Genomic DNA, 72,089 nt, shown 5'->3' on the forward strand with positions numbered 1-72,089 from the left:
GGCAGGCCTGCCTTGCTGGCTGCTTTTAAATGAAAGTTATATGTAAATTCGACTTTGGAATTAAAAGTATTTCCAAAGTCTTAAACTACCTTATTTTTATATATAAGTCACCCTTATGGTGTGCCCTATGTGCCCCGAGGGCTGGGTGCCATGTAACTAAAAGCACGAACCTTATAAAATAGGTTCATAAGCCCTGGTGAGGTAAAAACAGCCAAATGTGTTTTTCCCTCATTGTAGTGAATGACCTTCATAGGCTAGAATGGGGAGACTTTATTTTAATTTTAAAAGTCCCCTTAAATGACAGATACGAAGAGTGTGGTATCAAATTAAATGTTATAATATATCCCACAACTTCCAGTTGTTGGATTTAATATAACTTCTTCAGGTAAAGAGTTTTACACTTTACCTGAAAAGTTGCCAATTTCAGCCCAGCTTTGTTTTTGCTGCTGTGTTCTAATTGGCCAGCATCTGGCAGCCTGGCCAGGCTGCCTTGATGAGGTGTGAAGTGGCCTGGCTTCACACAAAGAGATATGCCTGTGGGAAGGAATCTCCCCTCAGCAGATGGTGAGGCAGGAAGGGGGAGGGCTGCCAAACTGGTCTTCAAAGGCAGAGAAGGACATTTGGAGCATCCCAGCAACACCCCCACATCCTGCAACCCCAGACAACTAGGTGCCCCCTTGATTAGATTAGGAGAGGGCAGGAGAGGGGTGTGTTTATGATTTTTAGCCACACCCGTGGGTGGGCTCAGCCAGATGTAACCTCCAAAAATCATTTTCAGCCATGATGGATTTTTGAAGAATGTTGCCTCCTGGGATTGATTTTTGCCACACTTCCCAGGAAGTGGTCGTCACAGAGGGAAGGACCCTGCACCTGATTGGAGAATCAGGACCCCTCTATTTTTCACCCAGGAGCAAGGATAAAACTGGCAGACCTGCACCCACACCTGGGATCCCCATCAGATTCCAACAAGGAAGAACCAAAGGAGAAGAAGGACTGCCCTACTGGACCCCTGGTCTGTACCTGGAACCTGCACTCAGAAGGACTGCACCAGCTGCACACTTGGGCTTCACCACAGGAAGGACTTTGCCTGGCTTCAACTGTTTCAAGGAGGGACTCCCTGTTTGCTACAGGTGAAAAATTGCCAACCAGAGCCCCCTGCACCAACTCCTGAAGAAATCAACCAGCTGACCACTGCCCAGTGGCCAAAAGGAGATTGCACCAGGTGCATTCTAGGAGTTGTAGTCCACACCCCCAAGGATCATCTCAGAGCTCCTGTACCCTTGGGGTGAGCTGTGGACCCCAAAAGAACCTTAAAAGAACATCTGGGAGAAGACCCAGAAGTTTGGAGAAGTTTGGAGAACTTTTGAAAAAAAGCTCCATAGAGGGACCGACCTGCTGCGGCCACTCTAGCCGGCTTGCCTCAACCTCCACCCGGCCTGATTTGCGGGATTGTCCCGGTGAAGAAAATCTCCAAAAAAGAGACTATGGGGGTTATTACAACTTTGGAGGAGGTGTTAATCCGTTCCAAAAGTGACGGTAAAGTGACGGATATACCACCAGCCGTATTACGAGTTCCATAGGATATAATGGACTCGTAATACGCCTGGTGGTATATCCGTCACTTTACTGTCACTTTTGGGACGGATTATCACCTCCTCCAAAGTTGTAATAACCCCCTAAGTCCGTACGTACAAAGTTGACTGGGTCCTCCCAGCCAGCGTATCTGAGGAGTCCTCAAAGATTCAGGTTTACCCCGGTCGAAGGATTTTCACCTTGAAAAAACAACTAAGTCCGAAGGTAAAAATCTCCACCGAGGATTCCTGCGACGCGTATCCGGAGAAGAGTTCCAGGAGGCCGGATTGGACTGGCAGGTTCGTCCCGCTGAAGAAAATCTTCAGAAAATAAACTTTTGACGAGGCCTCCCGCGGCCTGTAGCCGAGCCGGGCTCCATCGCAGTCGGCCTTAAACTTTGACTTTGCCCCGGTCGAGGTGCAACCAGATGACCCGATTGGCGCTTTTTGTTTCTAGGCGCTAGAAAAACAATCATTCTTTAAAAAATCATATCTCCGGTTCCCCTGATCCAATTTTATTCATTTTTGTGTCATGTTAAAGATAAAAATATAATCTATTTTTATAAATTGGTTTTGGATTTGTAAACAGTTTCCTGTGTTTTACTTAATTACTGTTTTGTGATATTTGAATGCTTTACACTCTGTCTCCGAAGTTAAGCCTTGTCGCTCGTTGCCAAGCTACCAAGGGTTGAGCTAGGTTTAATTTACTGAGACCTAAGTGGAGGTTAGTGGCCTATTGCTAAGTGTAGGTACTTAACAGCCCTTACCAATAACCCATTTTCCAACACCTACACATCACAGACTGCAGTGAGGCACCAGCACCTATCCTACACTGAAGATAACTAGTTCCTGAATGGCAGATGCCTACATACACATACCCAGACACATGGCAAAGTACAGTGATCTGCAACCTACTTACCTTTGGCCTGTAACATTTATGAAGAGTGATCTGTTGGATAGAAATTACACTCACTAGAACAACAATCAGTAAATAATTGATTACTATACACAGCCAGTTGTGGTTTCTGCTGAGCAAATGGTCTGAGGATTTCCCCCAGTTTTGTCCTAGGTCCCTGGTCCAAAAGGCCAGTTTGATACACATGACATGTCAACACAAACAATCTCCTATCTACTGTGCGACACATGGCTCAACCCTTAATGTCAGGTGTCAGGGGGAGTAATTAGTACCTCGCTAAATAACTTGGCAATGGTACAGGCATAAATCTGCTGTGTACTAACCCACTTGTGGCTATTGTACTGCCCTCTAATGCCCATCCAGTTCCACGTAGGCCTCTGCCAGAATACTGGCCTTTATGGGGGTCAAGGTCCAATGGGCACCCTACCCATGTTGGGAGGACAGCCCCAGCTGGGCTTCCATGATCTTCCAGGCCCTGCATCTCAGGTGCTCCTACCTATTGTGACAGTGGACTCCCAGGGTCTGCACCTTCAAGGTGATGGTGCTCCAAATCTCTTTCTTCTGATGAGCGTTGATCTGAAAGAATGCAAAAGACAAGACAAGAAATTAGGTAAACAAGTCTAGTCCAAAATGGTGGAGTCACATACATGTCAGTATACCAAGCCTGCCTTGCCCATACTGCAGAAGGGTGGCACATAGCAGTAACTGAATACAGGGAGATGACTACGAACACTTCCCAATATGCAACCCTATCCACAACCAAGTTTAGGCCCTGCTAGGTAGATCAACTAAAATCTTGCGGTACATGATCTAGGAATCTGATAGAGATCAGAAACACTATGATGCACATCACAGCTATGTGGCTTCTGGAAGGTAAATTCCTCAGCAACGAATGAATCAAAACACTCACCATCTGTGAGAATTATCCTCTGCATATAGTCCTTGCAGGTTACTGCCAGAGTACAAACTTGACCATCACACATGGGTAAAAATGAAGGTATTGGCATGGTAGACACAGAATTAGTCTACATTGTCCGTGTGTAGACATGCACAAATACAGATGCAGACTCAGTCCACTTCAGGGGTGGGGGTCTGTGTCTCAACATCAACACAAAACATACTTTCTAACATATGTATACATAATACATAGATTACCTTCAGAATAACATAGGCATGCATTGTACATTTTCTGCAATATGACCAGACAACTGAGTACCATATCATGGGTTATCACTAAACAACACACTGTTTGCACTTATGCAATGTCAGAATTGCAATGATCCTGCACAGGACACATTTGACCTGTAGGAAGGTGCATAGCAAAAGTGATTCAACACCAGGCATGCATGACAGTACATTATGAAGCCGAAAGCCAATTTGTGTGTGATGTTTTTGGGCCAACCTGACAGGCAGAGTAAGTAAGGATATGCCTTCCAATCAATGGTTTAGCAAAGACAGATGTGGTTTGAAATGTCTGTGGTACCATACACATAGTTCACATTACACACATCATACACATAGAACTCTTGCTGTCATGTAAATGCATGTGCTCTCACATTGATGAGAGGTGTCTGAGATTGGCTGTTATGTCACCTCACCCAATTATGTGCGTCTAACACAAGATGGATATGGGAACAGTGAATACACACACCACAATGTACCAGAACTCAACAACTGGCACTAAACACAAATACATGCACATTGACTCTCAACTCTCGACTGATGCACACTGATTGCACCTACGTTCACATTCTGCCACACATGGTCACATTCTGACCTGTGAGTAGGGAATATATGTCGAAGTACAGAGAAAACTGTGCACAAGAGGCACTTACCTGCTCTCATACAGGGGTAGGACCTCAGACACCAGATTCCCCAGCTCCTCTTGTGAGAAGTTTTGGGTCCTTTCACCTGCTGGAAGTGGCTTGATTGCTCCCAGAGGTGGTACACAGCAGCTCAGGTAGTGAAGGTGTTGCTGGCAGCAGTGTCAGGAGTCAAGTGAGGGATTTTGCACAACATGGTGGCACATCCGCCACGTACACGGCCGTCACCACCAGCGGGCACAGCCATTGGCATGTGACCACCACCGACATCAATATTAACCCATGGATATGTCTGCTGTGGTTGCAACCTCCTAGCGGTGGCGAGTGGTTCCCAATGTCCTGTGGAGTAATTCAGGCATCAGCCATTTTAGAGGCCTGAAATGTGTTATATGGTTTCGACAAATGTGTTGCACCTCTGAAACAGTTGGATTTTGCATAATTAACGGCTTCTCTTTCCAGTCATGTAGATCCTACTACTCAAACACCATTGTTGTACATTGCTAGGCATATATAGCTATTTGCATTGGGGCACAACCCCCCTCCTACAAAGGCCATTTTAATGGTTGGGATAACAAGTCACAATCCAAAAGGCATGTTTTGTTGCACAAGTGGTGATGACCAGTTACATGATGTGTACAAATGTATGGCAAAACAAGGGTATGACATGTGATTGTCAGATATGATGTGTACTGTGTATCATGTCCACACATCAATACATGCCTTGTCATATTTTAACATCAACATGCATCCTGTGTGTTGCAAGGTGCACATTGAATAATGGCAATACTAATTTATTTTCATACATACATACCCAGGGAAGAGAACGATTAGACAACCTCCTGTCTATCGACCACTGCCAGACCTTCAGACCATGAGAGAACACCACATCATGCAGATACACGTTCAGAATGGGCTAACAATTGTGGACCTATGTCATCAGTTGGAGTCAGATCTGCTGCCTGCTGTTAGTTATCCAAATAGCATACTACCTATTGCACAAGTTATGGCAGTTTTGCACTTCCTGGTCACAGGGTACTTCTAAAATACAGTGGGCCTATCTACTGGGATGTCTGATTTTGGAGGATGTACTCTCAGCAATGTTGAAACACCTGGACAGCTATATTCACTTTCCTCAATGTGAGGATTTGACTCATTGACCCATTTCTATGGTTTGGCACACATCCCACATTTAGTAGCCATTGATGCTACACATGTTGCCATGGTCCCACCTTATGGCAAACAACAAGTGTACCGCAAAAGAAAGAGCTATCATTCTATCAATGTCCCAGTGGCTTGTTTGGGGGATGGATCTCTAGATTTCACAAGTCTGTGTCTGTTATTCCGGTGCAGCCTATGATGTCTTCATTATGGTGAACGGCGCTATCCCCCAACTGATGTCAAAACTGTACCCAGAGAGGGCCTGGCTGATTGGTAAGTCAAATCTATAATGTTTGTGTGTGCAATGTCTGCTGCAATAAATCCAAGGAGAGGGACTCAAAGTTGCACATATGTTTCATTCTATAACAGTAGACTCAGCATACCCATACTGTCCATGGTTGCTGACGCCGGTGAGGAACCCAACTACGACAGAGGATGTTAGCTTCAACGATGCCCATTGAAGAACACAGCATGTCAAGGAGCGATCTTTTGGGCTCCTGAATGCCAGATTTAAGTGTCTGGACAAGACAGATGGAGCCCTCCTCCACTCACCCGAAAAAGTATGTAAGATCTTTGTAGCCTGCGCTATGGTCCACAAATTTCCCTTTGGAGGAATACCCAATACATCCCAGTTGAGGGGGCACTATCTGTGCCACCAGGTGAGAATCCTGAAATGCCAATTGAGAATGACAGTGATGAGGAGGAAGGTGAAGACCCGTGGGAAGACCTCATCAATCACTACTTTACCGGAGTGTAGATAAGTATTGTTATGTTATCACTGCGACTGTATGAGGAGCTGTAATTGTCAGGATGTGTAGGGTGTTTCTCCTACAGATTGGGGATGTTAAGATTTGCAGGATCCATGCAAGGTTTGGTTGCCAAGTCAGACTTGAACATTTCATTATCTTGAATAACTGCAGGGTTTGTGTCAGTCTCATTGCAATGTAAGTCTATCCACTGATGTTTGTTATGAAATTATGGTCATGGGCATGAATTCCCAACCTAAACTCCTTGTATTGTTTTTTATCTAGGTACCTTCACATGCCATCCTCATGTGGGCATTTCAGAGTCGTGACATTGTCTGGTATCTGATGCTATTCTGACATAGGAAGAGAACATGGATTCATCTAGGTAATGTTGGTCACAGATTTAGAGTGTATGAGCCCTGTGCCAAAGCAGCTTAGACAGTGTGTCGGTGAAAATCTGAAGTGCAGAATACACTGGTTTAATGTGGTGTGTTGGTCCAGTTGTCACAAATGTGAGATCTTATGGCCTTGCGATATGTTCTAATCAAGTACAGTCCATGCATTCTCCCTTCACATTGTGTTGACGATTATCCTGTATGACCTATTTGTAGCTGTAGATGTATTTCCACATTGTAGGCCAGAGTGCCTGTGGTACAACATTGACATAGGTTGTATGATACCACCAGATGCTTTGTCATTGTAATGGGATGGACCCATAAACAGGGACTGTCATCTGTTTGTGCCATGGCTTATGTTATGTTGGTAGACCATGCTTTGGTAAGTGATAAGGCTCAAGCTGGTGACAACATCCACTAATCTGTTAGCCTATTCAACGGGAGAACTGACAAAGTTCATTCTCTGTGGTATAAGGGATGCTACCTTGGCATATCTAGCCGGATTTAATATGGTTCTTTATTCTTGACTATGACAGTCCAGACATTTTGGGTGCCTGTGTGCTGCATAGTGCAATAAAATGTTTGGTGTGACCAGACACTATATCAGTGTGTTGCTATTAATCCTCAGCATGACACTACCTGTGACATGTTCCTCCTTCCATCTTCCCCATGTGCATCACAATGGCTTACATCTCAACATTTCAACATGTGGAACAGAAGCAAGCAGGCAATGTTTTTCTGATTGGTGAGTTTGTTTACATAGAGGCAGGAAATTAAAAACTGATGCTACCAAAAATGAAAGTGAGGGGATCAGTCATGGTGGAATAAATCATATTAGTAGATGCCACAACATTTGGAGTCTAAAGTCTAGTGTCCTACAACCATTAAAGATGGAACGTGGTGGCATGACAGTAAACAGAGTAAATAATTGGCACACAAAAGAGTGAAATGCCGAAGATGTCACTTGCTTGCATTGGGTGGTGTCTTGCTATTCACACCTCCTGGAGTCTTGAGTGGATGTTCCTGGGTGTCTGATGCAGGTGCTTCCCCTGACAGGCCTCCCTTCCAGTGGCTGTCACCGATGTAGAAGGGCCTTGTGTTGATGGGCCAAAGGAAGGGGTGTAGTGTTGTTCACAGTCCTTGATCAGGGTACTGGTAATCTCCTTTGCACACCCCTGTTAGGGAGGACAGAATGGTGCTTGTGGCCTCCAAAATTTCTAATGACTCTCAAAGGAAATCCCTCTGCAGCTGCTTGATTTTCCTGAGTTAAATAAGTACCTGGCCCATCATGCCTTGGGATTGTTGATAGGCTCCCAAGACATGGCCGATGGTGTCCTGGACAAGAACATCACCAGTGGCCTCATGCTTCTGGGCCACGACGTCCCTCCCATGCACCCTACTCCCATGGGCCTACACCCTTGGCACAGCTTGCCCCCTACCACAGCAGGGGTGACTCAGGATATTGGAGTGGGAGGCACAAGATGGTAGTCACTGTTCTCAGGACCAAGGTCGGGGGCAAATGGCTATCTGAGATCTAGATGCAACTGGGCTTTGAGGAGTTGATGTGGTCACGGTGACACTCACTGGTATCATCTTACCAGTTTGCCCTTATGGGCCAGAACCAACCTCAAAGTCCAGTATCCAGAAGTGTTGTTGTCACTGAGGGCTTCATCCATGGGGGTAGTGGCAGACACTTCAGTGGTCTTGGTGTTCTCAGTGGCAGCTTGACCAGTTGATGTGAGAGATACAATGTTACAAGTTGTATTGTAATATCTGCCTCAAATAGTTTTCAGTGACATTTAGCCAAGGCTGTGTACAGATTGGATTGACAGGTTTTCTTTATGTGACTGGTACACATGCTATCAATTGTAAAGACCTGACATTTCTGAGATATACCAATTCCATTTCAGCTATCCAACTACAGAATGTATGAGTTCACTAAAACATGGGAGGGTTGGCATAGACTTACATCTTGCCAGCAGTGCAGGCAAAACAGTGGCAGGGCAGGATGTGGATTTGATCCTTTAAAGTCATAGTTGACTGTTCTGCAGCAGACCGTGGACATTGTTGTATATGTGATTGGAGTCATTATGTGGGCAATGCATTGTGAATATGTCTGCTTCCAATCTCATTCAGGTGATGCATCTTGAGGATTTTGGTTCATGTTTTTCTTTGTTGCACACAGGTTCAGCTGTCCTTCCTGTCCACAATTATTTAATATTGGCTTAGCTGCTCACCATAGATCTAGGAGTTTTAGCCTCATCACAGGGTGTACCATGATGTGTATCTTGGTCCCTCCCAGGTGAGTAATATCCATTTGTGAGTTCACAGACAGATGCATTGCAACGTATGTACAGTATCCTGGTGATTGGAGTTACTGGGACTGGCCCTCCTAAAATGTACAGTTGTGTTACTCCAACTACTACACAGTATACATAAGTTATCCTCCTAGATGTGTACACTATCAATTCAGGTTCATAAACAAGGATATTGGGACAGATGCACACTGGGCTTGTGTTTGGAGTTTGTTTGTGAGACAGAGCCTTCTGGCCTTAGCAGTCATGTCACTCCCTGTACTATATAAGTTGTTATATGGCATCCCCCAGATGAGTAGACTTCATGTGTGGATTCCCATAGAAGGATGTTTTGGCAAGTGTACACTGGACTGGTATTTGAAGTGACAGTAAGGGAGACTCCTGTGAGTTGCAGACATGTAACTGTATTACAGCTCCCTGTATTACAGACGCTATGCTGATGGTTTCCTCCCAGCTGAGTACACTTCAGTGATTATTTGGTATACAGGGGTATTTCGAGGGAGGACACAGTTGTGGAGCCTTGATTTGGGGGAGCAGTGTCTGCTGTGAGTTGCAGTCCTGTCACTCTCACTGCTTCAAAATACCTGACAGTTTCCAACTACCCTAGTGAATACATAATGTATGAGCTATGAAATACTGTTGTCTTCAGGGAAGGGGTATACTTTTTTGGTGTTTGTAGTGACAGTAACAGTGGCTCCTGGCCTTAGCTGTCGTGTCAGTGCTTGTACTACCCACACACTATACAGATATCAACCTCTCAGGTGAGTACACTTCAATTTTGAGTGCAGGGACAAGGGTAATTTGAGCAGAAGACAATGTGTTGGCTGAGTAGAGTGGCAGGAGCAGTACCTTGAGGCCTTAGTAGTCCTGTCAGTGCTTGTACCACCCACACACTATACAGATATCAAACTCTCAGGTGAGTACATTTCAATGGTGATTTCAGGGACAAGGGTCATTTGAGAAGAGCACACTGTGGTGGCTGAGTGGAGTGACAGTAGCAGTGCCTCATGGCCTTAGCAGTCCAGTCAGTGCCTGTGCTACACACACACACTATACAAATGCCATCCTCTCAGGTGAGTACACTTCACTAGGGATTTGCCAAAAAGGTAAGTTTGAATATGATTGTTCCACCAGGGGGAATTTAGTTTGCATGTGAGATGCCAGACAGTGTTCTATGGACAGGTGGGCCTGATTGGTAAAGGTAAACTTAGACCAAAAGTCTAGATGTTTAGATGTTACCTGTAGTAAAGTTAGACTTTTGGTCAAAGGCTTTTGGTTCACAGCTAGACCCAAAGTCTAAACTTAGACCAAAAGTCTAAACATGGACCAAAATTTTAACTTTACTACAAGTAAAGTTAGACTTTAAGTCTAAACTTAGGGGGTTATTCTAACTTTGGAGGAGGTGTTAATTCGTCCCAAAAGTGACGGAAAAGTGACGGATTTACCACCAGCCGTATTACGAGTCCATTATATCCTATGGAACTCGTAATACGGCTGGTGGTATATCCGTCACTTTACCGTCACTTTTGGGACGGATTAACACTCCTCCAAAGTTAGAATAACCCCCTTAGACTTTTGGTCTAAACTTAGATTTTCTTTCTAAGTTTACTTTTGTGAATCAGGCCCATGTCACTGGGTTGGTGAGTGGAGTGACAGTGAAGATGGTCAAAGGTGAGCAGTGAGCATGCATGATGATACATTTTAGTGAGATATTTTAGTGTTGTGACTTACTCAACTCCACTCCCCCAGGTATTCCTGTCAAGCCCTCAAGATGCAGGATGGCCAAGACTTCTCCTCCCAGGATGAGAAATGTAAGGGAGGAAGTGGGGGACCAACACCAGTCTTTTGGACCTGAAGCTGGTACCTGCATGCCATGGAGCGGTCCTTCCCCCTGAGGTCATTCCACCTCTTGCTTATGTCATCCCTTGTGCATGGGGTGGTGTCTACAGAATTCACTCTGTCAACTATCCTTTGCCACAAATCCATTTTCCTGGTGATAGTAGTGTGCTGGACTTGTCCTCCAAATAATTGTGGCTCTACTCTTATGATGTCATCCACCATGACTCCTAATACATCATCAGTGAAACAGGGATTTTTCTGGGGTGGCATGGTGGTGCTAAGGGAAAGGCTTGAAATTAACAGCTGAGTTTGCAAAATTGTGAAGTGCAAAAGGATGTGACTGGAAAAAACAAGTGTGAAGGGTCTGGTATGTGATGGGAGAAAAAATGCAGGGGTGCCTATTCTAATTATATTTGTTTTCTATTGTGCGCTGTGGCTACAGTGTGTTGCGTTGTAGATTCAAAGGATTGTGGTGTGTGAAGGGGTGTGTTTTATAGTGTACTTTACAGGTGTGTCAAGTGTGGCAATGTGTGTCAGCCGTGTTGTTTTCAAATTCATCCAATGAGGTGTTCTGTATTACTGCTGTGACTGCAAACCACCATGGCTCAGACCGCCATTGGAAGAACATCATGGCTGAACTGCCACTGCGACTTTTGACTTGTAATACATTTGGGGGTTAGTCGGCGGGCGTCAGTGCTGGTAGTCGGCCCACATATTTCATGCCCTCCATAGAATGGAGATGTGGCTTTTTTGGCTGACTTTGGCAGTCCTGCCTGTGCAACTCATAATACGGCGGTCTGTATGACCGCCAACATGGCAGTCTTTTGGCGGCTGCCACTATGGCGGTTTGGTGGTCCGACCGCCAAACGCGTAGTGAGACCCTTAGTGTCCAACACCTTCCCCAAAATGGTTTATGTTAGAGTGGGAATAGAAAATCTACCCCTTTTGAGTCCAACACCATCCCCAATATAGTTTAGATGGGATTTGAAATAGTAAATGTTATCCTTTTAGTGACAAACTCCTTCCCCAAAATGATTTGCAGTTTGTACCTTTGTACAGTGTGTATGTTTTTAAAATAATACTATGCATATCAATTCTTTTACATATTTTGTATTTATATATTTTATTTCTTTTATTTAAATTTACTATGGTATCACATTCATTGTATATTTAACACACTTTTTAAAGACATATATTTTTAAACATTTACACAAAAATGGGACCAAATTATTTTTTCATGCACACATTTTTTACATAGTATCTTGCATTTTTATATTTTTATAATACACTTTTAGTATACATTAATTAGTACTTTTAAATGCATAATTATGTTTTATAATACTAGTTAATTTATACTTTACATATATATATATCTATTTGTTCAATATAATAACATTTTCAACCAATTTAATATTTTTTAGATTTATTTGTAACCCTTTTTAATATGTTTTTGTAACATGTATGTTGATTTCCATAGAAAGATAATATGTTTTTATAAATTTTCTTTTAGCAGCCATTTTTTTACAGGTAGCTCTGTTTTGTACTCTAGGCATTTTGAAGTGGATGTTGTTTGTGTTGGTTACAATTCCTTGTTGCTGTTTGACGGGTTAGGTAACACTTTTTTTTTATTTTTTTAATTTAGAGTTTTGGGGTTAGGGGATGTAGGTAAGTATAGTTAGTGTGAGTTATGGTGTTAGTTTCATCTGATAAGCCTATTTATAGGTCATTTGTTTTGTGTTGTTATGTAGTGTAATACAGTAGGTGTATGTTTGTTTTATTAGTAGTAATATGTTATTGTACACATAATTATATATTGCATTACGTTAGTAGATTTGTAATGTTATGATTGTGTTGTATTTACAATGTACATAGTGGGAGGGTAGGTATATTATACTTTTTCAGGGGTTACAAACTCCAAATGTAAAGTTTTGAGCTGTATTTAATGTGTTTTTTATACGAAAGGTATTAATTTGGTTTCATTTTAAAAAAATCTTATTTTTTTATTCCCTTTGATTTTTGGGGATTTCAAGGAGCAGTTTTTACTTTAAATTAACAGGTGTTTTAGGGTTTCCAAAGCTGTGAAATAATTCAAACAATTTATTTAGACATTTCATTTCTGCATTTTTTTAGACTACTTACTTTTGAAATTCAAATTAAAATTTTACAATAAATGATACAATACAAATAGTTGAAAACAAAGTAAAAATGTATGTATTTAAATACATTTAAAAATCCAAAAGAAAAAATAAAGGTCATCCATTAAGATCATTTGTCAATTTCTGAAATTCATATAACAAATAACACAAATACCCAAGAACTCATAGAGATCAACAATCAATGTGCAGAAAATAAAATTACAAAAAGCACAGATAAAGAAGAACACCCATATCAGTGCTGGTGACCTCATAGAGATACAACTATAGTAATCAATGGCTCCAAGCCAACTCAACAAGAGCCTTAAGTTCTCTGCATGGAATTAACCCGGCAGCAAAGATGAATTTTGAGATAGCGCTTACAGTCACCAACGACAGATCACTCTTAAAAAGCCTAAAAGCACTGACATGATCAAGGAGTGATAGATTTTTATATGGGGTACAATCCATTTTCTCCTTGGGGATATGTAACTAGGGCAGAAAAAGAGGAGCTGTTCATCTGATTCCTTGGCCGCCAAACATAGTTTACACTTGCTATCAGCATGCCCCAAAGTGGACCACCAAGCAGCAGAAGCAGCCACAGGTAAAATACCATATCTAAACTGTAGAAACAGGGATTGAGTACTGGCTGGTCTAATCCAGTCGATGAAAGGCTCTACTAGTGGTGCCTGCTTTACAAGTAGAAATTATCTTGTCATGTGGCCTTTTGTGCCCGTTTGGATAGCTGGGGCGGTAGCCCTCTCCCAAAATATCTGCTTGACTAGGGGAAACAGCGTTAGATTGAATCGCTTTAGGTTTGTCCCACAACTGAGGGAAGCCAACCTCTAACCATGTTAATCGCAGATTCCACAACCAACAAACCTTCCCCCTCAAACTTGCTCCCCTCTTTATATCCCTTAATCCGTCCCTGTAAGGCTCGAGTTCCTCTGTATTCCAAAGGTGAATCCAGTACATTAGGGACTTTATGACTGCAAGATCTGTAATGGGATGCAACCCAAGATCTAACCAGTGGGGTGCCCTTCCCAATCCCTGTACTGCATCTTGAGAAGTTATTTTCCTTAACTGCAAGGATATTCTAGTTGCTTAAACCCCACAGCTCAGCACCATAGAGGGCTGCTTCCCTTACCTGGGTCTTATATGTTTCTATTATAGGGTTTAATGGCGGGCACAGGCCAACTTTGGCCATCCTGTCTAAGACGTCCCCCTATAACATAATGTATGAGAGTTTTTCCTGGTATGGGAATCCCAACTGCCTGAATCAGTTAGTCTTACCCCTAGTTAGTCAAAATCACTGACTCTCTCAAAGTTAACAGAATTCAGGCTCAAGCCCATAATCTTTGCAAAACAAACAAAAATTATTAACTAGATTCTGGGGACTCCTTATTGTTTGCACCGGGATACGAGTATTGTCCACATAGAACAACCCCAGTATTTTTCGACCTGCCAAGCTAAGGCAGTCATTCACGCAGTTGGTCAAATATTTAGTGCAGTTATTGATCTGTGTTTAGGGGCCAAAACACAGCCTTGGCGCTCCCCCCACACTACTTTAACTAGATCTGTCAATTCACCATTGTTGCCACACCTGATTCACGCTATGTACCTTTGTGTAGGTGAATAATCAAATTTAAAAGCTCACGTGGAACACCCATTCTCTTTAACATGCATTATAGCTTTCCCCTTGGAACTAAATTGAAAGCTGCTCAGTGGTCAATAAAAAAATGCCAGTTCCAGTCTGCCAGCATGTAAGTACCCGTGACTTCTGAGGGCAGACCAGGGGGTTTTGTAGGACACAGGGGGGGACACAAGCAGACACAGAAAGTACACCCTCAGCAGCACAGGGGCGGCTGGGTGCAGAGTGCAAACAGGCGTTGGGTTTTCAATAGGATTCAATAGGGAGACCCAGGGGTCTCTTCAATGATGCAGGCGGAAGAGGGCTGCCTGGGGGTCGCTCCTGAACTGGAGTTCGGTTCCTTCAGGTCCTGGGGGCTGCGGGTGCAGTGTGTTTTCTAGGCATCGGGTTCCTTGAAGCAAGCAGTCGTGGTCAGGGGGAGCCTCTGGATTCCCTCTGCAGGCGTCGCTGTGGGGGCTCAGGGGGGTCAACTCTGGCTACTCACGGGCTCGCAGTCGCCGGGGAGTCCTCCCTGTAGTGTTGGTTTTCTCCAGGTCGAGCCGGGGGCGTCGGTGCAGAGTGGAAAGTCTCACGCTTCCGGCGGGAAACGTGTGGCCTTTAAAAGTTGCTTCTTTGTTGCAAAGTTGCAGGTTTGTTGAACAGGGCCGCTGTCCTCGGGAGTTTCTTGGTCCTTTTAGATCCAGGGTAGTCCTCTGAGGCTTCAGAGGTCACTGGACCCTGTGGGATGCGTCGCTGTTGCAGTTTTTCTTGAAGTGGGGAGGCAGGCCGGTAGGGCTGGGGCCAAAGCAGTTGGTGTCTCCGTCTTCTCTGCAGGGCTTCAGGTCAGCAGTCCTTCTTCATCTTCAGTTTGCAGGAATCTATCTTCCTAGGTTCTGGGGGCCCCTAAATACTCAATTTAGGGGTGTGTTTAGGTCTGGGAGGTTAGTAGCCAATGGCAACTAGCCCTGAGGGTGGCTACACCCTCTTTGTGCCTCCTCCCGGTGGGGAGGGAGTCACATCCCTAATCCTATTGGGGGAATCCTCCATCTGCAAGATGGAGGATTTCTAAAAGTCAGAGTCACCTCAGCTCAGGGCACCTTAGGGGTTGTCCTGACTGGTCAGTGACGCCTCCTTGTTTTTCTCATTATCTTCTCCTGCCTTGCCGCCAAAAGTGGGGGCAGTGGCCAGAGGGGCGGGCATCTCCACTAGCTGGGATGCCCTGTGGCACTGTAACAAAGGGGGTGAGCCTTTGAGGCTCACCACCAGGTGTTACAGTTCCTGCAGGGGGAGTTGAGAAGCACCTCCACCCAGTACAGGCTTTGTTCCTGGCCACAGAGTGACAAAGGCACTCTCCCCATGTGGCCAGCAACATGTCTGGTGTGTGGCGGGCTGGCAAAAACTAGTCAGCCCACGCTGGAAATCGGGTATGTTTTCAGGGGACATCTCTAAGATGACCTTTGGGTGTATTTCACAATAGGATGTACACTGGCATCAGTGTGCCTTTATTGTGCTGAGAAGTTTGATACCAAACTTCCCAGTTTTCAGTGTAGCCATTATGGTGCTGTGGAGTTTGTGTATGACAGACTCCCAGACCATGTACTCTTATGGCTACCCTGCACTTACAATGTCTAAGGTTTTGCTTAGACACTGTAGGGGCATCGTGCTCATGCACCTATGCCCTCACCTGTGGTATAGTGCACCCTGCCTTAGGGCTGTAATGCCTGCAAGAGGGGTGACTGATCTATGCCATAGGCAGTGTGAGTTTGGCATGGCACTATGAGGGGAGTGCCATGTCGACTTAGTCATTTTCTCCCCACCAGCACACACAAGCTGGCAAGCAGTGTGCATGTGCTGAGTGAGGGGTCCCCAGGGTGGCATAAGACATGCTGCAGCCCTTAGAGACCTACCCTGGCATCAGGGCCCTTGGTACCAGGGGTACCAGTTACAAGGGACTTACCTGGATGCCAAGGGTGTGCCAATTGTGGAGACAAAGGTACAGTTTAGGGAAAAAAACACTGGTGTTGGGGCCTGGTTAGCAGGCCTCAGCACACTTTCAAATCATAACTTGGCATCAGCAAAGGCAAAAAGTCAGGGGGTAACCATGCCAAGGAGGCATTTTCTTACATTCATGTTTCACATTTGGCTTAGAAATAGAAGGTTATTTTCAGTTGCAAATACTATTAATCTTCTGTTGATATTGTGGTTATTGTGAGAAGGAATGGATTTTCATTATGTTTAGTGCAATTTTTATGTCTTGATATTATTTAGGGGGAGCAGGTGTTTGGCTTGTAGCTTTATTAGTACCTGATTTTCATTGTTTTAAGTTAGGAATTTCTGGGGATCTGTAATTTGTCCAGGTACTTTAGGAAGTATGTCTACTTAAAAATGTTGTAGTCAGCTCTTGGTGGTTGCCTCTTTTAAACTTAGTACTGCAAGTCGTATTTCTATATCTGTAATATTTAAGTAGCCGTTGTGTTTTTTGTTGTTAATTGCAATATCGTTTTCTATTGTAGCCTTTCCTTAACAAGCATTTGCATGATATTTAGTCCAATTTGCATTCTTGGTGCTTGCATCTTCTTGACTGTATTTGTATCTTGTGCAAAAGCAATTGTTTGCCTTTCTGTGATGAATCACTTTTTGACATTCTGTCTAAAAGTAGCACACATTAAAAATGAATTACTGCGCTAAGTATGTTTATTTTGTTGGTTGATATATTGAAACATATTTTCCAGTGCTTTACATTTTAGAGCTTCATATTTGCTGTTACTTTAGGATGCATTTGATTCTCTTCCACTTGTCTTTGAGGTCATCTAGATTTTGGTCAAGTGAGCTTCTTTTTGCTATTGGTGTGAAAATATTGGTTTCCATTTTATGCTAAAAATACAGATTTGGTCAGGTTTGGGTGGTGGAGGGTTTTAATGTGTTCTTTTTTCATTAGGGATTGCATGATTTTTATAACTGTGTTCATTGACTTACTTTGAAAGTGTCCTTTGGCATCATTGCAAGTGTGACAGTCTAATGATGGCCACACTCACATTGCCGATCAGACCGACGCACTCCAGGTGGTATGACTGCCCAAATACAAACCTGGCGGGCGGACCTGCCAAGGGGCCTTCATCCTTAGTGGGAACATGGTTCCCGACAGCATGACTGCGGTCAGACTTGTATGCAGCCAGGGTGTCACTGACCTCTGCACTTCCTGGCTGATTACAGCTCCCCACATGGCTAGTCTTTCCAAGGCAGTCTGACTGGCATTGGAAAGGCTGGTAGTGAGGGTGTACTGGGGGCCACAGAGGGCCCCCTGCACTGCTAATGCTGAGGACATGCCTAGCACGATCGGAATGCGCACTGTCTGCTTTGTGCGCATTCCGATGGTGGTGTTCAGCCCCTCTCTGGGCTATAAGATAGCACTCGGCTTCTTTAAGGTGGGCCTCATTCTATTGGAATATTCCCGCCAGTCACACCAGCGGGAACATTGTAATAGGGCGATGGCGTCACCGTCATGGCAGTGGAGTCTTCCCCAAAAGTTTGGCAGTCTCGCGGTGGGACCGCCCAACTCCTTATGAGGCCCTTCGTCCAGGTTTACAAGTGTGAAATTTTATTTTTGGTGTGAAATGCTTTATTTTAAGTAAAGTGTTTCTTTACTACCTTAAGTATAAAATAGAAAAGAAAAGAGAAAGTTTAGTATTTTATTGTTTGGTTTGTTTTAATTATGTCTAGTTAAATTCTAGTACATTTAATTTTTCAGCTTACTTGCAAAGGTGTCTGTAAATTTATTTAAGGCTTCCTTTTGGCTTTTCTTTGTGCGGTCCAGCAGAGTGTTGTTTTCTTGCATTTCTTGCATTTTAAGCTCTTTTTGTAGTGTTTACTTACTTATGCTTATGTTTATATTGGTTACATTGTTTTAAATTTTATTGACTACTTTGTGTGTTGTGTGAAGTTTTTTCAGTTAAAACATTTTATGATGAACTCTATTGTTTCTGTTTTGCTATTAAGTGAGGGTGTTTGTGTATTATTAATATATGTCATAATTTAAGTTTATTTGATTCATTTTTAATTTATGCCATAATTTTTTTTTTCTTCTAATAATGTTTATTTTTTAAAATGTGCTTATTTTCAATCAATCAATCAAATTTCTCAAGTGCGCTACTCACCCGGTAGGGTCTCAAGGCACTGGGGGTGGGGCAGGGGGTTACTGCTCGAAAAGCCATGTTTTGAGGTGCTTTCTGAAAGTTAGGAGGTCCTGGGTCTTGCGTAGGTTGGTAGGGAGGGAGTTACAGGTTTTGGATGTGAGGTGGGAGAAGGATCGTCCACCGGAGGTGGTGCTTGGATGCGGGGGACTGTTGCGAGGGCAAGGTCAGTGGAGCTGTCGAGTTGCATTGTGGAAGTTGATTCGTTTGTTGAGGTAGGCCGGTCCGGTGTCGTGGAGGGCTTTGTGAGTGTGGACAAGGATTTTGAAAATGATCCTTTTGTTGATGGATCTGAGGTGGGCAGAGATGTGGTTGTGGCGAGGGAGGTTGAGGATGAGACGTGTGGCTGCGTTCTGGATGCACTGGAGTTTTCTCTGAAGCTTGGCTGTGGTCCCTGTGTAGAGGGCATTGCCGTAGTCCAGTCTGCTGCTTATGAGGGCGTGGGTGACCGTTTTTGTTTCTAAAGGAATCCATTTGAAAGTCTTGCTTAGCATGCCGAGGGTGTTGAAGCAGGAGGATGATATGGCATTGATTTGCTGAGTCATGGAGAGAGATGAGTCCAGTATGATGCCATGATTGCGTGCATGGGTGGTGGGTGTTGGGGGTGGTCCCAGGGTGGTGGGTGAGTAGGTCCCAAAGCTCGATGGCGTGCTTGTGGATGGAGCGGGTGTTAAGGAGGATGCAGTTGAGGGGATTTGGTGTTGTTGTGGTGCTGGTTGGTGTGAGTGCAGGAGAAGTGGCATGAGTGGCATGTGTAAGGTCTGTAGGTGTTCCTGGGGTTGGCCTGGGTGCAGGCGGTGTGCCGGCCGGGGTTGAGAGCAAGGAGCTCTGTGGAGGAGTAGTGGCGCTTGGGGGCACCGGAGGAGCGTGGACCAGGGGAACAGGCGCTGGGTGCAGTCCAGTCGCGGACGAGCTCAGATGGGCTTGCCTCATCTCAAACATGTGGTGAATATATTTATGGTTATATATGGGAATATTTTATGTTTGGTTGTTTAATATATTATTTATTTTCATGCATGTTATTTATTGCTCTTTATATGTATATACAATTTAAAAACGAGTTTCTGGTGTAACATTTCTTCTCATTTGAAGCGATTTTAGTTGTAGTAGATATTGTGTTTCAATATTTTTGCTATTCTGTATATATTTAAATTTCAGATTAAACTAAGGGCCTCATTATGAATATGGCGGTCTGACCGTTGGATTGCCAATACAGTGTTGGGGCAGCCATCGCCAAGCCGGAGGCCTCCCTACCGCCATATTATGATCACCCCGCCGGGCTGGCTAGCAGAAACAGTGTGGCAGCATTGACTTTAGCTCTCAGGGAGAGCTGATGCAAATGCCACACACTGTCATTGCTGCGAGCGCACTCAAATTGTGCACTGTCTGCCATGGAAGACAGTATGCATTCCAAATGTGCTGATAGGGGGCCTCTTTATTGCCCACAACATGAGCATGGGCAGTTCAGGGCCCCCCTGTGGGCCGTTCTCTACCTTTCCCCCAGCCTTTTCATGATCGGGTCCCCGCCATGGAAAGGCCAGCGGAAAGGCAAGTCAAGATCAGTACGGAGGTGAGGACATCTACACTGCTGTGCTTGACCACGAATCCCACCACCACCAACCCGTCGGGATTTTTGATACTGGCAGTGGCGGCGGTCTTGTGGTGGTCCTACTGCCAGCATCCTAGTCTGGCAGTCAGACCGGCAAGGATGAGGTGGTGAGAACACCACCGCAGGTACAGAGGTCCATTGACCGTCATACTCACAATGAGGCCCTTAGTCTTTTGATATTTGTGTGTTTGACATTGTTAAATTTAGACATTTTTGATGGTGCTATTTTTTCAGCAACATTTTATTTTTATTTTCGGTTAAGTATAGGATGGCAAAATTATTTTTACAAAATTTTGCTGAGTCAATATTGTTTTCCACAATATTCTGTATTGGAAGAACGCTACCACTACCACTAGTGCTTCTACTTAATTGTGCTGGATTTTCCTCAGTATGCTGTGCATCAAAGGAGTTGATGGAAAGGAATATAATAAGCCCTTTAGTGACTAAAGTGATAATGCATCTATCCCTCAAGCTATATTATGTGAAAGTAGAGAGCAAAAATAGGGGATAATCATCACCAACCGCTCTGGGCAAATTGTAATTAGGACCTTTGTGTTTGATATCTCCAGGCAAACCCAACAAATTATTTGAAACTACAACCCCACTCTCACCCAAAACATTATCATTTATGGTTTCAGTTATTTTTCTGAAAAGGGAACTCTGAATTATGCAGAGGAAATGTTTTTTATTTCCAACTCAAAATTCCACTAGACCTGAAAATTACTCGACAACTGATTACTCAAAAGAACAGACAGACAAGATAGTCTTAATAACTGGCATGGCAGCTTAGTCCAGACATAAGTAACTTAGTCCAGACATAAGTAACTCAGGCAGTGTTTCTCGGCTGAAACCAAAGGTAGCAGCCATAAGTATAGCTTCTCTGGCCTACACCAGCATGTCACTCCATGTTTTCTAGTAAGCTTTCAGCATTTCAATTTTTTAACTATATTTAACTTCCCCTCACCTATTGTGCAGTCGTCCATCTGAATGTTTTATTCTCTATATATGAAGCAGTAGCTAATCAAGCCGTACTCAAAAAACATTTATTAAATACATTTTATGCTGTGTTACACTGCTACAGTCAACATGCTTTGTCTTCCTGGACAAAAGCGCATCCTGGTGGCTTGTCAACGCATGCTTCCAGTGTCAATGAAGGCAAAGTGTCAAAGCACGATCAAGTCTCACCGTCTATTGATTATAGTTGAAAAACGCCATGGCACCAAGAAAGTGAAGTGCTCAGCTCACCCACATTATAGACAAGTGACCAAAAATGAAAAAGTTCATGATCACTTAACCAGTGTGCGTTGTTGAAAAATAAAATCAAACAGTGCTGTGCAATCAGACGGTTTGCTCAAAGCTCTCACACACGTGTAGCATCGGAGCCACAAGCAAGAGGCTAATAGTATGAATCTCAAATAGTTTCAGTCATACTGGCTACATGAGATATCCCTCCTGGATTCGAAGGTTTGGAACTCTGACTAATATCAAGCAAGGATTAGCAAAACACTTTCGGTTAGGTCAACTAATCAGAAACAGACAATGTGGTCAATGACCTCCAGATCTGTAGACATATGGACAAGACAGCTGTTCCACCTCTGCAGAAACTTACAGATTTAGACTGTATTTGTGAAACAGAATCACTTTCCCTAACCTGAAGATTGTACAATCTATGTAGGGTGTTTTGTATTGTGAAGGTTTGGGGTGTTGGCAATGATGAGGTGTCCCAATTTAAAAAAAAAGTTTGGAAACACCCAACAACGTGTATTTTTGCCATTCCCCCCCTGTTTTCCTTGTCCTTGAAAGTTCACCTCTATTTTTTATTTTTGGTAATAACTTGGGATCTCTCTGATTCTGTAACCCACAAACCACAAATTACTGTTATTCCCTTTGGTGGATGCTGAAAGGATAGCATTTCTCAACCCTCATACACTGCAGATGGCTTTCTGGCCGCAGAATATTGTAGTTTTTGGAGTACAGAAGTTGTGTAAACTAGAGACTTGGGGTTGCAAGTGGTTTGTTATATTGACTCTTTCTTTATTACTTTGGATGTTTGTGAACATTGTGATCACAGGGTTTTGCAATATTCATTATAATCATTGAAATGTGTGCACTCAGCCGATGTTTCACAAACAGTACCATTCAGTCCATCTGTCAACAATATTTCATTTTGATATAGGCAGAATCTGAAGAGTCATTGCATCTGTCTTTGTTTGGTAATAGATGGGCAACATTTTTTGTGCTTCCACCAGCTATCCTAGAAAGCAAATCACAAAATGAAGAAACATACGTTATTTAGGCTCGGAGGAGGGCTCCTAACTAGCATTCTCAAAGATGAGTGTTAGAAGATGATGGCACAGATTTATGGACTTTGTGATGCAAGGCAGCACAGCAAGTCATCTTGTTGTCCCACCCTGTGTCACAGGAAAAAGAGCAGGAATGCACCAATACAATACTTTCCTGCCCTTTCCCACTGTGCTGGTACCCTTTTGGTACTCTAACACCAATGCAGGCACCCTGGCACAACACTACGTTGCTTGAAGGATTATTTTTGTGCAGGAAGGGACACCTTACTGCAAAAAAACAATCCTGAGAGGTTTGTTCTTTCTACGTGTGCTGCAAAATGCAGCACACATAGAAAGAGGAAGAAAGGAGGAGAAATAAATATATTTCTCCTTGTTATGCCTCTCTTGGAGAGGCATATCTTTTTGCTGCATTCCCAGGTTTTCAAGTTTGGTAAATCTGGGAATGCATCAGAATCCATTGATGTTGCATGAGAACACCCATGTGACACCCATGGAAACGCCTCCCTGGTGCAGAGTAATGTAATGCAGCGATTTGCACTGTGTTGCATTACTCGAGATTTATAAAGCCACGCAGGGCCATGCAAGGTGGCCTTGCGTGGTCTCATAAATCCCTTTTAAGGTTTGCGGCGCTCTTAGACCACGTTGCGTGGTGCAAGATGAAAGCAAACCACACCATAAAAATGGGCAGGTGTTTGCATTCAAAGTAGGCGACTTAAAAAGCACAAATACAAATATTGCATAGTAGGACGTTTTGTCAAAGGGTCAGTGTGTTTCATACATCTTTAGAAAAATCTATTTATGTGTAGATGTTTAATGTGTCAAATCAAAAACCAGAAATCCAACCACATTTTAACACAACAAAGTAAAAATTGTCAATAAGCAAAGTGATTTGTGAGCAGCACAAACTCCGATACCTGAGGGTTGAGTATACAGTGGTTGTGACCATTATCGCTTTTTAGGAGTTCATGCTCCAAAATGGGGCATAGCAGTTTTTTCAACTGTGCTTTTTGAATCAAAATCTACATGCAATATTTTTTACCTGCCGCCATTTTCCCCGGTATAAACTGATGTTTGTCTTGTCGACATGTACCTTGGGAAAATTGCTGGACACGGCATATTCATTATTAGGTGTGGAAAACGAGACCTAATTCGAAATATATGCGCAAACAGGTGTGCGCACAGATCTATTGCGAGAAGTCTCACGGTCCTCCTCACCCTCCCTCACAGCATCTCATAGCTGAAGCTCAGCGTCTTGTCTTTAGTGGCGTTCCTAAAACCGATCAACATGTAAGAAAATCCCGAAAAAATACAATGCCTTGCATATTTAAATGATTTTATTTACAGACCACTAACTTTCCTTCCTATCTGTCATCCCTTCTGTGCTGTGCATTGAAGAGGCAACACGGTACTTTCCTGTACAGCAGTGATAAAACTGTTGGTAAACACTAATGTCAGGCCACGGGAAAGGCTTTCGACAGACAGTCGAAGCAGGTGCCTGCACAGCATGGGTATTTCTACAGAGATTGTGTTGCTCTGAATGCCATCTAAATCCTCTCTGACCACAACAGCTGCTGCGCAATAGATAATACCATAAAAAGCGTGAGCGGAGTGAGCACGTCTTCCCAGTTGTCATATCCGTCCTAATTATGTCCCCGTGCTGCTGAGAAAATCTCTCGGGAGTGAATGAACCAGGACATGTTTTCCCCTGAGCCCTCTTTTATACACTGCGTAGTGCCCGTCCATTTAAAGATTCAAGCAGCGCAGGATCTCTACTGAGCACGCTAAAAGCAAGTTATGGAAAACCATATAAGTTGTAAATATATAGCTTGTTCCATTTTAGCACGGGGCAAAAGCAAATTAGTTCTTAGCAGGAAAGCACCTTAATAACCTTAGTGGCATGAACCAAGAACTAAGAGAGTGATGGAATTAAATATTTTTTTGTCACAATGATGTTCTGCAGATCGTGCTATGTATTGTTAGAGCACGTAAAATATGATATTATTTCTGTTGGCTTCCTAAGAATCTCACAATGCCATTCGGGAATAGGCCAAGGCTGATATGGTCCACCAAGCTACTGCTATGAGGATTTAAAATTGAAAGAAAAAAAAAAAATGAGACTATGGAAATGACATCACTAATGCCAACACGATGCATCTAAGTAACTGACTTCCTAAATAAAAGTCCAAATATAAATAGCATTAGCAAATTCTAAACATGTCAATAATTGGCTTGTGTGTATGAACATTTAATTCGCATTGCATAAAGAAGTCACAATAAATTAAACTGACGAATACTTCTATGATAGTGTAATTTTGTGCTGCAAACACACTGAACAAAATTGTAAAGTCATCTGTGGCAAAAAGGTAAGGAAGTGCATTGCTATACTGCAAATGGCCATCTGCGAATTCCAACTTACATTTATAAAATAAAACGGAAATGTATGAACTTTCCCCATACTGTTGGAAATGTATGAACTTTCCCCATACTGTTGGAACATCTCAAACACCCATAGCATTTCCTATGAAGGCAAGGTATAAAAGCTATTGCAAAATGTTATTAAATAGCCTCGGCTCCCTCATGAACTGAACTTTATGGTGACACACATGCATCTATTTTTGCTGAAATTTGAATCAGGAGCAGAAAGGGAGGAGGATAGTCACACAAAGTGAGAGTCTATTTGAAAAGTGAGGAGTAGCTATAAATGAGAAAATGAGATAGAAGTTAACAAGTCCACAAAGTTTATCAAGTGAATCACCATACTGCTCAGAGGAGCCCGGCACTACCCCGCACAAGCCAATCCTAACTCAACCTGTGCTCAATCCTCTGGTAGCTTTTTGCAGAGCAATCAGGCAATTAACTTATAAGCAATGTGTAAATTATTTGTGCAAACAAACACAAATGATGGACGGAATGCAGAACCAATCAAACATTCATACCCAATCACAGATCTGGGTGGAATCCATCAATTGTTTTGCTCACCACGCCACCCCAGTTTGGAACCAGCCATTTACAATTCAGCCTTGACCCTGTTCCCCATGGAAACAGTGCAGCCCATAACTGATGGATTGTGACTAGGGGTGAATGTTTGATTGGTTCTGCATTCCGTCCATCATTTGTCTTTGCTTGCTAAACTATTTGTGCAACACAGTAAAACAGTGAAAACACCACACAAAAAAGATCCCACTCCAGGTTAAGAAAATAGAGCTGAATTTAATAAACAAAACAAGACAAAAATGAAAACAATCAATCAGTAGAACCAGAGATATAAAGTGAATATAGTGTCAAAAAGCGCAAAGCGCCAACTAGAGGTATCTAGTAGCACTGGACTGGGTCAAATCCAAAAGTTCACGTCGACTGCACTGAACCCAGGTTGGACACAGTCCCAGGTTAGTCCTGTTGAAAATTTACATTTAACTATTCATGTTCAGGCCAAGAGTCATGTTCACATTGGAGGGGACTGTGAAGAGAAGGGAGAGCTCTGAGGGATGTGGTCAACGAAGCGAGCGGGCGTTGCTGAAGCTTCACAGTGGCAGTCCACGTGAGTGGTCTATGCTGATTTGCAGAGAGTCCGGCGGCTGGAGCTTTACGCTGATTTACAGTGTGAGCAGCAAATTCTCTCTACGAACGGGCTAGTTCACATTCACATAGAGCCCAAAAGCTTGATTAAAGCACCTGTGAGCCACACCAAGAGTCCAGGTCCTGAGAGGCACCCTTTGAGGACCTCGCAGCAGTTGGACTCAAAGGGTGGTGTAGGATGTTGGGGAGACCTTTATGTCATTGAGGCGCAGATTATGAGGCCAGCACTCTAGCCCTTTGAGTCACTCTGGGGTCAAGATTAAGTTACATGTCCTGTTCTCCTTCCCCTGCAAGAGGACAGCAGGCAGTAGGTCAGCACAACATGGCTGCAGATCCTTCAAAGCAGAAGTCCAGCAGGATGGCACTCTTTGTAGCAGCAAAGCAGCCCTTCCTCCTGGCAGAGCATTCACAGGTCCAAAGGGCACTGAAGAGTTGGTTTCTGAGATCCAGTATTTATACACGCTTGTGCTTTTGACATAGGGGTGGCTTCTAAAGGCTTGCCTTTGGAGTGCACAAGAGCCCTGCCTTCCTGGCCCTCTCTGACTAACAACAGGAGGTATGCAGCCCCTTCTGGAGAGACAGGGCACAACATATTTAAATGTAAGTGGGGCTGGGCCCAGCACCTCATTCCCGTCCTGACAGTTATGGCCCATCCAGTCACATCTAAGCTCCCCATTGTGTGTGGCTGTCTAGGAGAAATACACAAAGCCCAACCAAAAATATTACCCTCGCCCAGTGATGTGACCCAGAGACAATCTGCAGGGCCCAAATGCCTAAGGCAAGCAAATGCCTACTTTCTAAAAGTGGCAGTTTCAAAATTGTAAATTAAAATTCGACTTCACCATTACTTAGGATTTAAAATTCCAATCACAGAGACAATAAAAATGAAGGGGTAACTTTTTCCATTTGGAAATTAGACTTTTAATGTGTAATAAGTTAACTTCAATGATATCTTTACCATAATATGTAAAGCTTAAAAGTGCATGCCCAACTTTTTTAATACACTACATCCTGCCTTTAGGGTTGTCCAAAGCCTACCTAAGGGGTGACATATGCATTACAAATTAAGGTTTGGGCCAGGTTTGAAACAGCAGTTTAAAATTGCACACACACAGTCTGCAACAGCAGGCCTGAGATATGTTTAGAGTGCTGCTTGAGTGGGTGGCACAAACATTAGTGTCTCTTTACTAGGAACATATATGTAAATTAAAAATGCCAATTGGTATAAGCCAGTTCTACTATGTTGTAAGGAGCAATCACAGTACTTAAGCACTGGTTAGCAGTGGCAAAGTATGCAGAGACCTAAAAGCAAACAAAAACAGGTTCAGAAAACAGGAGGGTAAAAATCTAAGGATGACCTTACAGAAAGGGCCAAGCCAAACACCAGTGCTCACACACGTTGACCTACAAAGACTTATGTGATAAAATTGCAGAGCTACATTTTCAGACGGAGAATTTTCTATCACTTTTCACAATTACCAGTGCAATTGGTGCCAATAATGGCACACAGTTTCAGCTCTCTTTCCCTAACTGCCACATAGCACACGTACCACGATATAAAGTGGAATATTCCACGACTGTGCTAACTGTAACCTGTAACCATATTGGCCTGGTTCCTGTCAAATTTTACCATGTTAAAATTCCAAACCAGCCAGGTTTAGGAAGTTTCACATAATGTGGGATGGCTACTTTAAGTAGTGTGGCTGCATTCTTCAATTATGACTGGAGGAGTGCTGTTAGTCTCAACAAAGTTGGTTTTAGAGCCCAACATGCTGATTGTCTCAAAACAGAGTATTGCATACCCTTTTCTTTCATTCCTATCAGCCGTTCTTTCTTTGTTGTGCAATGAAGAGGAGTCAGGTTGTTTGCACGTGATACATGTCCTACTGTTGAAAACGTTAACATTTTGCCAAGGGAAAGGGGCAACATTGAACAGAATGAAGATGGGACTTAAGAGGTGAATGATTTCCTTACTATCTGGTGGGCATACCTTGGATGGCAGTAAAAGGGGCTAAGAGAAAGGTAAAGTAGACAAATGTGAAGACTTTCCCTGATCTTTAGAATGTACAACTACCCTGACCATGAAATGGGTCTGGAGAGAGGAAACAGAAGGGCCACTAACTACTGTCCTTTAACTGTTCTGTAGTTAAAAGACATTTGTGACAATGTGCAAGGCATGTATGTACATGAAATAGGAACTGAATCCCTGTCGAAAATCAAGCTTGAAGAAAGAACAAGAGAGTTACTCTGATAACCTTAGGGGTCGGCACCAACAACAGAATGGCTTTGCTATGCTTAGTCCACTGTGCATTCTAACATGGTATTGGGGCTGGACGTGGGCCTTTCAACAGGGTCACCCTCGAACTCATTGCCTTCCTCCTACTCTTTTTTCTGACCCTGCTTTTGTTGGCTTTAGGTTTCTATGCACTTTACCATTGATAATCAGTTCTAAAGTGAGTGTGCTCTTTCCTCAAATTGTGGTAACATTGGCTTACCAACAATTGTCGTATTTCATTTACTTGTAATTCCCTAGTAAAGGGCACTATATGTGCGCAGGGCCTGCAAATTACATGCTACTAGTGGGCCTTCAGAACTGATTCTGCCACACATTAAGTATTCCTTTAAAAATGTCTCAAGCCTGACCCTGCTAGGCTTGTGTGTGCAGTTTCACTGCCATGCCAACTTGGTATTTAAAACCTCTTGCTAAGCCTTAAACACCCCTTTTATTACATGTAATTCACCCCTAAAGTAGATCATAGGTTGTCCAGAGGGTAGGGTGCTATATATCTAAAAGATAGGACATGTACTTGTAAGCTTTGCATGTTCAGGTACTAAAGAACAACCAAATTTGTCTTTCACTGATGTGAGGCATACTCCTTTTATAGGTTAACATTGAGAATTCCATAATACACGTTTAAGCTACAATTCTTGATTAGAAAGGAGTAGCTGAATCATGTTTCATATCTTTGGAATGGTAATAATAAATCCTCTTTACTGGTAATGTCAGATTTAACATTATTATTTTAGAAATGCCATTTTTAGAGGGTGGGCATTTCTCTACTCTTGCAGCTCTGTGTACCTTTAGCCTGTCTACAATACACGCCTGGGTTGGGTAACAGCTGCACTTTGTACATTCACTATAGGCAGCCACAAACACAGGAAGGTTAGGTGTGATGAAGCACACATCTGCATTCTGATGGCTCTTCCTGGGCTGGAAGGGTGGGAGGGACTGACATACTTGAATAGCAAGTACCTGTACCGACACAAAGGGGGATTATCCTATACTGATAGTCTGGTGCCAGGTCTGAGGAGGAAAGGGTACTTTTGCACTTCGAAGACCCTTCTTGGATCTCACGCCCACTTCAAAGGCACATTTGGGTATAAGTACTGGGTCTCTAACCCCACCAAATCAGACACATTTGCACATACAACTGGATTATGTCAGAAGAACTGCTGTGCTGCATCAAGGACTGTCATTCGGCTGGACTGTTGACATGGAAGGACTGAGGCCCTCATTCTGAGTTTGGCAGTAACCTGACTGCCACGGTGGCGGTGGTGTTTTGACCACCACCAGGCTGGCAGTGCAGACCGCATATAACGAGTAAGGCGGTGAACCCAATGTAAAACAGACGGTGGAAGCCAGTGTCCCGCCCACCATATTCCGAGTCACCACACTGCCAGGATATCCGGGCGGGCTGTTCGCGAAGAAAAACCAGGAAGAAGTAGAAAGTACAAAAGGAGACACACACCTCCAGGCACAGAGACGCGTCCACGGCTGCATGGCAAACAAATTGCTAGTCTTCCCAGCATTGTATCGCACAAAATACTTTTGAGGCCACCAACAATGACAAAGACGACAAGCGTAAGTACACCTAGCACAGAGTGGATGAAATGGCAGTGATACACTCCCACACATAACACACATTACTTGCACAGACAGCGAAGACCACACACCGGCATACAGAAAATACGCCAATGCCAAGTACCGATTACACACACAAAGCCAAGGAGATACGTGCCATACATACAGCATAATGCACACCAACACCACCAACACACCCATAACCACACAATGACAACTAGACCACAAACACCTCAATGCAGACATAGACAGGCAGGTTGTGCAACACCACACATACACACATACCATGAACTGTATGTAGCAATGACACACAATCAATAGCAGTGAGCACACATCCAAACAATGGCATAGGTGACACATCACATACCACCTGCAATCAAGGAAATTCACACATGCAGCACATACATATAGAGGCGCACTACACCTCATACAATCGGACCAGAAAGCAGTCAAACAGTACAACATGCCCATGCATAACCTATCTACCCAGAGCATACAACAACACCGAAACAATCCATACACATACTTCACATACTGTTGCACACAGATGTCACATCACTATGTAAAAGGAAACCAGGACAAGCATTTCAACTTGCCAACCATATCAATGTGGGCAGTTGTATTGTACAACAAAATATAAAAATAAACTATATGCAATATGTTCCAAATGGCAAGTCCAATGTCCAGAAATGCAGGGCACATTGTCCATAGATCATGCCCCAACTTGACTCCTGACAGCAAAAATGCCTCCACGTCATAGGGGCATCAATGGGACACGAAGGCACCTCAGGGCTGAGGGGGTGGTGGGGGTGGCTTGGAATTGGAAGGGGCATGTTTTGGTTTGAGCTTGGGAGGGGTGACTTTAGCACTGGATGATGTGGATTTCTTGCTGGGTGGAGGAGCAAGGGAAACACCAGAGGGGACACCCGAGGAATGGGAGTTGGAAGGGCAGGGGGACAAAATGTTTAAGGGGAACACGGAGTGGGAGAGGAGTTGGTAAGAGGTCAAGGGCGGAAAGGAAATCTTTCTTAGGCACACGGTGGCGGTCATAAAATTGAGGTTTGGGAGTGGAGGTAGAGGGAGTGCTCGTCTGATGTGTTAGTGTTCTGTACGTGGATGCTGGTGTGTGCAATGTGTGCTTGTGTATGGTGGGTGAATGTTGGGTGGGTGGGTGCAGGTGCATTTATTGGGAGCAGGGGGTAGAGATGCAGGGAGAGGGAATGGGAGATGTGTGAGTGAATGTTGCAATGGTGTGTGCAAGTGAGGTGGATGTGTTGCTGCTGGCCGAGACGGTAGTCGTGGTGAGTGTGGATGTGGTGTGTGGGATGTGTGTCTGTGCTTCTGCTTTTGTGGTGATTGAGGGGATGACAGGAATGCTAGCAGGACCATTGTGTGATGATGCAGTGCTGGCAGGTGTGAGTGGAGATGTGACTGTAAGGAAGGAGGTGGAGGGGAAAGTGTCTGTTGTACATGCAGATGTACATTGTGTGTGTGCGTGCCTGTGGGAATGTCTGTCATGCCTATGTCTGTCTGTGCGCACCTAGTCTGTTGTAGTGGGTGTATGCTGGTCTGTAGGTGTGCTTCAGATGGGTGTAGGGAGAGGGATTGTGGATTGAGAACAGGTAGCTGGAGGGGAGGAGAAGATAAAGGGACACTGGCTGCCATCAACGAGGAGGCCAGAGCCTGAAATGATCTCTGTAGACCAGACAAGGCACCGTGAATACCTTCCAGGAATGCTTTGGACTGCTGCATCTGGGATGCCAGTTCCTGGATGGCATTCACAATGGTTTTCTGTCCCACAGAGAAGGACCTCAGGTGGTCAATAGCCTCCTTATTGAGGGAAGCAGGGCTGACTTGTGCAGAGGTGTCTGCGGCAAAGGAGATGCCTACCCTCCTGGGTAAGTGGGCACGGGCAACTGGGTGGGGTGCTACAGGGAGGGCAGTGCTGGTAAGGGGGGTGATGGACAAGGATGGTGCTGGGGTGGTCCCAGATGTGTCCGACACCACCAGAGAGCTGCCATTGGAGGAGGAATCTGTATCAGATGTGGTGGTTGATCCAGTCTCCCCCGTGGTGCTCCCCTCACCCTCCGTCCCACTGGTCCCCTCGGCTTTGCTGGTGCCAGCCTCCTGGGTCCCGTGGGCTGCTGCATCCCCACTCGCCGATGCCTTTCCTCCTTCGCCAGAAGATGCTAATGCACACATAGACAGAGGTAGAGAGAGAAGGAGGGTGGGATAAACAGAAAGGTAGGAAATGGTGATAACACACGCATCCACTTCACATACAAACAATAAAAATTCTGCCCCTCCAGGGCAAATAAGAGCCCATTTTGCAATCAATTACAATTGAGGCATGCAAGCGATACCCAAACTCATCAGCAATCACCTCAACCCTGAAGGCTATACTCCTGAATGAAGACCACTACATGCCTATCACCTGGCTAAATAACTGATCCAACAATCTAGCCCAGGAACATATCCAACCACATGTCATCCATTACGGGATGAGACAAATCTGAGCTCAGAGGAACTGAGCACACAAACTAACTGGCAGGAATGTGTGGAGTACATGTGGTGCAGAGGTCCATTGATGTAGCAATTGAAGCAATTGCAATGTTCATGAAACACGCCTTTCATTACCCAAATACAGTGCCAATATGATAAATTTGTACTACTCCAGTAAATGCAGGGATGGAGGGTACAGCCAGTGACATGATAGCATACTTGTACATATGTACAGATTAGTGTGTGTCACAGTACCACCACTTGTTTTCCTGCATGGCTAAACATAGCTAATGTGTCACACTCCTACATGATTGGTGTGACAACCTCAACTGTACATTCCCTATATCTCATCTGACCACGTGAAGCCTAAGTCCCTTGGAGGTCACAGTACAGAACCTCATAGTCAACACTTAACCCCTTGTGGCTGCTGTGCTGCCCTTAAGTGCCCATCTAACTCTGGGTAAGCCACCGCCAGTATGTGGGCCATTCGGGGGGTCAGGGTCTGACGGGCACCCCTCCCACATTAGGGGGCCATCCTCAGCTGAGCCTCTGTGGTCTTCCGGGCCCAGGGTCTCAGGTCTTCCCACTGCTTCCTGCTGTGGGTGCTTCACCAGCTATGGACCCCCCGGGGTCCGCACTTACTAGGAGATAGCTCTCCATAACCCTTTTTTCTGGTGGGCGCTGACCTGCATGGGAAACATTCTGAAAATAGGGGGCCATGATGTAATTAATACCAATAGAGCTGAAACCTTTGGCAAACCACAACAAATACGGACCATGCACACTGTCAACAAACCACACATATCATATTCAGGCAAAACACCTGATCAGTCCTGACATGTCAATGTGCACACACATTCATCATCAAACGTCACCCGACATGTGGGATACAGGACGTTTTACTGACTTGTTGCCCTGGAATACCTACAACCGCCCATACAGGGGTAGGACTCCTTCCACCAGTTTCTCCAATTCCTCTGTAGTGAAGGCTGTGTGCCATTGTTGCTCCAAGGGACAGGACACAGCAGCACACGAAGTGGAGGTTTGTCTTGTCCAAATGCCAGTAGTCAATTGAGCTGGCCCATACAAAATGGCGGTTTTGACCGCAGCGGTCATGACCGTCACTGCCGGTGGTGATCGTCATTGGTCTCAGTCTCCCATAGACATCAATGTTAACCAATGAGGAGTTGCATGGCGGTTCAGACCTCCTTCCACCATGACGACTTCCGCCGGCAGAACTAGGTCATGTCCAGCTGTCCAATGTATGCCAGACAGGCAGATGCCATATTTGCCTGTAACATGACTGTCCTGGGTTCACACTGTGTAATTACCTGCATGTCGTCACAAAATTAAACATTAGGTCACACACTGTGGATAATGGCATATGTAGTGAGTGTCTGGTGACATCACCACACTGGTCACTACAGTTGTCAGTATATATGATCCATATAGTGGAACACATGAAAGGTGTATGTTTACATGTCCTGTATACGTCCATTGTCACAGGGATTATGTGCCATCATCTGGTTAGTTGTGGCAGAAAACTGCGCACACAGGCCCTGCGCTAGCAGGCCTGAGACAGGTTTGAAAGTCTACTTCAGTGGGTGGCGCAAGCAGCGCTGCAGGCCCACTAGTAGTATTTAATTTACAGGCCCTGGGTATAGAGATACCACTGTACAAGGGACTTATAGGTAAATTAAATATGCCAATTAGGTATAAGCCAATCATACCAACTTTAGTTGGGAGAGCACCTGCACTATAGCACTGGTCAGCAGTGATAAAGTGCTCAGAGTCCTAGAGCCAACAGCGAGAGGTCAGAAAAACCAGGAGGAAGGAGGCAAAAAGACTGGGGATGCCCCTGCGTAAGGCAAAAAGTCCAACATGGAGTAATGTGTATTTCCACAACATGACAGCCAACTTGCAGGGACAAATCTTTGTGACTGTCATACGTCATACTTGGTGCACTATATTGTGAGAGGTTCACGGATTGTTGTTTGTGTTCCTGCCCAGTAGAGTGATGAGGAATGCACCAGTTTACTGGCCACTCATAGACCTTGATACCATGCACGAGCGCCACATCATCCTGACCTATCGACTGAACCATTTGTGCATCAGGGAATTGGTTGCGCAGTTGAAGCTAGACCTCCTGCAGGGTTTGAGAAATCCCCATGCCATTCCTCCAACAGTCCAGGTGTTGTCAGTCCTGTATTTTCTGGTGAGTGGCTCTTATCAGGTTACAGTGGGACTGGCTGTAGTGTTCTCACAACCCCAGTTCAGTAAGGTGTTGCAGGATGTGCTGGATGCCCTACTCAAGCATGTGCACTCAAGCATGTGCACAGATACATTAGGTTCCCACAACGTCCTGATTTGCCCACTGTAAAAGCAGCCTTCTACAACATATCAAATATCCCACATGTATTTGGGGCCTTTGATGGGACTGGCATCGCCTTGGTACCTCCGAGGACCAATGAACATTTCTACAGAATCCAGAAGAGTACATATTCGCTCAATGTACAAGTGATGTGTCTTGCAGACGAGTACATAACACATGTAAGCACAAAATTCCCAGGATCAGTACATGATTCCTCCATCCTGAGGAACAGCAGTGTCCCTGAAATGATGTCCCAGCTACAGGGAGAAAGGGCCTGGCTCATTTGTATGTGTACTGCTCTCCATGTCAGATGTTTGTACCCCTCCAAACACTGTTAGCACTCTGCCCAGCATTGTTACCTTTAGTCATGTTCCCTTTTCCACACAGGTGACTCAGGTTACCCCAACCTGCCCTGGCTCTTGACACCTGTGAGACATCCAAGTACAGGAGGGGAGAACAGGTACAATGAGGCACATGGCCAGGTGAGGTGAGTGATTGAGTGGACTTTCGGTCTCTTGAAAGCTAGATTTTGTTGCCTCCATGTGTCTGTTGGTGCCCTACAGTACTGATCAGAGAAAGTCTGCAAGATCATTGTTGCATGCTGCATGCTCCATAATCTGGTCCTCAGAAGGCACATCCCTCTGTTGGAGGACGGGGGCATTGATGCTGGAGCAGTGTTTGAGGTTTGTGACTCTAATGCTGAGGGGGAGGCAGACAAGGATGAAGCACAGAACAACAGGACTGACTTGATTCGCCACTACTTTCAATGTTGTACAGATATGTGTGAATTGTATGTCATCTACACATGGAAGATAAATTGTTGAAGTCAGTCAGTAGCCAGTATTTGCATACATCGAGGTGTGTGTGAGGACTACAGCATTCCACCTTGGATTTTGACCCTGAAAGGTAGCTGACTTATCAGGAGGGGTAGTGGAAATGCAGTCCTGCTAAGGACATGCGTGGAATGCTGGTGCCATTGTGCTACAGCCTTATAGTTCTACCAAATGTTTAGAGTCCTCAGTCCGCCTGTTTGGGTAAATGTAAGGTGGACTTATCAGCCTTGTCCTGCTGCATAGGCATGTCATGCTGCATTGTCAGCTGCTGTGTGGCAAGTACCTGTTCCTTACTACTCAGGGAGGTGAACAATAGAGGACATTACTTATGTTACATTTTTCCTGTCCTACACGTGTGCCCTTACTTATGTGATATCATAGCTGCTAGGCCAGTTATCCTGTGTATGTGTTCAAATGCTGTGGATGTATGACTGTGGTTCATATGCCTTACAACATTGTGCCTGATTCCATTTCATTTTCCCTCTTCAGGTCACATCTTTGTCTGCAAGCTGATTACTGTGTTGTCTATTGCCATTGTTAGAGCTGAATATCATTACGATTTTGATGTACTTACACACCTGCTGGAGTGCCCCACTTCATCTGTCACTTCAACATTATTGTGGGGTCGACATGTGTATATATTTGCTGCTTGGAAACAGAGTTGTCACTACATACAATGAAGAGACGTGCACCATGACTTGTGTTAATTTGTGTTTATTAAGTGTAGGACATCACAGTCCAGAGGAATAGGGTAATGATCTAAGTGCTGTTCAGAGTGGGTGGTACCACTGTTTGTCTCACAGGTCCTGTATCCATTTGCCCGGTATGATGTGAACTTGGTTTTGGACAGCCAACAGGGTGTAACAGTGGCACACAAGAGTGACAGTTCAGAAGAGGGATCACTTCCTGGTGGGGGGGGCTGGTCTTGGCCTCAGGTCCTGCAGGATGTCTGGATGGGTGGCCTCTATTACGGGGGAGTCCCTCAGCTGCAAGGGTAGTGGTGCTGGTGGCCTGTGGGTCCTCCTGCTGGGCCTCCATTCCTGTAGCAGGTGCTGATGTTGATGGCAGTGGTGTTGCTTGACTACTAGATGGGGCCTGCTGTTGGGTGGAGGATGTCTGCAGGATATTGTACAATTTCTTGTACTCCCCTAATATGGAGACTATGGTGGCATTGAGTGCCTGCCACTGCTGCATAGCCTTCCGGTGGTATTCCCCCTGCAGCATTTGGGTGTCCTGCAAGGTGGTGAGTATCTGGCCCATCTTGCCCTGGGTTTGCTGGTAGGCTCCTAAGACTCTGGAGGCGGCCTCCTGGCCAATCGTGTCCTGTCTCATCCCTTGGCTAACAATTGCCCTCCCACTGGCCCTTGCTCCCTGGCGCCCTGGTGCAGTGTGCCCCCTCCCACTGACCCCAGGATCGCCATTGTCTTTGGTTTGCACTGTTGACTCCTGCCCCTGTCCTGCGGGGTACACTGATGTTTGATGTGACCTTGGGACACTGGTTTGGGAAGATGGGCTCTGCTGTCTATTGGCTGCCACAGAGGAGGTGGTTTAAGTTGTGGGCAGGGTGAGGCTGGTGGTGGTGGACTGACCACTCATGCCTGATGGGCAAGATTTGTCGTCAAAATCCAGAGTTCCAGGGCAGTCCTCCCCCATTGGACCTGCTTCCAGGCCTAGGCTTTCTGTCACTGGCCTCCTCTGCTGTGTGGCAGTGCTTGGGAGACCTGTGGAAAGAGAGGTATTGTGTCAGATGATGGTATTGTAGCAGTGACACAGATGGTTGTATGCCATTATTGACTGGATTAACAGTTACTAGTCCACTGTCACCATCAGTGGAATGTTACAATGGGACTATTTTGGAGAATAGTTCATCTTTGTCTTGCTACTGTCATTGCCATGTACAGATGTGCATTCCTTATACTTATTGGTGATAGGGAGTGACATGGTGTAAGGTGCAATTGCAGAGATGTGAAGTGAGTGTAGCAGTCATGCAAGGGTAGAGAGTGTTGCATTGTGGTACTTGTGGTATTTGTTGCAGTGTGCATAATCCATGCATTAGGTAGGCCTGTGTGGGAATGGTGTCAGTAGCGTACTGTGGCATGCAAAGGTGGTTATTGGGTCAATGGTGAGCTTGTGCATGTTAGGTTGGTGTGAAATGGTGAGAGGGTGGTGGGGGTACATGCTGTGCACGGGGACATGTTGGCCGGGGAGTGCAGTTGACTTATCAGTGTCCTGTCCCGTAGGTATTCCCATCAGCCCTTCTGGATGTAGAATTGCCAGGGCCTTCTCCTCCCACAATGACAATTCTGGGGGAGGTGGTGGGGACCCACCACCAGTCCTCATGATGGCAATTTGGTGCCTGGAAGCCATGGCCCGTACCTTCCCCCGTAGGTCGTTCCACCTCTTTGTAATGTCCTCCGTTGTGTGGGAGACAGTTCCCCACTGCACTCACCCTGACGACTCTGCAATAAGTTGTTCTTCTGGGCTGTGGATGTCTGCTTGACCTGTGCTCTAAACAGTCACGGCTCCACTCTTACGATTTTATCAACCATTACCCTCAGCTCCTCATCTGTGAATCGTGTTTTTTTTGTGGTGCCATGGTGGTTGGGTTGTGGGGGGTGTTTATTGTGAAGGGATGGTGGGTGGGCTGTTTATTGGTGTGAGTTTGGATAGTGGTATGTGCGTGAGCTCTGTGGTATTTGTGTGCAGTGGTGTGTTGTGTGATGCGTGTTCAGTGTGATGGTGCCTGTGATATCTAGGTGCAGTGCCTCGTTTCAGTGTGCTCTTGCCTCGCTTTGTTGAAGTTTATGGTTGCAAAGTGTTCTGGGTATGTGTGGGGGTGGGATTTGTAGTGCTGTGGACAGGTGTGTGTATGTGTCTCAGGTGTTGGGTAATGGTATTGTCCAATGTGGTGCAGTGTTCTGGTGGTGGTGTCTTTTTCCCCGTGGTGGTTCAGACCGCCAATGGATTGCTGCCATGTTGGGACCACAGTGCTGATTAGTGAATCATTATTTGATGGGCAAAATGTTCTCGGCGTGGGGGTGCTGGTGGTGCTGCCGTCTCCTTCACACTGTCATTTTGCCAGATGGTGTCTTTCTTTGATGTATTTTGGGTGGTGTTGTGTGGGTGATTAATAATGCAGCGGTCTTCACACCACCAACACTTGCGGTCTTTCGGCGGTCACTTGCAAGACGGTCTTCGGTAAAGACCACCAAACTCAGAATGACCACATGTGTTTCTGCTGTGCTGCCCTGCTGCTCTCTGACCCTGCTGATGAGGAGCTGAACTCTGACTTCCACCCCAAAGTGATCTCCAAGGGCTTGTTGGCTTGCTTCCTGTTGCTAGAGACTCAGGTATATCAAAATCTCTACCCCTGCTCCTGTGCCTGGTTCACTGGAAGAGGACCCAGATACTTGCACCAGTGAAATTGACGCATCTCCTGCTTGCTGGAAGCGACAACCAATGCATCAACTCTGTTGCTGGTGTAAAATCAGCGCATCACACTTGAAGACAGAGCAGCATCTCCCAAACATTTGCATCAACTGATGCTTTCTCTTACTTGCTTGATGTGGCACCCAGTGCATCAACATCAATGCAGCACTGATCCAATCTGATGTAAGGAAGATCATGACATCCCTTCAACAGCTTGAAGAAATCTGGAGCATCAGCTTCGGAATCAATGAATCGTGGTTTCGACGCATGTCTTCAGAAACTAAAGCATCGCCATGCAGGAAAAATCTACAGATTCCAGAACTGCTTGAGTGGCATTGACACATCATCCCCGCATCTTGTGCTTGCAACCAGGATCAAGGTATTCTGCCCTGGGCCTGTGTGGCTCCGGTACCCGGCTTGCACTTCATTGCTGTTGGCTTGAACCATTGACTTGTCCCCGGACCAGAGCAACCTCAAGTAGCCCCTAAAGCACTATTTGCTTCTAAGCATTAGAAACTCCTACATTCTTTTAAAATTCATATCTCAACTTCTGCTCAATGGATTTTTGTCATTTTGGTCTTGATTTATTTATAAAATTATTAGCTATTTTTCGTACTTGATGTGGCGTCTTTTTGTGGTGTTTTCATTGTGTTAGTGTGTGTGTTGCACAAATACTTTACACATTGCCTCTTGAGATACACCTCACTGCTCTGTGCCATGCTACCATATGGTGAGCAGAGGTTATCTTTTAGTGTGTATCTGACATACCCTGACTAGAGTGGTGGTCCCTACTTGGAATGAGTGCATACCCCTTCGTCACACATATTCACTGTTTGTGCAATGAGAACACAATGCATGGTGCAAGTGCAGGGCATAGACAGAGGGCTAACATGTTTAAACAGCACAGCTAATAAAAGTAGGATTGATAGCATTTGTTAAATAAAATTGTGCCAACAAAGCAGAGAAGCAAAATGTCCATTCTCTGGTGTTCAAACTGTTTATGAGAGCTGTACTTTAACATGGCTACAGAGAAAGATAACATTATGTTTTCCATCATACAGGAAGAAAGGAATCGTAGTAGTTTCCTTCTCTGTGTAATTGTACTTGGAACATCTGTGGAGCAATACAGAAACTGAGCATGAGCTGACCTCTCGGCACACCACAGAACACCACTCATAAGAACGGTGTATCAGATACCAGTGTATGGGTGGGACTAGCAACACAGATTGGTTGCTGGTGAGGATGATGAATCAAGAAGTTCATATTTGAATTCTAATTGCACAATACGGTAGAGGTGGAAGCTTGACATGACTTGGGATATTGTGATAAGCTGCTACAGCTATGATGTTAGAAATGTGGTCACACTTCACGTAGGTTATTAGGCTAAAGGTTTAGGAATGTGTGATGCAGTATGCTTGAGGCTAATATATATTATTTGCATTAATATTCATTCTGAGCTGGTAATACTATTCATAATTATTCGATTGCACATGAATTTTAAATAATTATTATATAATACTTAGGGCCATATTTATACTTTTTGACGCAAAACTGCGCTAACGCAGTTTTGCGTCAAAAAAATGAGCGCCGGCTAACGCCATTCTGAAGCGCCATGCGGGCGCCGTATTTAATCAATGACGTTAGCCGGCGTTAGCCGCCGGCCCTGCTTGGTGTGCGTGGAAAAAAATGACGTACACCAGGCAGCGCCAGCGTAGGGGGATATGGAGCTTGGGTGTCAAAAAATGGGGCAAGTCAGGCTGAGGCAAATTTTTCGCCTCCACCCGATTTGCGCCATTTTTTTCGACTCCCAAACCCCATAGAAATGACTCCTGTCTTAGCAAAGACAGGAGTCATGCCCCCTTGCCCAATGGCCATGCCCAGGGGACTTCTGTCCCCTGGGCATGGTCATTGGGCATAGTGGCATGTAGGGGGGCACAAATCAGGCCCCACTATGCCACAACAAAAAAAAATATATATATACTTACCGGAACTTACCTTAATGTCCCTGGGATGGGTCCCTCCAGCCTTGGGTGTCCTCCTGGGGTGGGCAAGGGTGACAGAGGGTGTCCCTGGGGACATGGGAGGTCCTTCCGAGCCCACAGGTCCCTTAACGCCTGCCTTTTCCAGGCGCTAAAAAACGGCACAAAAGCGTCCGTACGTCATTTTTTTTTACCCGCCCACTCCCGGGCGTGAATTTTGCCCGGGAGTGTAAATACGGCGCACATGCCTCGGAGTCAATTTTTTAGACGGGAATGCCTACCTTGCATCTCATTAACGCAAAGTAGGTGTCCACGCTAAAAAATTACGCAAACTCCATGGACTTTGGCGCTAGACGCGTCTAACGCCAAAGTATAAATATGGAGTTAGTTTTGCGTCGGAATTGCGTCAAAAAAAACGACGCAATTCCGGCGCAAACAGAGTATAAATATGCCCCTTAATCTTATATCCTAAAAAATCAATGGTACTGATCTTGGGATATGGGCCAGATCTCTGCAAACACTATCTGAAGATAAGAGAATCTCTGCCAGGTTTGTCTGACTCCAAATGCAAACACCAACTAAAACATATCTCAGTAGGAGAGGAGTGAGAGGCACTTACCAGTTTTCCTTTTCTCTGAAAAGGTCATAGTTTATGTTTAGAGCCTCAGAAATCTACTGAGTGTGACCTCAATAATTTGAGAGTAACAAAGCAATAGGTTATAATCTCCTGCACCCGAGAGAATAGCCTTAAATAAGACTTTCCATTACTTCTTATTTGACGATTTTGTTTTTGTAATATTGTCCGATGCCAACATGTGAAGTTTTTCATTTCTTTTGTTGCTTGCACCATGCCTCTAGTGGTGAGAAAGGCTCTCATCACAAAAAATTACTTAATAGATGTCAGCATACCTAGCTGTGTAGGAACTCAGTTAGCGGTCGCATCAAGACCGTGCCCCCTGTAATTTTCACATTACTGTCCATTCTTTTAAAAACATCTTGAGGAAAAAACGTGAACTCACATAATGTATGCCAGACATGTGATACTGTGAAAGACACACTTTGTAAATTGCCTGTTGATGGAGAGAAATTATGTAAGATTTTTACCTTCACTGACCTTTAAATAGTTTGTTAATTAAGCCGGTTCCAAAACTCACAATTTCTTTAAACACTGAATAAAGGGAACTAAAAAAGTTTTACTGTAATACAAAAAGGTTTTACTTGTATCACTGATTTCCTCACTATATGTATGTTTAGTTTTCCAATACAATTACTAAATGAGGAGTATACTTTATTTTATTCAAGTCCAATCTATTTAAATGTAAAAGAAATGCACTGTTTGTGAAATTCACTCATGCTACAGAACATTTGTTTTTTGGGGTACAATTTATTTTCCAGCTTATTTTACCTAAGCCTTGTATTCTTATAAAGAATGTCAGACACAAAATATAAATCATGCTATGATATGAATACGATTTATTTTAGCTCACATCCATAAAAGCACATTAAAAACATATGTAAAGCAATAACGAACGGAGGCATTTTTAAAAGGGGTTGAGGAGATAGAATCAGAATTAGGGCCCTGGCCCTCAATAATAAAAAAACAGTACATACTCCGAACGATTTAGTAAGTCTTTACATAAAGAAAGCATCACAAACATGCAATTCACCCACAGCACATCAAAAGTGACACATGCATGAACGGTGCTTCCCTGTGGTTCCACACAGAGAAGCCCCATAGGAAAATAGTAATAACAGTAGAACGCTTCCAACAATGTGGTGTAGGGGCCAGGCAAAGCTCACGCCATTTGCCTTAATCTTAGTGAAATCTGCTTCCAGAAAAGTCAATTATGTGAATAGCATCATATCTCAACATCCTAGTGATTTGTTTGTAGTCTCTAACTCCCAGACTCTGACTCGACAGGATTATTTAGTTTCTCCTGCAATTGATGTGTGCTGGGCCAAAAACAAGGCGTTTTAGACAGTTTCTTTATGATCGCCACACATTGGACACTGAGCTGCATATATTGTCTTAGAATGTGCCCATTTTACAATGTTGGAGGCAGGTGGCAAAGTTGCATACCGAAACTGACGATATAGCCACCTAGCTAGGGGCGGTTTAATCACATTCAGGAAATTCTCTATCCTGTATGAATCTTTGACAAATAAAACGGCTTCTGTCAGGGTCCCATGACTCGGCTGGGTAAGTAAATCAAAGTCTTTAGAATGCCAGTACACAAATTTTGTTGCCCTAGCTTCACCAGGGGAGCTCCACAGACTCTCAAGCACTATTTCCAGTAAAGTAACCTTGATATACCTTATGCACAGGACAGCTCATGAACCAGCTATGGATAGAAGTTACTCTTGTCTCTTGATATTGGAAGAGAGCTCTAGGGTGAGCCAGATTCTCCTCCAGTAAAGTAAAAGATGCAACCCTACTCTATCTAGAAGAGGTCTCAACCATAAATCCAGCTTGAGCGGAAGCAGGGGGATACTTATGGTAGCCTGATCAACTGTCACATAAAGAGTTTTTTCACAGCTGAAAGCGTATTTGCACTAACATGTCCCACAGTTCCACTCCATAGCAAGCTGTTCCCAGAGCTTGAGTGTCAAACATTTGTAAAGCAAGCTGAATAGGACAGAACTGGGATCCTAGTAGCATCTTAATCATACCTCCCACCACTTGTTCCAACTTGAGCCTGCTCTGCATCATATGTGTGTGCCACCCCTGATGCTCAGTTAGCGTTATGACCAGGTAATCAAAAGTACGTACATACTTAATGGGAGTTCCTGCTAACCTAGGATTTGCCCTAGTTGAGCACCCTGGGTTCAAAATTCGTCTTGCTCACATTGATCTCTAAACCTCTCTCTTTACATAAACTTTCTAAACAAGTCAGCAGTCTTTGTATCCCTTTGGGGTATTGGAAAGGAGTAGAGTATCATCCGCAAACATGACTGCGGGAACTAGCTTGGGTTCATCATGATCACACATCTCTAAATGGTCAACAAGACCATTAATCATTGATGTACAGCAAAAATAGTGTTGCAACAAGGACACATCCCTTTCTTACCTCTCTATTCACTGGAAAGGGTTTGGTCAATTTGTTTGTGCTACCGCATCTCACTTGTGCGAAGTTGTCAGTGTGCAATCTCACTAGAATGTCTAATGAGTAGCTCAGGACCCCCAATGCAGCAAGCCCCTTCCACAAGGTCTCTCTGTGGACAAGACCAAAGGCAGAGTGGAGGTCTGCATAAAAGACATATAAACAGCTTCTGCCTAGGATAATGACTTTCCAATGCAGCATTTGGAGGCAGAACACCTGATCTATAGTGCTAATATACTCCCTACACCATGCCTCCAAGGAAGCTAAAACATCATTTAAGGACACCCAATCCTGCAACCTAGCCAGTATTACCTTACTATATAGCTTTTGGACACCATCAATAAGGCTATTGCACTTTACTTAGGCAGAAGAATCCCCGGAGCCTTGTTTATAAATAGGGATGATTTCATCCCCTGCCCAAGTAGATGGAATGGGGGGCCTTTTCATAATGGCAGTACATACTATTGAAAAGCAAACACTCCAGATGCCTGGTTCATTTGAGAACAGTCACCAGGGATTGTGTCAAAGCTAGGGGCTTTATTTGAAACAATACCACCTGTAGCTTTTAGCAGTTCCTAGGCTGGGATCTTGTATGGGTCAGTGTCTTGTTATTGGTCTGTGATCTGAGGAATACCAGCCACTAAGCTCATATCTTCTTTCATGTTGGTGCTGCAAGACATTCTATTGTCCCTGAAATCTACCATATCAGCTAGGAGCCCATCCAGTCCCCAATTTGTGAGTAGAGGCTCGAGCAATGCGTAACCTAGTCACTAGCTGAGATATTACTTTCTAAGGGGCATGCCCCAGCCAAATTCCAGAAGGAACATTGATCTTTAGCTATTGCAGCCTCTAGAATGCCCTCACATTTTCCCCTCTCCCCTTCTTTTTAAGCATCTAATAGAGTGCTTTTTTATAGCAACACCTGGCGGTCAGAATCAAAGGTCTGTCTTGTTCCTTCACTGCCTTACACCAAATTGGATCTGGCCCTTCTGCACATGGCATTGTACCAAGAGCGTTGGCACCTGCCCCTTACTGGCTGGCCCGTGCTCTTTATAAAAAGAACTGGCTGTTTGTTGATGCTACCGCCTCCAGTACCTCTCAAGCACCACCTGATAACTGTTCACAACCCCTCCAGCCAGTCAGCAAAGAGGCTATATATCCCGCAACTGCCAGCCTTCTGTCAAAATTCTCATTTGTTGCATTGGTGATTACCTTAGTCATTATACTCAACTTTTGTGACAGGGCATTGTGATCACTTTCATTGTATAGAACCACTATCATATTGATTATTTTTGGCCAAAGTCTGACATATAACAATATGTAATCAGTTAGGCTTGTATGATTTACTCTGTTAAATTGTGTGTGCTCCTAGTCTGTCAGAATTGGTTATGCCATTGCATGCCAGCAACCCCTGATTCAGAGTGAGGACATTAACCAATGGTAGGTTGGTTTTACAAAGATATCTCCACCTCTAGGCTGGGAAGGATTAAGTTGGCCGGGGGAGGCAATAGGCGGCTGCGGCTGCTAGTGCATAAGTGCATGTTGTTGAGTAGGTGGCCAATAGAAATACCCTAAAAGAAGAGGTACTATGCGACTAATAGCCTCACGATTGTTGCATACCCTGTCAGAAAGCACTAGTGAGGCCAGTGAGGGAAACCTAAAGTCCACAATGACACGGTCCCCTTCACGATCCACCCTACCTTGTGCTAGCCACACAACTCATCAGGTAAGTAGTATGTTGCAGGAATGTATCAAGGGAAAATCTCTATATTTTACAAATCAGCCCAGTGTTTTGTTAAATAACTCATGATAGGTCTCTCTCTGGTCAGCTTGCAGCTTTGGGCAACTGCCTAATATACAATCTGTTGGGGAATAGGGACGTTTACAGCTCTCCCCTACCTTGCTGCAATGAACTGAATTTTGCTGGAAAGAAGGGGTGGGAGATAGTTGGCCTGCTGTGGGGTAAGTGCTAATAATCCTGTCTCCTGCTGATGTGAACTAGGGGAAGCCTCAGTGCAGTTGGTAGCTCGCTCTTCCCTTGAAGGTCCTCCCAATTCAACCCTGCAACCCCTGGCATCTGTGCTGATTTCTTTGGAACATACCTGAGTCAGTGGTCCTACAACAGCTGTATAATACATAACCCATGCTCACTCCCTTGGTAGCTTAGCATGAGCAGAAAGGCTTAACTCAGAAGCAATGTGTGAAGTATTTGTACCAACACACCCAGTAATACAGTGAAACACTACAAAATAGACACCACACCAGTTTAGAAAAATAGGTAATATTTATCTAAATCAAACAAGACCACACAACACAAATCCAACATTCACAAGTTAAGATATTAATTTTAAAAAGAATAAGAGTCTTACTCCATTGAAAACAATGGAAACATTGTTGTTACACAAAGTACCTGGTTTGCGTCTAAAATAAAGCTGCACAGGCGAGCGTGAATTGGAAAAGTCAACGATGCATCGATTCCTTTCTCACAAGTGAGGCCGTGCATCGTTTCTTCTCCTGTAGGTAGGTGATGCATCATTTTTCTCCATCGCAAGAGAGCAATGTGTTGCTTTCCGGACAGGGCACCTCGGATGCACGCAGGTTCACAATGACTTTGATGCTCAGCAACAATGCTTGAGAAATCTGGTTGCACAGTGTTAGAGAACTGCACTGCATGGGGGTTTGCAATATTATCAGCAGCTGCAAGTGGGTGTTGAGTCAGTTCTCCAGCCGCTATGCATTGATCTTCAAGCCGCAATGCACGTGGAGCATCAATTCTTGCAACAACATGTGTGGCGCATCGTTATTCAGTCGTGTTGCAGGTAGTGCGTTGAAACATTCCCCACACGGTGTTCTGTGCATGGATTTCCATCCTTTTTCTGCCAGCTTTACCTTTCAAGGGCCCAGGAACTGGATGGGGCACCACTTGGCATGGATGTGGTCTCAGCAGAGAGTCCAGGTGCTCGCAGAGGAAGTATTTGATGGCCCTGAGACTTCAAAACAGGAGGCAAGCTCAGTCCAAGCCCTTGGAGATTTTTCTCAAGCAGGAATGCACAACAAAGTCTAGTCTTTGTCTCCTTTCACAGGCAGAAGCAGCAACTGCATGATAGCTCAACAAAGCACAGGCACTTCTCCTCAGCTCTTCTGCTCTTCTCCTTGGCAGAGGTTCCTCTTGAATCCACAAGTATTCTTGAAGAAATTTAAAGTCTGGGGTTTTGGGTCCACTACGTTTATCCTTTTTTGCCTTTGAGGTAGGCACACTTCAAAGGAAAGTCTCTGTTATTCACAAGATCGTGCCTTGCTCAGGCCAGGCCCTGGACACACATCAGGGGGTTGGAGACTGCAGACTGCAGTGTTTGAGGGCAGGCACAGCCCATTTAGGTGTAAGCGACCAATCCTCCCTCCACTCTAGCTCAGATGGCCCATCAGGATCTGTAGGTTACACCCCGACTCCCTTTGTGTCACTGTCTAGAGGAGATTCACAAGAAGCCCAAAATGTAAGTCTGACCCAGACATGGAATTCACAAACAGGCAGAGTCACAGAATGGTTAAAGAATGCCTATTTTCTAAAAGTGGCATTTTCAAACTAACAATCTCAAAACCAACTTCACTAAAATATATATTTTTAAATTGTGAGTCCAGAGACCCCTAAACTCCATATTTATATCTGCTGTCAAAGGGAAACTGCACTTTAAGGATATTTAAAGGCAGCCCCCATGTTAACCTATGATGGAGATAGGCCTTGCTATAGTGCAAACCGAAGTTGGCAGAATTTCACTGATATGACATGTAAAACACTTTGGTACATGTCCCACCTTTAACATACACTGCACCCTTCCCATAGGGCTACCTAAGGACTTCCTTAGAGGTGCCTTACATCTATAAAAAGGGAGGATGTTGGCCTGGCAAGTGGGCACACTTGCCAGTCCGAATTGGCAAGTTAAAACAGCACACTCAGACACTGCAGTGGCAGGTCTGAGCAATTTTTACAGGGCTACTGTTGTGGGTGGCACAACCAGTACTGTAGGCCCACTAGTAGCATTTGATTTACAGGCCTTGGGCACTTCTAGTGCACTTTACTAGAGACTTCCCAATAAGTAAAATATGGCAATCATGGAAAAGCCAATGACACATACAATTTCACACAGGGAGCACTGCACTTTAGCACTGGCCAGCAGTGCTAAAGTGCACAGAGTAACCAAAACAGCATAAAGAGAGTCCATCACACTGCAACAAGCCCGGAAGTAGAGGCAAAAAGCTAGGGGAAACCACACGAAGGATGCCAGGTCTAACAGATTCCTACCAGTTGCCATCAACGCTACCTATGCTACACATGATCTTGATGCAGATCCAGCCTTCGTACCCCACAGAGTCTGATCTAGAGACCTCATTCAATGGTAAAGAGGGTTGGGGGGCTCTTCTCATGGACATGGTACTGGCAGATTAGGTTTGACACAGCTAGCTCTCTTTAGGTTAGAGATTAGGTTCTCCATGCTAGGGTATTAGGGCCTATTTTACATTTCATGTGTATTGCTAAATGGTGGGGGTCTTCGTATTCACGACTCTCATCTTTACAATTCTGTTTTTTGCATTGTTCAGTATCCTAATCATTGCAGCTCATGCATTTTAGAGTAGATTGCAGTCTTGTTACTAAAACCTTTTGAAAACTTTACTGCATCTCCTTCATTGCCTGTGACTGAGACGTATTGCTCATATGAGAAAAGGGTAATCTCCGTTTAACCACAACTCCCCTGGGATGTCGCACTCTTGAGTCCATGCATAAAGGCTGCCAGAAAGCACCTTTTACTGTTTGGGTCTTCAGTGAGGTACTGCTCATGAGCCGAGAGGGTTGGGCTGACAGTTGTGACTTGTTGTAGAATTGGATTAGTCACCTACAAACAAAAGGGCTGTTATCCCTAAACCAGCAGTCTTGCCTAGATCAAGAGTCCAACTACAACATGGCACCACCAGCAATTGTGTTTTGGCACTAATTTACAGATTCCCTGATAATCTCTGTCTAACACACAACAGGTACCCTAAGTACCATTATACAGTGATGTCGAAGTAAGCCTCAGCAAGGCCTATTAGTGCAAGGGGTTCGCCCTTCTCTGCACAAAGTCCTCAGACCATATAGGAAGAAGTTGGCACTGAAACTGAAATAAAAGACAAAGTTTATTAAACCTCATGAGGTGGTACTACAGTTCAAACAGCACCCTTCGGTAATGTTTGAAGTAGCACACTGAACTAAGAGAGCATGGTCCTTTTATACGCATGCAGGGGCTAAAAGAAGGTGGTACAATTATAGAAGCAAGACTTACATACATATAAGGTCATATGGAAATGCACAGTCGACAGGTAGGAGGGGCTAGCCGTTTTCAAGGACTAGTTGACACATTACTGTCTTATAACTGATTACTAACAGCTGCAGATCTTACTGGGCATGTGCGAAAGTGGGAGATGCTAAATATAACTTGTCACTAGACAGATTTTCAAGAGTAGTTAACAGAAAGGTAGGGCAGAGCACATGGCGAGCACATGGCAGAGAAAATGGCTGCCATGAATACAAAGTGGATTTCACAAAATGTTCACAATAGTTGCTAAATACAAGATGTCTTCTGCCAATGCTTAATCTAATCACTATTAAATTACAACAGTGATGTCTGTGATTTTTGGGATAATCCTTCTCAGTTGAACAGGGAGCACCTAACTAGGCTATAGGTTGTTCGAACTCGAACTCCTAGAAGGATTTTCTCACCATCTGGTGTTCCATCTCTTTACCCATTTCACAATATGGCTAACTCCATAGACATTCCAGAGAAAACAAAACCTCCACCGTCACGCCAACAGAAACACGCCCATGCTATCACGACCCACGAATCCACGCGGCGGTCTTTCAACCGCGGTATTCCATTGCCGGTACACACCGCCATGCTCAAAATACACACACATCTCCAAAACACCGCCACATTGGACAATTCGAAATACACACACCTGATACACATACAAACACCACACCCACACACCCAACACAATATAAAAGACACACCCACATCACCCAAAAACCCCTACGACCAAAAATTATTGACGAAGGCCAGAGAGACTGCACAGCATAGACAACCCCACCACACAGAGGCACACAACACCATCACCCACACAACATCCACGCACAAAACACCACACACCACTACACATCACCACACTCATCACAACATACACCACCCCACACATCACCTACACCACCCCATGGCACGGCAAAGACACCCCAGGTTCTCTGAGGAGGAGCTCAGGGTCATGGTGGAGGAAATCATATGGGTAGAGCCACAGGTATTTGGAGCACAGGTAAAGCACACCTCCATAGCTAGGAAGATGGAGCTAAGGCGAAGAGTAGTCGACAGGGTCAACGCAGTGGGACAGCACCCAAGAAATCGGTACAACATCAGGAAGAGGTGGAACGACCTACGGGGGAAGGTGCGTTCCGTGGTCTCCAGGCACAACATCGTGGTACAGCGGACTGGCGGTGGACCTCAACCTCCTCCCCCACAACTAACAACATGGGAGGAGCAGGTCTTGACCATTATGCATCCTGAGGGCCTCGGAGGAGTCGGTGGAGGAATGGACTCTGGTAAGTCAAATCTTAACTATCATATCCCCCACCCTACCTGCATGCTATCACAGACCCCCACCCTCACCCCCTTCCCTATCACTCCAACTCCTCACTAATGTACTAATAACACAAACCACCCATCCCAACACCAAGCCCTGCATGACACAACAAAGCATGGACACCCCTCACTAAAGCATGCCCACACCCATAATACCCCCCCAACCATCATCACACAAGCCCCCACACAGGAATGCTAGCACCGGGGTACACGCTCATCCACCCATTGCACACCATGACACACACAGATGCAATGATCATGCTTTTACACCCCTGCAGGACCACTACCCAACGTCACCAGACAGGAAGGTCCAGACATCTCTACCCCACCCACAGAAGAGGCCCACAGTGATGACAGCAGCACTGGCCAACTGGATCCAGATGACCAGCCCGGACCATCGTGGGCCTCGGGACAGTCGGTTCCCCTTGCACAGGCACAGCCCAACACAGACCTTCCTCCCTCTGGAAACACCAGCACAGCACCCACCCAGCGGGCCCATACCTCCGTACCCAGAACACGTCAATCAGCTCTGTGTCCACCACCACAGGGAACCCAGGATAACCCACCACCCCAACAACAACAGGGACCTGGGGGCAGTGGTAGTGGGCACACGGTCCAGGGGACGGAGGCACAGGAACACAGGGGAACTAGGAGGGTTGCTGTGCGACAGCGGGCAGACAGGCCAAGGGAACCCACTCTCCACGAGGCCCTTTCCTCCATCATGGGAGCATACCACCACTCCCAGGAGACGATGGCTACAGTCCTGGCCAAGTTTCAGGAGACCCAGCGCATGCAGGAGGAACAGTATTTGGGGTTCAGGGAGGAACTCAGAACCATCAGCTCCGCCCTGGGCACCATCGTAGGGGTGCTGAATTACATACTGAACACCATGAGGGACACCGTGCCACTCCAAGGGGCCCCTGACACTAGCATGGACGATGAACTGCCCACTCACCTCCGCCGGCGCTAGTGGACAGGATGCCCCGCCACAGGACCACCACACCAGCACCCCACCCCCTGCAGACGGAGAACCACCCCGCAAGCGGTCCCTGAGTTCCAGGAACAGGGCAGAGCACGATGGCAAGAACCCCGCCAAGAAATGAGACCACCCTGATTGTCATCCCACTGTCCCACTTTGTAACCCTGTCCATATTGGAACTGCCCCAGCTCCACTTCCTATGCTCATATTGGCAGTGCACCTGTGAGACTAATAGTCTGGACTCTGCCATGGACATTCCTCCACCATCACCCCTCACCATTTTACCACCCCCTCCAATATTGAGCACTTCAATAAAAACCCTGGAAGCACAAAACAATCTGGAGTCAGTCTGTGGTTTTGAAAATGTGTATTAGCTATGACAGTGACAAAATCCCTTCTCAAATGTAATGTCAACATACCTATGTCACACATCACAAGTCCATGAAGAATGCAAGCAGATGACACACGTTGGTAACCACACCTGTGAAACCGTAATGGAAATGTACAACTCAGTTACCAAATACTGCTTGAAATTGACAGACAGGATAGAGGTAGAAGTGTGAAAGTACTTGTAGTAGGCAAGAAAGTGTTCTCACCTGTGTGTCACTGGAAATATTGCTGGATGACTGAGTCTCTGTTGTCAATGTCTTCTTCCTCTGTTTCATCCTCATCACTGTCCACAGGCTCCACAGCTGCCACAACACCGTCATCTGGACCATCCTCCTGCAGAGAAGAAACCTGGCGTCGCAGAGCAAGATTGTAAAGCATACAGCAGGCGATGATGATCTGGCACACCTTCCTTGGTGAGTAGAATAGGGAACCACCTGTCATATGGAGGCACCTGAACCTGGCCTTCAGGAGGCCGAAGGTGCGTTCGATCACCCTCCTAGTCCGCCCATGGGCCTCATTGTAGCGTTCCTCTGCCCTGGTCCTGGGATTCCTCACTGGGGTCAGTAGCCATGACAGGTTGGGGTAACCAGAATCCCCTAATAGCCACACACGGTGCCTCTGGAGTTGACCCATCACATAAGGGATGCTGCTATTCTGCAGGATGTAGGCGTCATGCACTGAGCCAGGGAACATAGCATTTACCTGGGAGATGTACTGGTCTGCCAAACATACCATCGAATGATAACTCTTCCGGTTCCTGTACACCTGTTCACTCCTGTGGGGGGAGGAGCAAAGCCACATGGGTCCCATCAATGGCACCTATGATGTTAGGGATATGTCCAATGGCATAGAAGTCACCTTTAACAGTAGCCAAATCCTCCACCTGAGGGAAAACGATGTAGCTCCTCATGTGTTTCAGCAGGTTAGACAACACTCTGGACAACAAGTTGGAAAACATAGGCTGGGACATCCCTGATGCCATGGCCACTGTTGTTTGAAAAGACCCACTTGCTAGGAAATGGAGCACTGATAGCGCCTGCACTTGAGGGGGGATCCCTGTGGGATGGCGGATTGCTGACATCAGGTCAGGCTCCAACTTGGTACACAGTTCCTGGATTGTGGCGCGGTCAAACCTGTAGGTGATGATTAAATGTCGCTCCTCCATTGTCAACAGGTCCACCAGCGGTCGGTACACCGGAGGATTCCGCCATCTACTCACATGTCCCAGCTGACGGTGCCTAGGAAGGACAACAGTGACAGTTTTCAAGGACTAGTTAACACATTACTGTCTGTTACTGATTACTAACAGCTGCAGATCTTACTGGGCATGTGCGAAAGTGGGAGATGCTAAATATACCTTGTCACTAGACAGATTTTCAAGAGTAGTTAACAGAAAGGTAGGGCAGAGCACATGGCGAGCACATGGCAGAGAAAATGGCTGCCATGAATACAAAATGGATTCCACGAAATGTTCACAATAGTTGTTAAATACAAGATGTCTTCTGCCAATGCTTAATCTAATCGCTATGAAATTACAACAGTGATGTCTGTGATTTTTGGGATAATCCATCTCAGTTGAACAGGGAGCACCTAACTAGGCTATAGGTTGTTCGAACTCGAAGTCTTAGAAGGATTTTCTCACCATCTGGTGTTCCATCTCTTTACCCATTTCACAATATGGCTAACTCCATAGACATTCCAGAGAATTTCAGACATGCATTAACACTACAGCTCGATGGGCATGGCTTAACAGATGAGGGCGGGGATGTCACATTCATTGTAGAAGCTCATGAAGCCTACCAAACAGAAACATTCTATTCATGGGTCATCTTTCCTGAGAAAGAATTTATAACATATACATTCCACACAAGCAGAGTTGCAAACTTACAACAACGGTACCAACCATACCACTATCTTGAAATACCAATTACTTTTCAAGAACATCAGAACTTGTTTAATGGCGCCCTACCACACGTCATACAACCCATTAGATTAGGTCCCTTAGGTAACGACAGACCAGCGTGGATAATGTACACCACACTCCGGTGCACAAAATATGCAGGCTGCTGATCTGTGCAATCTTTACAATGAACTAGTAACAATATATAGACAATTTGTTCAGTTCATAATGTGAAATTTGAACACAACACCAGCGCATCCTGCACCACCAGCACCTGCTGGATTCTAATTGGCTGTTACTGGAATTAACCCACAAACAGTACATTATATCATGGACAAAGTGCCTATGGAATGAGAGAAAATCCTGTTCTGGATAGACCAGAAAACTAATCAGCTGGAAGCTGTGTTTCCCATACATGACTATAGAATTCTCACAATGTGCTTGCCATTTGGATTGGTCCCCTCTGTGGGTGACTGCACTACATGAGGTACAGTCTTCACTGCAATATACACTACCACCCATGGTACCCCGACACTTGCCAATTTACCGGAAGTGTTAGAACAAATTCAGAATGAACACAGGGCTGATCCAGCCCCAGATTTGGGGATGAAACTGATGCGTAACTTCGATGCAGTCTCTTCAATAATACTCCGTAACATTAAAGGGGAAGAGGTAGTATTGGATGTAGGCTAGTGGCTCCCAGCGATTCCACACCTGGAAGAGGAGAAACAGCTACAGAAAATTATTTCTGACAGGTATACTAGTATAGGACGGGATAGTTTGGAAGCCAAACTGAAAAAAGCCTGAAATACACATTACCATCCCTAAGGAAGATACCAAACAAAAGGTTTCTAAAAGACGCTGGGATAAATAAAAACAAATTAAAGAAAGATGAAGTCAGAGAGCAGGCTCTCCTCACCCGGAGAACTCTGAAAGGAGATATAATCCCAGAAATAGAGAGAATATAAAAGCTCCTGACAGATATCCTGATTCACGTTCCTCTTGTTCCTTTCAGGATGCACCGGATAGACGTAGCTAGAGAGTTGGCCGGTCAGAGCAACGTCGTGAATACGTGAAGCAGAAGAAAGACTCACCGCTGTCTTCAGACAAAAAGGAAGACAAGAACCCACAAAAAAAGCTACAGTTTAAAAGGAAAAAGATGGCAGCACTTTCAATAAAAATGCCAGCAAACTTGAGAACATTGCTCAAGAACAAGATGTGGGCTGTGACACTGCTGGGCAGTGTAGCAGAAGTCACAATGGGGGTCATTCCAACATTGGCGGTAAAAGCCGCTTACCGCCGTGCAGAAGACCGCCAATACACCGCCGCGGCCGCGGAAATCCGCCACAGCTATTATGACCCACATCTCGGAATCAGCCGAAATTCAGACACCCACACAAGTCCGCCACACCAAAGGTCAGTGATAAACTGGCGAAAACAAAACCTCCACCGTCACGCCAACAGAAACACGCCCATAATATCACGACCCACGAATCCACGCGGCGGTCTTTCAACCGCGGTATTCCATTGGCGGTACACACCGCCATGCTCAAAATACACACACATCTCCAAAACACCGCCACATTGGACAATTCGAAATACACACACCTGATACACATACAAACACCACACCCACACACCCAACATAATATAAAACACACACCCACATCACCCACAAACCCCTACGACCAAAAATTATTGACGAAGACCAGAGAGACTGCACAGCATAGACAACCCCACCACACAGAGGCACACAACACCATCACCCACACAACATCCACGCACAAAACACCACACACCACTACACATTACCACACTCATCACCACATACACCACCCCACACATCACCTACACCACCCCATGGCACGGCGAAGACACGGCAAAGACACCCCAGGTTTCTTCTGTCCCCCCCCCTTTTTGTGCTCTCCCTGTTCTTTTGTGCATCAGCATCATCAGGCGGAGGTACAGAGGCACCGGAGCACAAGGGAGCTGCATCCCACATGGCTATGGAGGGCCACAACATGGACTCAGAATACACCAGTGGGACGGAGGGCGAGGGAAGCTTCACGGCGGGGACAGGATCTGCAACAGTGACACGGACTCATCCTCCGATGGGAGCTCACTTGGGGTGGCGGCAAAATGTGTGCCCCCCACTTCTACAGGTACAGCCGCCACCCCCCCCTACCAGCACCGCCTTCCCAGCAGCCCCTCAGCCTTCACCCCGTGCCCGCTCACCCAGGAGGGTGGGCATCACCTTCGCCCCAGGCACCTCAGCCCCTGCCACCTCTGCTGCCCTCAGTGAGGAGGCCAATGACCTCCTCAGGTCACTCACTGTTGGGCAGTCTACCATTGTGAATGCCATACAGGGTGTAGAAAGGGATTTGCAACACAGTAATGCATTCCTGGAGGGCATTCATTCTGGACAGGCTGCCCTTCATCGAACCCTGCAATCTCTGGCCTCAGCACTGATGGCAGCCATTGTCCCTGTCTCTATCCTCCCCTCCAACTTCCTCCACCCAGACCCAATCCCCTGTACCCCAGCCTATCCCAAGCACACCATCAGACCAGCCTGCACACACGTCAACACACAAGGGAAGCTCAGGCAAACATAAGCACCACACATTCCACAGGCACTCACGCAGGCATCACACACATACAGACACACCAACATCCACTGCCTCCACTGTGTCCCCCTCCTCCTCGTCTCCCTCCTCCCTCCCAGTGTCGTCTACACTCTCACCTGCATGCACTACCACTACAGCCACTATGTCCCGCACCAGCACACCCACCAGCTCACCCCGCTCACCTGCACTCACCACCCCAACTACCATTTACACGTCTCCTGTGTCCTCTCCCAGTGTGTCTGTGACGCCCCCTCCCAAAGTACACAAACGCGGGCACACACACACCCAACATCGATCCACCTTACGACAGCCTCCAGCGCATGCACCTGCACCCAAATCAACAAAAGTTACACCTCCTACAACCACCTCCTCTTCCTCCACTCCCAGACCCCCTCCAGCTACCCGTGCCAGTGTTCGTCAGAAACCTTTCCTGAGCAACCTTGACCTCTTTCCCACCCCCCCTCCAATTCATAGGTCCCGTCCTAGCACCTCAGCCAAAAAATCTCCAGGACCAGTGGTGCCTGTTAGAGGTATGTGGAGTGCACCGGGCACCAGGGCAGCCAGTGTGTCCCGGAGCCACAGCACAGCCAGTCCCCCCCCTGTGAAGCACCAGAAGTTGGACAGTGCCCGAAGGGATAGGGGGAAGACTCCAGCCGGCAAAGCCGCTCACAAGGGTCCCGGGGGAACTGTCCACTCAGCCGTGACTCCTCCCAAGGTGGGGAAGGGGCAGAAGAAAGCGCCAAAGTCTGGGAAGAGTAGCACGGCAGAGAAGCCCGCCATCATACCCGCTGCCCAGGAGGCCACCGCCAGTCCCATCGTCACTGGCCAGGAGGCCACCGCCAGAGTCAGTGCCCAGGAGGGCCCCGGCAGCCACAGCCCCGCTGGGCAATGAGGGACCGCCATGGCAAACACCGCTGCACAGGTCAGAGACAGCTACGTCAAGCACCGCTGAACAGGGCAAGCACCGCTGAACAGGGCAAAGACCGCCATGGCAAGCACTGCTGAACAGGGCAAGCACCGCTGAACAGGGCAAAGACCGTCATGGCATGCACTGCTGAACAGGTCAGAGACAGCTACGTCAAGCACCGCTGAACAGGGCAAGCACCGCTGAACAGGGCAAAGACCGCCATGGCAAGCACCACTGAACAGGGCAAGCACCGCTGAACAGGGCAAAGACCACCATGGCATGCACCGCTGAACAGGTCAGAGACAGCAAAGTCAAGCACCGCTGAACAGGGCAAGCACCGCTGAACAGGGCAAAGACCGCCATGGCAAGGACCGCTGAACAGGGCAAGCACTGCTGAACAGGGCAAAGACCGCCATGGCAAGCACCGCTGAACAGGGCAAGCACCGCCAACTCAAGCACCGCTAGCCCATGTGTGGCAGGGGCAGTGACGGAACTGGGACCATCACGGGGAGAGTGATGCACTCTGGGCACCAGTCCCCCTCCAGAGCCAGAGGAGAACAGCATCCACTCCGTCTGTCCTTAACAGGAAGAAGCACTCTGGGCACCAGTGCCCCTCCAGAGCCAGTGGAGAACAGCATCCACTCTGTCTGTCCTTAACAGGATAAAGCACTCTGGGCACCAGTCCCCCTCCAGAACCAGTGGAGACTGTTATCGACTTGAGAGACTGTGGCTTTGCACTCCCCAGGATATGGCAGTGGGCAAGCGGCACCCACTGTAGAGACTTGAGAGACTGTGGCTTTGCACTCCCCAGGATATGGCAGTGGGCAACCCACCCACTGTAGAGACTTGAGAGACTGTGGCTTTGCACTCCCCAGGATATGGCAGTAAGCAACCCACCAACTGTAGAGACTTGAGAGACTGTGGCTTTGCACTCCCCAGGATAAATCAATGGGCATGGAGCCCCCTCGTGGATCTGGCATGGTGCTGTTATCCGGCTGAGGTGCCCTCCCTTCCCTTCCCCCTGAGGTGCCTGTTGTATTTCTATCTGATGCCCCTGCAGTGTTCTCTCCGTTTTGCTCACGTATCGTGTGTGGGCCTCGCCCATGCATTTTGGGCCCAGTGGTCCACGGACATTGAATGGTGCATTACCTGGACTACTATTCGTGATGTATATTTTGTTAATAGTGTATATATGTATATATTTGCTAACCAAATTTTGCTATATTACAATGGTTCCACTCATTTTCTTTTGTCTTTGCTTTCTTCCGGGGGGTTTGGGGGTTGTTACTGTAATGCTTGGTTATGCATTGGTGTGTGTGTTGTAGTGGGTGAGGGTCGGGTGGGGGTGGGGGTGTTGCATGTGTGTGTCCCTGACCTTTGCCCCCCCTCCCCTATGTCGTAGGTGCAGTACTCACCGTTGTCTTCGGCGCCGGCGTTGCTGATGATCGTACAGGAGCAAGAAGACTATCGCAGGGAGTATTTGGAGTTCCGGGTCCATGGTGTCCTCCTTCCTCGTGGAGTGTGTAGAGGTGAGCGTTTTCCCATTGAAATGGCTGTTTCCGCCGTGTTTTTATCCACTGTGAATCCGCCTCGGAAAAGGTGGCGGATTGGTAGGTTGTGATACTGTGGGCGGTACTTTGTCTCCAGCCTGTCGGTTGGCGGTGACCGCCGCGCTGTTTGTTTGTACCGCCGTGGCTGTCTTTGTTGGCGGTTTCCGTCACAGTCATGATTCCCTTTTTTTTCCGCCGGCCTGTTTGCGGTCTTACCGCCACTTTAACACCGTCCGCCAGGGTTGTAATGACCACCAATATGTCACCAGAGTCTGAAAGATTATCTGGATGCAGCAGCAACTAGTGACTTTATTGCAATCAAGACTGTGGACGGGTGCGTTTTGCCACCCGATAGGGTTTATGATTTAAATATCCAAATTGAGGGAGACATAGAGTGTACCATTAGTGTACTATTCTCGGATGAACGAAAGCTAAAGCTCCAGTGTGGGAGATACTCACTCAGCTTGAGTACCAGGCATTATTCCCAGTGGCAAAACCAACCATTCATACAGAATAGCCTTGGATTACAGACACTTAAGCAGTCATACACGCACATATGCAATACAAAATTCATACAGCACTGCACTAATTAATAACATAGTGCATAAAAAATACAAAACAACCTTGGATATGTCCAACGTTTTTTTCTGCCAAAATTTAGCACACGAAAATCAGGACCTGAGTGCATTCTCATTTGGTTCACAAAAATGCTTCTGTCATGTTCCTCAAAGCTATAAATACAGCACAGGGCTATTCTAAGCCTTTGAAACATCAATACTGCATTATTATTTACCCTGAGGTGTTGTGTTATGTGGACGATATATATTTCACAGAAGACAACCTCAACATTCATCTTGCAAGGGTCGATCGGATCATTCTGGAATTCACAGCCCTTGGTTACAAATTCAATTTTAGAAAAACTAAAATAGCATTTCTCAGTATATTATTCCTGGGATACGAGCTATCAAATGAGGGCAAGAAGCCTGGCCGAGCACTTTTTAGAAAAATTTGCTCAACTCCATCCACCAAATACTATCAACAAATTACAGTCTTTACCTGGTTTCTCTAAATTTGGCAGACCATACATTCCTGATTATGCACAACGCAGCAAGCTACTTTATGATTTAATACGCCCAGATATGCCCAGATTTTTCTAGCCGACACTGGATAGTTGAACACACACGCATCCTTAGAGGATTGCAACAGGATAAGCTCGAAGCAAAGCACTTTCACACCTGTGACAAAAAAATAAATTTGATCATCAGAATAATTACTAGTGCCATTGGGTTTACATATGTCACCGTTAATGAGGGTGACATAGTGCCCATAGCATATAAATCACAATTATACTCTAATGCAGAACAACGCTTTGCAACCACTGAAAAAAAAAATGTAACTGCAGTACAGGTGGCTGTCATTAAGGAGAGGCCACTTGCCCAAGGGAAACACTTTATTGTCATTACCCCAGTGCCATCCTTAGAGGCTGTCACCAAAGCAGGTGTTCCTCATGCTAAAGCATTACATCCACATTGGATTCAATGGGCAACCTCCCTGATGGCCACCAATGTTGATTACATCTTTGATCCAAACTTCAAACACAAGAATACAAGTAGGTGTACCACGCGTTTCTTAACATCTTGCCACTTGACAGATACCATACTGTAATTTACACTGATGGTTCAGCAGAACCAGCTGTAGGTACTAAACATCAGTGCTCAGCCTTCGCAGCCATGAGCTGTGGTTTATTCCACCCTCAAAATATCTACACTAGGGGACTGCACAGCTCAGCTGTCTGAACTTAAACCCCTTATCCTAGCACTAGAACGTACGGATGCAGGACAACTCACATTGATTGTCTGTGATTCATACTACTGTATCCAGTCTTACAGTGATTACCTTAATCATTGGTGATTAAACAGGTTCAGAGACTCAAAGGGGAACACCACAAAACACAGAACTCTGTGGGGTGGGTAGGTGATCTTGAGGATATGCTACCTAATGTTCATGAGGTCCATACATTGGGTCACCAACGTGTAGGAGTACATGTTATTGACAACACTTTGGCTGATGAAGTGGACAAATCCACAGTAGCTACAGCTTCTGTTGCTGCAGTGACTCGCTCCCTGATGAGATTGGATAATGAAATACTGTCTGCTGTGAAAGCTTCGACTGAAGGCAAGCCTCTCCCAAAAGCATACCCCACAAAATATTATACTATATCAGTGCACCGAATGCTGCCTTTGCAGCAATTCCTGGGGTAGGAGATCAAGTGATCCCCAACCAAGACTAGGGAATAGATCTAATCAAAGCAGTACATAAGGGTGTCTCCTCTGCACATGCTTGTGTTGCAGCCATAATAACACTCTTACAGAAACGCTTCTGGTGTCCGAGTCTATACAAACAGACCAAGCAACATGTTCTTTACTGTGACATTTGTCAGCAGATAAAGTACTCAAATATCAAACACCCACTGCAGACGCCCCTCTTAGTGTCCAATAGGCCACTACAATGTGTGTACCTGGACCATTGTGGTCCCCTTTAACCTGATGGTGCATACAAAATTATCTTAGTCACTGTGGATTCTTGTTCTAGATTCTTAAGGGTATGGCCTCAGTGGTCGGCTGACATTCCAACTGCTATAAAAGACTTGCTGATCTTTATCGGTACATATGTGATTGCAGCATTCCATTTGGACCAGAGCCCTGCCTTTGCCACTAAGGCATTCAGAGACACCATGAGGCCAATGGGTGTTATACTTCATTACTCCTCACCCTACCACCCTGATGGTAATTTGGTCATGGAGAGGAGAGATCGAGATATTAGGTTCTGGCTGCAGCGAGCTTCATTATCTATAGGGGGTCCAGAGAGCACTGAATAATCTTCCAAGACGGTCCTTGAGAGGACGCACCCCTTACAAGGTTCTCTTTGGGATACCTATGTATGTTCCAGATCTAGATGGCCCTGGTTTGGTGGCAGCAGACACACCTTTTGACATAAATGAATGTCTCACTGTCTTACAGGAGCTTTAGCAAATTTGTGATGATAACTCATCCGCCAGTGCTGCCACCACTGGAATAAGGGATTTGCCAACAACTTCTACAGGCTGTTTTCCTAAAGTTGGATGTCTGGTTTGTGAGAAGATTGCTGTAAAGAAGGAATTCGGCCCAACCTACAGAGCACCGGTCCCAGTCCTGGGAACAGAAGGCACTGGATCAGTCATCTTACCACCAATTTCATGCTCTAAAGTAAACAGATTTGCCTCTATTGACAGCATCAAATTACAACATGTGTGCAATTCTGCTCAGTAAACCCAGAGGTCCCTTGAGAAGTTCCTGGTCCCCTTTCACTACCCAAAAGGACATACCTCTTCAAAGAAGACACAACACCTCTTCTGACTACAACAGCATGTACAACAATACTACACATGCCTCTTTGAGCATGGGAGGGTGGAAAATGAGCTTTTGCTGATTCCTGTTACCACTTCACCGACAACACCTGTCCAAGATGTGACTGTTCTCTACACCAACTCAACACAAATGAAAGATATTGTCTACTATGAATCTCCAGATGAAGTGGATCCATCCACCAGTAAAGCACTGGCTCCTGTATTTGCAGCGATTGCTTCAGGTTATTTCCTCGACCTTGATGACTTTTCTTCGACTTCATCCGCACCTGTAACTGAAACAGCTTCAAAGACATGTAAGCTGTACATATGGCTTAAAAATAACTATTTCATTTACCCGTGGAATTATCTGTGGATATTTCTGACATTGTATGCCTTTATCTTATGGATTGGTTTTGTGACTGTTTTCTTTCTCTTGATAAAAGGTCATTATCTTCCTGAACGCTCTTTTGTCAAGCCGGTAGAAGAAGTACTAACTCCATATCTTTCCTCAAATAAGGTCAGAACAGACTTGTCCCTTGTGAACATTTCAGCAGTACCAATTCCAGATGGGATTGTTTGGGATAAAGTTCCATTCAATATATACAAGCCTACTGAGGTCATTCAAATTCTATAATTTTTCAAAATGTCAGTGACTGGTGTAATTACACCTAGTGTTGTTTCTAATGACTGGGATGTTCAAACAGTGGATTCAATGCTTTCTGAACTAACTGCAGAAGTATACTTTATTTGAAAGTGATGATGTGTACAATTACACAAAGAATTATGGGGAAATGTTCTGTTGTAATAATTGGGGACATTACTACCTGCACAAGCAACTAGACACAAATCAATATTCAATGACACACAGTGGGAACACTGTTAAACTTCACCTGTGGGGAGCCTAAAGCATTATTCTGATAAATTTACATATTTTTCTGGGCATGACATTAGGAATGCAGAATCATGATCCTTCAAGTTACCACCTTCTAAAATTATGAAGATTTTGCTAACAAACACTAAACTGATCTTTTCACATTCCTTTGTTTCCCGACTTGCAGTTGAAAGATACAAATACCTGAAGAACACTGTAAATGTATAAAGTGTAAGGGGAACACCAGATTGGCAAATTCAGGGTAGGGAAGCTTTGTTTAGAGCATGCCTCATTCCTGTCTAAATGATCTTTTTAAATGACACAATTAAACTGACATACTTTCTAGGATTAGTTAAAGTGAAGGAAATGAATGCACCGCGTATCCCCACACTGGTGAAATTCACCAATTGGCGATCCTTCCTGAATATCACTGAGGAAGAATTAGATGCAAAGGTTCAGGTTGATAACTGTAATTCTTCACTTTCCAGTCCTGGCGGGTGGTTATTGTGGCCAATAGACACAAATGGGTATCAGGTGTGTTTTGTTAATTCCTCAGGGGTTTTTAGGATTAGCCAACCTGACCCTTTCTTTGTCTCTGGTCAACACTCGGGTATAGTTACCACATACAGTGTGGGTAAGCTGTACTAACAATGGGTTGCAGAGTAACACCTTAGCAGCAGTTAAAGAACTTCTTAATACACTGTCCGAAGACATATACTTACAAGATTTCTTGTTAGGTCTCAGAAAGACACCCTCTAAATGATTCCTGTATGCTGCATACAATGAGATCTGGAAGCTTTCTCAAATGGACAAGCTGTGCATTTAAGGCAGATAGATAAGGAACATTTGGAAAAAGCTTTAGCTGTTGTATAATGCCATGAATACTTTGTCCAACAGAATATACTCCCTTAATAATATAGGCCCTCATTACGATTCTGGCGGTGGGTGATAAAGTGACGATCATACCGCCAACAGGCTGGCTGTAATTACTGCCAAATTATGACCATGGCAGTGATTTCTCCCATAGACAGTCAATGTACCACACCAACTGCCAGGGCGGAAACAACAGCCACCACGGCAGTAGCCGCCAACAGCCTGGCGGAAGACATAGTACCACCCACCATATTTTGACCCTGCAAACCGCCACCTTTTCTGGGGCGGTACCAACACCAACAAAAGCCTGGTGGAAACAGAGCTCAGAATTTAAAGGACTCACTATTGGAGACACAGGGAGGAACCACGCTGCCATTGAACCCGAACTGCAAGTTTTCCCGATGATCTTCTATGTTATGCTCCACCTGGAACACCAACACCGACGAAGACACAGAAGGTGAGTACAGCTGCTTAGCACACAAGGGAGGGGGGAGGAAAATGACAGTGACACACACATACACACAACACACACCAGACACACACACACCATACACACAACCAGCTGCACTACAAAAACAATTTGTCCCTGAAAATCGGCAGAATAATGCTAGGACAACAGGAATTGCCTAAAGTGATTGTAATCACATCAACATCAAAATTAATATTTTGAATTGGCAATGAAACAGATATGTACACATGTATAAAAAAGGGACACTGCCCAGTCCAAAGTTCAAAGGGGCCACATGGCCACAGGACACAGTCTGAATAGAACACTGCAGGGGCATCAATTTACAAATAGGCAGGTACCTCAGGGTGAGGGTAGGGGGGTACTTCAGCCGGATGCTGGAACAAGCCTACTGGTTCTTGAGGGGGCAACATTCCCATTGATTTGTCCTGGGGAGTGCAAGGCCACAGTCTCTGAAGTGGGTGACTTGCCCACTGGTTCTGGAGGGGGCAACATGCCCATTGCTTTGTCCTGGGGAGTGCAAGGCCACAGTTTCTCGAGTGGGTGTCTTTCTCACTGGTTCTGGAGGGGGCAACATGCCCATTGCTTTGTTCTGGGGAGTGCAAGGCCACAGTCTCTCAAATGGGTGACTTGCCCACTGGTTCTGGAGGGGGCAACATGCTCATTGTTTTGTCCTGGGGAGTGCAAGGCCACAGTCTCTCAAGTGGGTGACTTGCCCTCTGGTTCTGGAGGGGGCAGCACACACAGTAGCCCCTCGAGGGTGGACTACATGGTGTCCACTGGCGGTGATGGCTGCATGGTGGTGGTGGTTTGGGGAGGCTCCTGGGCAGCCCCTGTACTCATTGATGGCTACATGGTGGTGGTGTTTGGGGGAAGCTCCTGGGCAGCCCCCGCACTCACTGATGGCTGCATGGTGGTGGTGGTTGGGGGAGGCTCCTGGGCAGCCCCTGCACTCACTGATGGCTGCATGGTGGTGGTGGTTGGGGGAGGCTCCTAGCCAGCCCCTGCACTCACTGATGGCTGCATGGTGGTTGTGGTTGGGGGTGGCTCCTGAGCAGCCCCTGCACTCATTGATGGCTGCATGGTGGTGATGGTTGGGGGAGGCTCCTAGCCAGCCCCTGTACTCACTGATGGCTGCACATCCAAAGCTATTGGTAAGGTCCTGGGACTGCTGGTGGTAGTGGCGGTGTTAGCCTGACAGCTTCTGCTGGTGTAGAGTGCCTTTTTTCCTCATGTTCATGGGTTGGGCATCTCTTACCCTTCCTGGCAGGGGTGGATGGGCTCTTTCCCTCTCTGCTTGGTGGTGCAGGCTCCTTCCCCTTCCTCACAGCTGGCGCAGGCTCCTTCCCCTTCCTCACAGCTGGTGCAGGCTCCTTCCTCTTCCTCACAGCTGGTGCAGGCTCCTTCCCCTTCTTCACAGCTGGTGCAGGCTCCTTCCCCTTCTTTACAAGTGGTGTAGGCTCCTTCCCCTTCCTCACAGCTGGTGCAGGACTCTTCCCTTTCATCCCTGGTGGTGCTGGCTCCTTCCCCTTCAGTGTTGTAGGTCTTGTATCCATACCACCATGAGTAGGTGGTGCTGCCACTGTCCCCTTGGACTGTTTGGCTGAGGTGCTGGGCTGTGTCCGTGGTACCCTGCCCATAGGTGCAGGACAGGGGGGTAGAGGTATGGAAGACTTCAATTTGGGTAAGGAAAGGTTTTTTAGGAGCGATGGGGTGGGAGGAGGGAGGCGTAATGGGAGTGGAGGATGAGGTAGTGGAGGTGTATGTCTGCTGGATTTGGGTGCAGGTGTGTGGACTGTATGCTGTTGTGAGGTTGATGGCTGTTGGGTGTCTGAATGCTTGTGTTTGTGTCCTTTAGGAGGGGACAGACAGACACGTTGGGAGAGGACACAGGGGAAGCGTGCATGGCTGTTGTGGAGGTGTCTGCCAGTGAAGTGTGTTTCCTCCTTGGTGTGGTGATGCTGGTAGTGGATGTTGATGTAGTGCATGCAGGTGTGAGTGTCGACGTAACTGGGAGGGAGGTGTAAGAGGAGGAGGAGGAGGAGACAGTGGAGGCTGTGTATATTGTCATGTCGGCAACAGTATGGTGTTTGTTTGAGAGCCTGTGGAAAGAAGTGTGGTGCTTGTGTTTGCCTGTGCCACACTCTTGTGTGTTGCCTTGTGTGCATGCGCGTCTGTTAGTGTGCTTGTGATGGATTGGGGTTGAGAAGAATGGGACTGGGAAGTGGTAGTAGGAGGGGGATGATGGAAACATGGCCAATGGCTACATTCAGAGAGGAGGCCAGAGCCTGAATCGATCTCTGTAGGGCCCCCAATCCACTGTGAATGCCCTCTAGGAATGCATTGCATTTCTGCATCTGGGATGCCAGCCCCTGGATGGCATTCACAGTGGTTGACTGCCCTACAGAGTTGGATCTCAGGAGGTCAGTAGCCTCCTCACTCAGGGCAGCAGGGCTCACTGGGGCCTGAGGTTCCTTGAGTGAAGGAGATGCCCACCCTCCTGGGTTAGTGGACATGGGCAACTCACTGAGGGACTTCTGGGAGGGTGGTGCTGGTACAGGGGGTAGCGGTTGTACCTGCAGCTGGGCCGGTCACAGAGGTGTCCGCCACCACCAGGGATCTTCCATCAGAGGGGGTATCATAGTCTGTGATGTTCCCTCCAGTTTGCACCATGGTGCTCACCTCGCTCTCCGTCCCACTGGTTCCCTCGCGCCGGTGGACTCTGCCTCCAGGGTCCTGTGGGATGCAGTTCCCTCTGTCGGCGGTGCCTCTGCTCCACCGCCAGATGATGCTAATGCACATAAGGACAGGATGACAAAACAAGAAAGGGGGAGAGAGAAAAAGGATACACTGGGTTAATGACTGCACCAACACCACCGTTGACATGCACAGTACCCTCACACACAGGGAACAGGCCTACACACTATGCATTACACTACTAGTGAAATGGCTAGTCACCAAGGCATGAGGAAGTGCACACACTACCAACTGAAGAACACCTGGGACCCACGCAGCCCTGCCTAGAAGTGAATACTAACAAGCTAGGTTACCTGTATTTGCCCTGCAAACATTACCCTTCTGAAGACCTACGCTGCTATGTTTGGCCTGGCCTTAGGGGCACCCACTAATACACAACCACCACCCGGATACCACCCCACCAGCCATAAGCTGTAATGATACCCACTGTACTCACCCTCTTGTGGCTGCTGTGATGCCCTCAAGCACCCATCCAGCTCAGGGTAGGCCACCGCCAGTATGCGGGTCATCAGGGGAATTAGGGTCTGACGGGCATCTCTTCCTCATTGGGAAGCCATCCTCAGTTGGGCTTCCATGGTCTTCCGTGCCCAGCGTCTTAGGTCCTCCCACCGTTTTGCAACAGTGGGTGCTCCGGCTGTCATAGACCCCTAGGGTCCGCACCTCCTTGGCAATGGCATGCCATAATCCCTTTTTTTGATGGGCGCTGACCTGCAGAGGCAATACAGACAGAAGAACTCCATTAAAAGAACAGTCCAGCCTGTCACACACATGGCCCACCATACCCAATCCTATCATCATTGCAACACACATAGGGCAGCACACAACATGTACGAAAATCCCCCACCCCTCCACCCACCCTTACATGACACATATCTCCATGCATTAATGCCACATGCATTGTGCCCACAGTGTACTCACTTGTTGGTCTGGAGGCCCATACAGCAGTCCGTACTGAGGTAGGATCCCATCCATCAGTTGCTCCAACTCCTCAGAAGTGAAGGCTGGGGCCCTTTCCACGGTCACATGGGCCATGGTAGGTTCCAGACACAGGTCACAGCAGCACATGCAGTGTAGGTCTTCTCCTGTGAAAGGTTAGGAAACAAGTGGGGAATCAGATAGAAAATGGCAGTCACGTCCATGGCAGTGTATACTGTCACCGCCGGCGTAGATCCTCATTGGCCACTGTACCCCATAGGGCCCAATATTATCCAATGAGGAATTGCACAGCAGTGCACGATCACCTACCGCCACAACGCCCAACGTCTGCGGAATTACCTCACTTCCACATGTCCTCCATACAGGACAGGCGGTCTTCATCGCTAATTGGTACATCAGAGGTTCACTAGGCAGAACCCTGGGGTGGTTCATCTTCTGCAGGGGGAGGGGTGCTGGCAGGGCTGTTCAGTTGACTGGCTAGTGGTAGGGGCCTGATGTTGGCCATGTCTTCCAGCACCCCTGAAATGGAGACGAGGGTGTTGTTCATGGCCTGCAAGTCCTCAGAGATCCCCTGATACTGTCCCTCCTGCAGCCGCCTGTTCTCCTGCACATTGTCAAGGATCTGGCCCATCGAGTCCTGGGAATGTTGGTATGCTCCCAGGATCTCAGAGACTGCCTCCTGGAGAGACGGTTCACTATTCCTGTCCTCCCCCTGGCGCACAGCAGTCCTCTCAGTGTCCCTGTTGGCCTGTGCCTCTGTCCCCTGAACCGTGTGCCCACTGCCACTGACCCCAGGTACCTGATTGTCTTGTGGGTGAGGTGTGGCCTGGGGTCTCTGTACAGGTGGGTGCACTGCTGATTGACATGTCCTGAGGACGGAGGTGTGGGTGTGGGTACGCTGGGTGGGTGCTGTGGTGTTGGTTCCCAATGGGGGAGGCTCTGTGGTGGTCTTTGAGTGGGCTTGGGTGACCGACTGTCCAGTGGTCCCTGATGGGCCAGGTAGGTCCTCCAGATCCTGTAGTCCAGAGTTATTGTCATCACTGGGGGCCTCTTCTGTTGGGGGACTGGACAGTGGTGGCACCTCCTCTCCACTGACATTGGCTGGGGTACCTGTGGGGATATAAATGATGTATTATGCTTCAAGTATATGACATTTGAACTTCCCTAGCTTCCCCTCTATGGTTGGTGTTACCCTGCCAGCTTTTGGTTGTGTATGGTGATGTATTGTGGTTATGTTAGTTTCCCTATGCTGTGCATGCTGTTGTGATGGGTGTCCATGCAGGGCTGGGAGGGGTGTCCATGCATTGGTATTAGATGTAGGGCTTGGCATTGTGGTTAATCATATGTGTAGGTGCAGTGTGTGGGATGTTGTGGAGTGATGGGAGTGAGGGTGAGGGGGTGAGATGGCATTCAGGTATGGGGGGTGATAAGTGGCAAATGTTAACTTACCAGTGTCCAGTCCTCCGGCTACTCCAACGTGCCCCTCAGGATGCAGTATTGCCAGTACCTGCTCCTCCCATGCTGTGAGCTGTGAGCTGTGGGGCAGGAGGTGGGGGTCCACTGGCAGTCTTATGTATAGCGAGCTGGTGCCTTGCTGCAATGGAACGTACCTTCCCCTGTAGGTCGTTCCACCTCCTCCTGATGTCGTCCCTTGTTCTTGGGTGCTGTCCCGCGGCATTGACCCTGTCCACGATTCTCCGCCATAGCTCCATCTTCCTTGCAATGGATATTTGCTGTACCTGTGCTCCAAAGAGCTGTGGCTCTACCCTGACTATTTCCTGCACCATGACCCTTAACTCCTCTTCCTTGAAACGGGGGTGCCTTTTTGGTGCCATGGGTGTTGTGTGATGTGTGTTGGTAAAGGTGTGTTGGGTAATGTGGTGGGGTGTGTGATGTGGAATGTGCGAGGGGTATATGGGTGTAAGTAGTATGTGTGTCTAGTTGTCTCTGTGCTCTTCTTATCAGTCTCCTGGTTGCAGTTGTTGTTTGTAAAGGGTTGTGGGTACTGTGGGTGTGTGTTTTATAGTGGTGTGGGTGTGGTGTCTGTATGGGTGTCAGGCGTGTGTTTTTAGTATTGGCCAATGTGGTGGTATTTTGTATGTGGGTATCCTTCTGAGCGCAGCAGAATGTACCGCCAATGGTTTACCACTGTGGAATGTCCACCGTGGTGATTAGTGGGTCATAATGTGGTAGGCGTTGTTTTGTTGGTGTAACGGTATGGGTTTTGTGACTGGCACTTTTGCACTGATCTTTGGTCTGGCGGATTCGCGTATGTGGCTGAATTCTGTCAGATTGGTGTGTGTGTGTGTCATAATATGGTGAACGGATGTCTGCCACCATGGTGGTATGTTGGCGGCCATCAGCGTGGCGGTAAGCGGGATTTACCCCTAACATCATAATGAGGGCCATAGTGTCATCTGCAATAAACATTATTCAGAATGACATCCTTTTTACACCATGGACAAAGTCAACTGTGATCCATCATGCAGTTAGGTTGGACACTAAGGATTCTGAAAAATGGTATTCCATGGAAATACATTAACAGTAGTGACCTGTTTTCTGTTTTTAATGTATCCAGGGAACAACAGTCAGTGGCTAAAAGGGAAGCAAATTTCTCCATTCTTCATATAGGAAAGTTAGAGAAGTTGCCTTTCACAGTTGCAGAAAGTCCATTAACTGTATGGCTTGTACATGGCATTATAAATCTGCCCATATCCACCTGCTTGAAACATCGTGCCTTGGGCACATACGAGTAGCTAGAAGATAGTTGTATTAAGGAACAGTGGGAATTGCCCTTTGATTGTAAATGTCTGAACAGCAAACCAGAAGTCTTTCTCAGTGGAAAGCAAATGTGAGACTCCTGTTAGTAATTCAATGATTTGCAAACAGGTGATCCTTCATGGCCTTGGCAATGCGGGGGTCGCAAACCTGGCATGTTTTCTGAAGGGCACTCCTCTCCCTTTGATTAGTCCAGCATGTCATATACTTTTGAATGGAAGTTATGTGGCCCTAAATGAACAGAGCTGTTACGGTATGAGACCAGGGTTGCTGGAAATGCTGCCAAAAGTCCTCTCAGGTTTATGTACGACTCACTGGCACACAGCTGCTCAACCAGTGCTCATCAGCTCATTGGCTGAAGGGAGCCTTCTTTATGGAGTTAAAAATAATTTGTACTGCATTTACTATGATGTAATGGGGCTGACTTTATGCTAGAGTGTGAGGCAGGGTGCTCCCATCTGTTTCCTGTTTAAGAAGGCTCACTTGAGCCAACGAGCTGACAAGCTCAGGTTGAGCACCTGCGTGTCAGTGAGGGGTACATAAACCTGAGAGGACTTTTGACAGCAATTCCAGCAACCCCACAGACAAAGCTGCTCTCTACTGATGAAGGGCTGAACCCAGAAACACGTGTCCAGGAATTTACAGCACTTGCTCCACCTACTAAGGTGAAAAACTACAGTTTACTTTATGGATATAAAACAAACTTGTACTGCATTTACCATGATGTATTGGGG

The sequence above is a fragment of the Pleurodeles waltl genome, chromosome 8 (assembly GCF_031143425.1).
Source record: "Pleurodeles waltl isolate 20211129_DDA chromosome 8, aPleWal1.hap1.20221129, whole genome shotgun sequence".
In the NCBI taxonomy this organism is placed as follows: domain Eukaryota; kingdom Metazoa; phylum Chordata; class Amphibia; order Caudata; family Salamandridae; genus Pleurodeles; species Pleurodeles waltl.